This window comes from Rhinolophus ferrumequinum, chromosome X, assembly GCF_004115265.2.
Source record: "Rhinolophus ferrumequinum isolate MPI-CBG mRhiFer1 chromosome X, mRhiFer1_v1.p, whole genome shotgun sequence".
Lineage (NCBI taxonomy): Eukaryota > Metazoa > Chordata > Mammalia > Chiroptera > Rhinolophidae > Rhinolophus > Rhinolophus ferrumequinum.
In genome coordinates this window covers 7,949,812-8,020,213 of record NC_046284.1, presented here as the reverse complement: position 1 = coordinate 8,020,213, position 70,402 = coordinate 7,949,812, and the positions used below count along the sequence as shown (strand labels likewise).

The window sequence follows — 70,402 nt, the reverse complement described above, 5'->3', positions numbered from 1 at the left end:
TGCCTGGTCCCTGAGAAGACTGACATACTACAGAGACCACCCGCCTCCTTGTTGCATTCACCTCCCATTCCTCTCCTGCCCTGGTCCTTTCTGCTCAACTTACGTGCATGCTCAGGATAATAATCACCTGGAAGCCGCCCTTCAGACTCACCTTCTCTGACTGCTTCACTTTCTTCCTCCTCAGCTCCCAGCCCCCATCTGGGAAGTGATCCATGACTTCCAAACCTCAGTACCCCATCCCTGCACTCTCCACTGGCTTCCCGACCCTTAGATCCCATTGCACACCGGACACTTCCCAGGGGTGTCCTCCAGACATATCAACATCAACACAGCCCAAAACAGGCCCTTCAGCATCTCCTGAAAGCAGCTCCCCTCTCAGGGTCAGGTACTTTCATCGTTTCAGTAACCCAAGCTAATAGACGTTGGATTGGCCTTGACTCCCCCACTTTCCCCAGTCTAACCTCTTGGGCATAATTGTCTGTTTCTTCCATGGACACATAGTAGGGGGAAGGGAGGTGTGAATAACTGAGGGAATGAATGAGTGAACAGACAACAGTGTAGTCTTCATTGTGTGCCCAGCATGGGCTGGGCATACAGGAGGCATCAGTAAAGATCTGTTGCACAATGGGCTCTCTCCTCTCCACCAGAGACTTTCCAGGCATCTCCTGAAGCCAAACGCCTTTCCAGGCTCTGGGCACTTAGCTCTAGAGGCCTCTAGGTTGGGACAGCCTGTGAGGCTATATACCATGGTACCAGCCAAGGTTGATGGTTCAGTGCTCAGGGCCAGCCCATAGGTTGGGCTCTTGGTACCAGCTTCCCATACTTAAGGTTGCCCAAGAAAACTCAGAGTCTGTTCCTGTGGTTGCTCAGGGCTGGGGCACTGCCCAGAGCTCAGACATGGGCCAGGAACACAGGACCAGTAGAATGAAGGAGGTTCCCTAATCTGTCTCAGGGCTCATGGTTTCTTTTGTTCCTGCCCCACCCACCCCACCACCAGCCATGTGGTGGTACTCACAGTAGGCTCCAGCTTGGGTAGACAGCATCATTCACCTCCAAGCCACAGGGCAGCTTAGGTCCGGCAGAAGGGCAACCGGTGCTCTGGGTACATGACCCCCAAACTTCAGGTGGGGCTTGGTCGGACTCATTTCTTATCGTCTCTTGCCCCCTGGCGTGTGGTTGCAGTACTGCAGCTCTCCGGTGGCCTCCCTTGTGACCAATCTAGTTAATATTTCCTGAGCACCTAATCTGGGCCAGACCCTATGCCAGACAGAATTCTATTCTCAAGATCTCAGTCCAGCCCTTAGTCAGCTCCCTGGTATGTGTCCCCTCTCTCCTGTCCAAGTGCCCTCAGAGTCATGATCCATCATACAATCACTCCCTGTCCCCTCTTTCCCTCTGTCACAATCGACTGGCGAATCCCCAGCTTTGGATGAACCCAACTATTTGTGCTTTGTGTGTCTGCACTTAAGTGTCTCTGTGTTGCTAGAAAGAATCACACAAGCTGACAGACTTTGCACCCCTATAGAAATAGCGTCTTCAACCCCACCCAGGCACACCTCACTGCTCAGAAGGACTTCATGTTTTGTGTTTTTCCAGTCATATTCTTAGAACAGTGATTTGCTCTCTCTTCAAAGTCCCCATGTCTTCCCACTTTGCGCCTGCTTGCTTTGTCCATATTCAATTTAGAAATTAGAAGATACTGAATGGAAATTCCCTCATCATCTCATCACCAAGCCTATTAATCTGCCTTCCTCTGTCCTCAACCTTTCTTTCTTTGTTCAAGCTAAAATAGTGGAACTATCTCTTCTCCTAAGACTCATACTTTCCTTTTTTTTTAATTGGGGTGACAATTGTTAGTAAAATTACATAGATTTCAGGTGTACAATTCTGTATTACATCATCTATAAATCCCATTGTGTGTTCACCACCCAGAGTCAGTTCTCCTTCCACCACCATATATTTGATCCCCCTTACCCTCATCTGCCACCCCCCACCCCCCTTACCCTCTGGTAACCACTAAACTATTAAGACTTATACTTTCTCTGCATCTTGGATCCCATACCTTCCCACATACCCCTCTCTTCAGCATCACTGAATTTCCCTTCTCTGACTAGTTCCATCACCATGCAAACATGCTGTAATATTTCCCATCTTTAAAAACAATCAGCCCTTGACTCCCACATCTTCCCCCAGCAATTGCCACATTTCTCTGCTCCTTTTAAAGGCAATTGTCGGCAGGTACTGTCTTTACTCCCTCTCTCTTCCAAGGGCAGTCATCAACACACTCGAACCCAGTCTCAGCTCCTACCACTCTACTAAAATACCTCTTTTCAGGGTCGCCTATGAACTCCATGTTGTCAAGTTCACTCTTGACTTCTCTGCTTTAGTGTTACTCTGGCTTTCAGCAGTGTTGATTCACTGGACAACCCTTTCTCTCTGTTAAGATTCTATGACACCTCACTTCTGTTTCTGCCATCTCCTACTTGACTGGATGCTCCTTCTCATTCTCCTTTGCTAGTTCTTCCCCTTGACTTCTAAACATTGCAGGGCTCAGAACTTGGATCTTGGATTGCTTTCTACCTCCTTTCACACCCTCTGTGATCACATACATCCAGTCCCATAGCTTTAAATCTCTCTCTCTCTCTCTCTCTCTCTCTCTCTCTCTCTCTCTCTCTCTCTCTCACTCTCTCTCTCTCTCTCTCCCCCTGTCTCTCTCTCTCTTCCTCTCTCTCTCTCTCTCTCTCTCTCTCTCTCTCTCTCACATCATATATGCAACTGCTCACTTTATACCCCCAAACTCAGATACCTAATTGGTATTTCAAGCCTAATATGCCCAACATAAACCTTCTGATACCCCCACAAGCTTGCTTGTCCCATAGTCTCCCATCTTCAATAGATGAAACCGTCATTCCCCTAGTTCTCTAAGCCAGAATCTGGTGTTATGGGTTGAGTTGTGTCCCCCAAACATTAGTATTGTGAAGCCTTAACCCCCCAAGTACTTCAGAATGTGACCTTATTTGAAAATAAGGTCATTGTACATGTGATTAGTTAAAATGAGTTCATATCGGAGTGGGGCCCCAGTTGAATAAGACTGGTATCCTTATGAAAGGTAAAATTTGGACACAGGCACACACCCGAAGATAATGCCATGTGAACATGAAGCAGAAATTGACGGGCAGGAATGCTTCTATATTTTAAGGAATGCCTAAGATTTTCAGTGAACCACCAGAAGCTGGGGGAGAGACCTAAAAAAGATTCTCTGTCAGAGCCCTCAGAAGGAACAACCCTGCTGACATCTTAATCTTGGACATCTAACTTCTAGAACTGTGAGAAAATAAACTTATTTAAGCCACCATTGTGGACTTAATTGTGCCCCCCTATTTATATATTGAAACCCTAACCCCCAATGTGACTGGATTTGGAGATAGGCCTTTAGGGAAGTAATTAAAGTTCAGTGAAGTCAGAAGGGTGGGGACCTAATCCAATAGGACTGGTGTCCTTATAAGAGGAAGGAACACCAGAGATTCTTCTCTCACTGTGAGCACACAGAGCAAAGGCCATGTCATGTGAGGACACAGCAAAAAGCAGCCGTCTGCAAGCCAGGAAGAGAGCCCTCACCAATAACTGAATTTGGCAGCATCTTGGTCTTGGGCTTTTAGCCTCCAGAACTGTGAGAAAATAAATGTCTGGTTAAGCTGCCCAGTCTGTGGTATTTTGTTACGGCAGCTCGAGCTAAGACAGTCACCCAGTTTGTGTTACTCTTGCAAACGAATGCACTTGCTATCATCCTTAATTACTTCCTTTTCCTGAACTCTCCATATCCACTCAATATCCACATCTTATTGGCTCTAACTCCAAAATCTATCTAGAAGCCATCTACGGCTTTTCATCCACAAAGCTCCACCATCATCTCTCACATGTCTTACTGCTATAACTTTTTAACTAGTCCCCTTATTTCCATTCTTGCTCCTTACAGTTCATTCCCTACGCAGCATTCAAAGTGATCTTTAGAAAATATAAAACTGAGCACATCACTTGCTTGCTTAAAACCCTCAAATGCATGTCATTGCACTTAGAAAGACTGTGAACCCTTTTCAAAGTGCTCTAAGGCCCTGCAGCGATTGGCCCCTGCCCTTTCTCTGAGCTCATCTCCTCTTGTTAGTCATGCCCCAGCCACACTGGCCTCCTTTATGGCCCTAGCACATCAATCACTTTTATGTCTTGGGGTTTTGCACTTACTATTCCTTCTGCCTGAAATGCTTATCCCTACCCCCTCACACCAGCTTTACATGACTATGTGTCTTTAGGTCTCAGTGTAAATGTCACTTCCCTAGTGGCATAGTGCAATTGTGAATGGGATATTTTTCCCATTATATTTTCTAGCAGGTTATTGCTGATTTATAAGAAAGGTGTTGATTTTTTTGTAAATTGTCTTATAGTTATCTGCCTTGCGAAAAACGTGTTTCAGTTAATGATCTTTACCTTTCTAAGCAGACAATCACAGAATTTGCAAACACTGATACATTTTTGCAACATATCGTTTCCAATAGATATGCCTCTTGTTTCTTGGTCTAGTTTTGCTACATAATTTTAACTAAAATCCCCTCCCTTGTCATAAACCCTCATAACAACACAAATCATCCCATTTTGTACTTTTTGTTGAATAAATGAGTATAAATGGACTTAAATATATTGAATAAATAACTATTTGGCTTCTGCTCCCACCTCTGATTCCCCACTCTCTCCAGAGTCCAGGAAACAGGGTGGACAATTATTAGACGTATATTGAAAGAAAAATGAAAGAAATGGAGATGTTCTAATGGAAGCATGTAGTGGCTTGTTGAGTGAAGGTAAAAATGACAGAGAGACCATTTCTCACTAGAAGGGGTGTGTCAGCGCAGGCTTCTACTGGATCTCAGCTCCAAATGGATTTCACCAGTCGGAGAAGGAGCAGGGGTGAGGAAACAGCCACAGGAAAGGCCTGGGAGCTACGAAAGTGTTGTAAACCTCATCTCACTCTGTGAGCTTCCACCCTTTCTGGGTCTCTGGATTTATTTTTTGCTCCAACTATAAAGCTATAAGAAAACTAACAAAAGGATCTATGAAATATCTTTCCGATCCTGGATGGATGGGGCTTTCTATGTTTAAAAGAAATGGAAAAAATCACAAAGGAAGAAAAAAATAATAGATTGATCTACATTAAAACAATAAACTTCTGTATGCCAAGAAGATAAGCAACAATAAAAGACAAACAAGAAAGTAAGTATGTGCTATTTATCAGTGTACCTAATGTGCAAAGAGCATATGTGAATCAATAACAAAAGCACTAAGATCACAGCAAAAAAAAAAAAAAAAAGAAAACACACAGCTAATTCACAGAAAAGGAAAACGGTGAGTAAACGTGAACAATTAAGCATGATAAAAGCATAAACTAAAACAATGAAATACTTTATAAATTTTGCAAAGAAAATTGAATTACAATATTGCTTGCTTACAAGGGTGAGGTGAAAAAAATACTGACTACACACTGGAATTTGTTACAACTTTGTTGTATAACCACTCAGCTCTTCAGGGTCAGACCCTTTAAAGCAGGGGTGTCCAAACTTTTTTCAACGTTTTTCACCAAGGGCCATATGCGGTAAAATACACAAACGGCCGGGCCACTCACTCGAGGTGAAGTACGTATTGCCTCACCTGGTTTATTTAAGTAAACTAAATGTATTTTTGGAATTTGCTGCGGGCCAATTAAAAATGGATTGCGGGCCGCAGTTGGCCCACAGGCCGCAGTTTGGACACCCCTGCTTTAAAGGTACATGTTCTTTAACCAGGAATTTTACTGCTAGGGACCCATAATTCTGCTTTGAAGAAGTACATGCATATTCTCACATGAGGACGTACTGACCAAAAGATCCTCAAAGGCAGAGGCTGGGTAGACTCTGTCTTTAATCCATATCATCCCTGATTTACAAGAAGCATTTTTTAAAAAAGAAGAAGCAGCATTCAGTGGGTATTTATTGAGCTGAATTAGGCTAAAAACTGAATAGAATTCTAAAACAACATAATGAGACTACTCTGTCCGTGTTAGCTACCTCCTACTCACTGTGAAGTTCACCAAAACTTTGGTTAATTGCAACAAACACACACACACACACACACACACACACACACACACACACACCAGGGGTGCCAAAAAACTATATATAAGTGGACACTTTGGTCAGCGTTGTTCAAGCAGTAGTTCGCTGTTATCAGAAGTGTCTGGACGCTGATGGGAACCACTTTGAGCACCTCTTGTAACTGCAGAAGTCAAACGTAACTTGTATTCATCTTTTGTTATTGGTATATATTGAGTATTAAAAATTTAATAGTTTTTTTCCTTAAAATGTGTATACATTTTTTGGCACTATATATATGTACATATATATATAAAATCATATAATATATGTTATGTATAATATAACGTTATATACTATATAACATATAATAGTTTATACTGCATAATATTATGCTAACATATATAATATGTTATATATTATATATATATAAACTATACATAGAACATTCGAATATGCAGAACATATAAGAAGAAAACTAGAAAACCTTACTGAGAAACATCACACAAGATTTAGGAAAATAAACAGGAATTTCAAAAGGTTGATTGAAACGATTTATATTGTAAAGATACCAATTTCCCCAGATTTATTCCATAAATTTAATGCAATTACAAACAAGAAGGCAATAGTGTTATTTTTCTTTTGTAGCTTTATGAAACTATTTTAGAGTTTAAATAGAAGGATAAATAAGCAATGATAAAATGTTGGAGGGAAAGAAGTAGAAATATTTTGGGGCAAGGGGTTTGAGGGTGCTGGATCTACTATATATTAATAGGTGTGTTAAAGCTGCACTGGTCCTAATGGTATGACTGGCACAGGAAGAGATGGACTAGATCAGAAACAGAGCCACGGATATGCAAGAAAGACGTGGTAGGACTGGCGCTTCCATCAGTGTGGCATAGCTGTGGCTCCAGAGTTCCTTTCAAGGTGAATCTTCAGGGTGGTTCTCTGGTCAGTACGGAGGGGAGGGGATTCTTGAAGGCTGAGGAAGTATTAATTGTTCACATCAAAGAAATGCTGGGGGATGGATCGGTAATGGATATTACAGGGGATTGTGGGGACAGAGCCGGGAGTGCAGTTTCCAGGCTCTCGGCCTCACATGGAAAGGTGCTGGCTCGGGTAGTAAATGGCCATCAACTGTGATTGGATGGTCATCAACTGTGGCTAGATGGCTGTCAGCTGTAACCAGTGAGCCATTGGGCAATAATATAACTGCCATGGCTGCGCTAGCAGCGGATGGTGGCCGGCAAGCGGGGATTGTAGTTAGCACGGCGGATTGCAGTTGGCAAGTGATGTTGGTTGGCAGAAAAGCAGAGGGAAGGTTGCAGATCGTGTGGCTCCTGCTTCCTGTGTCTCCAACCCAGCCGCCAGCGAGAATATAGTGGTATGACTCCCCTACCTATGGCTCCGTGGGTGTTCCTTTTTGGCCTCACCATATCCTGCGTTCTTATGTGGGGAGCAGGACCAGAGACCCCACATGACACCCCGCGTGACAGGATCAAGTCCCCTAAGCCACCCCTTCTCTCCAACACTGGTGGAGAAATAATGGTGCTAGACTTATCGGGGGGAATCATTTAATAAACTATACAAATGTCTAACCACTATGCTGTACACCTGAAATTAATATAAAATAATATTGACTGTCAATTACAATTTAAAAATAGTCATGGGGATGTGAAGTACAGCAAAGGGAATATAGTCAATAATATTGTAATACCCATGTACAGTGTCAGGTGGGTAATAGACTTATAAGAGTTATCACTTTGTGAGGGATGTAAATGTCTAATCACTATGTTGTTTTGTACACCTGAAACTAACTAACTAAAGTCCCTCATGTAACTTAAAAAATATCTAACATTAGTACATGTTAACTAATGAAAACATAAAAATGCATGGTAGAAATAGTACATTTTTTTAAAATGTCAGAGGTGGAGAAGGCCTTTGTAAGCATGAAAGCAAAGGGAAATCATAGTCAAGTACCAAAGATATGTGTACAAGCAGGGTCATAACAGCGTTGCTTATAAAGGGAAAGAAAGAAATGAGAACAAGAGTAGGAAATACGAGAGAGTTGGTTCAGATACTCCCTTTATTGCCTTGACAAGAAGAGACACCCATGAGATCGCCAGATCTTGTTAAGAAAAAAAAGCAGTTCACAGTTCCTGTTTGTGAGAAAAATATGTACGTGGACGAAAACATACGGTGGGATCAATCTTAAATACCAAAGTGATTCTCACCAGATGGTGAGATTATGGGTGATTTTTAACTTTCTATTTTATGTATGTATATATTTTGCCTTAATATTTTAATAATGTGAATGTTATGATTTTTATAATCAGATAAAAACAAAGGAAATCAAAGACCTTTACATTTATGAACTAAATGATAGAAAATTGGATTTGTGTAGTGAAACACAGGAAGACTATATATTCAAATTTTAATCATGGCTTACTCTGACTGGTGGGATTGTGCGTGGTTATTTCTAAAATTGCCACAATGATAGGATGTTATTTTTAGAATTAGAACTCAAACAAATAGATACAATTCCTGGGCTATGTGGTGGGAAAAGAGATTGGAAAGGCAGGAAGGAGCTGAGGCTACAGAGAGCAGCTGACAATCTGGCGAGGAAACCGGAAATGAACCAGAAAAACTGCGGAGTGGTAGATACTGTAAAGGAAAGGCAGCAGCATCTGGGAAGTAACACAGAGGGGGAGAAGTGGCCTCATCTGAGTTCCTCTTTTACCACTCTTCCACACTGAGCTCCTGTCACCTCCTCATGTCCCTCATTCCCCAAGAGTCAGGTGACAGCAGCAAAACAGTTGTATAGTGTGCAGCTGCACCCTTAGGTGGGGGGAGGGCGTGGTGGAGAGCTCCATCCCTCACTGGAACCAGGGAAGTGGATGAGAAGCTGCCGCGTGTCAGTCTTGTGTGAGATGGAAAGGCACATGAGAAAGGGTCTTACGACAGCTCCTCACAAGATTGCCAATCTTCCCGGGCTCCCGGGAGGATCATGGGCCATTCCACCAAGACTTGAGTCAACCTGTGGTTGAGCCTTGTGTACGTGGCCTATTTGAAGACATGCAAAGTCGCCAGAGTGCCATGGCAGAGACCTTCCCTTGCACTCCTTGTACCTCAAATATGCAAAACACACTCTTGCCTCAGGGCCTTTGCACTTGTTCCTGTTTTCTAAAATACTCTTCTCCCGTTTGTCTGCACAGCTATCTCCATTACCTGCTTTAAATGCTGCTCAAATACTACCCCTCAGTGAGTGGTTCCCAATCCCTTACCTCCCCAGAACTTACCATCCCCCCTTTCTGCTTTCCTTTTTTTTTTCGGAGGCCTTATCACCATCTGACATGCTAAGAAGTATAATGCATTTTTACTTTTGCATTTGATTCATATTTCAGTCTCTGAAATAAGGATGACACTCATTTTACAACACTGCCAGCTGGACACCAATCACAACACACATACAAACATCAAAAGGACCAATCAAAACCTACAGGGTGAGTGTCGGTGTTGGAGAATAAATCTTGAGACAATAGGAAATCCCTCCTTTAAACTCTACTCTAGGAACCAATGGCTATGGGCACAGGGTGGGGAGGTGATGCCCAGGTGGTGAATAAAATGTGATGTGCTAAATTCGGTACATTCCCCAAGCAGGGATGCAAAGTGGGCTGGTATCTGGGAATCACAAAGCCTGCTTTAGGGCCTGCAGGCAGCCTCCCCAACAGTCCTGATGGCACAGAGGATGATGCTGGGTTGAAAAACAGGCCAGCAACAAGTCTGAGTCAAAAAGTGATTCAGTGAGTTGGCCTCGGAATGTAAGCAAGTTTACTTCAAGAAATTTATTTTGTTTATATTTTCCTTTTTATGCAAGCACCAGAGAGAACTGTGATAAAAAAAAACACCAAAAACAATGTCTTATGAAGTCTAAAAGAACTCTTTCAATAAGTAAAAAATAAAAATTGCATGTGCTAAGCAAGCATTGTTTCATGGCTTAATTGGAAGCACGGCTTAGTTGCTGGGTCATGCAATTAATTGATGTCATCTTTGATTTCATGGACTATGATCCATATTGTGCTTATTTATTACTGTGTTGTCTGTCTTCCCTCACTGTCACGTCCATGAAGGCCAGGCCTTGAGGTGACTTGGTTCACTGTTGTGCCCTCAGCCTCTAAAACATACCTGGGCACAGTGGCTGCTTAATAAACATTTGTTACATGCTTTGAACAGGGAATTAATTCCAGGCAAAGTGAACAGCAAGTACAACGCATCCTGAAGTGGGAACACGCTTTGGGTGCTCCCGGAATAGCAAGGAAGCCACGGTGGCTGGTAGTGTTACCTCTAATGCTTGATGAACATTCCAGTCAAGGCATTGGCTCCAGGAGGCTCAATGCCTTCTGAAAGCCGGCGTGATTCCAGCGCCCCACCCCTCATCAGAAGAGTCAGGAGTAAGGAATGTATTTGAATGTAAGTTCGGAGCCCTCAAGCATGGTTGGTGCAACTTATGAGCTAATGGCATTCAGAGGGGTCTGGCATAGGAAAGGAATGTCCTCACTGTTGCTGGTAGGGGTTGTGGGGCAGGGAGTGGGATTGTAGTGGTCCTGGTGGTAGCTACAGTGCCCACAGTGTCCAGGAGGTGGCAGTAAGGAATGAAATCTACAGGGGCTGAGGTCGTTGGGAGCTTGTTGCTTAAACATCTTTTCCTGAAGTAGGGTGTGTGTGTGTGTGTGTGTGTGTGTGTGTGTGTGTGTGTGTGTGTGCTGGAACGGAAAGAACATGTGGTTGTGTTGGGCTATATAATGGCCACCCAGCCCCGGACTGAGCCTGGGCCAGTTAACCCTACTCAGACCTCTCAGGAGCCCTGTCCCGGGCCCTGAGATGCTTTTGCTGACTCCTGGCGTTTCTAAAGACCTCATGTGCTTGTTCACTTGATTCTTAAATCTGAGGTCAGGCTACTTCCTCTTACAGTCCATCTTCTGGGAGCTCTCTCCTGTGTGTGTGTGTGTGTGTGAGAGAGAGAGAGAGAGAAAGAGAGAGAGAGAGAGAGAGAGAGAGAGAGAGAGAGAGAGAGAGAGAGAGAGAGAGAGACTTCCTGTGCAGAAAGTCAAGATTAGAGAAGTGTTTCTGAATGTTTGACCCACCTGGGGCGCTGCATCCACATCATCATGTGACCGGCATGCTGGCTATTGGGTCAGCTCCCCCTCAGACCGACTGTTTCTGTATGAGATGTCGTCCAAGACATGAGACCTGCCATGGTTAAAAGGCAACTCAGATGATTCCTGTGCATCACAGTCTTTGAGAAACATTAGTCTGGAAGTTCCTTTACTCCTATTCAGGGCAGATGGCCAAAGGGACTATGATTGCCCAGTGAAAGGGAGGAAATTCCACTGCCACGGCAGAGGTGCCAGGGACATTTCAAACCACTGAGGGAACTTTGAATTACTATTTAGGGAAGGCTCAGTCTCCAGTCTTGGGCAGTTCCTCAGCTATCCTCAAGTTCCCAAGATTCTGGCCCCTCAGACTTTGACTGCCCAAGGGAAACCCTGGGCCACATGGGAAGGATTCTCAGCCCTGGAGCTGATTGCTGAGAGGTAGTCCAACACCAGCTGGGGAGGTAGAAGCTGCTCTGCTACCCCTAGTTCTGTTACCTCACTATTTGTCCAACCTCCCCTACCAGTTTGTCTAAAGAACATCAGAGCTTTCTGAGAGCGTCCCAAGGCACCAGGTGGGGGTGGAGGGTGAGGGTAGAAACTCCCTTGTGATGATATGCAGATTTTCAGGCTGAGTTTCACCTTTGGGATGAAAGAAATCAACCCAGAAGCACCTGCTGTGCCAGACCATTTGGTCAAGACTAGTATATTTTTGTAGCTAGCATTGATTGAGACCCCATGGAACTAGGTGCTTCGCTAAACTCTTCACTTGCATTATCTCATCCAGTCCTCACAATGACTTTTGAAAGTGAGATCTCTTATTATTCCCATTCTTCATATGAGAAAACCGACACCTAGAGAGGTAGAGTCACTTGCCCAAGGCGCACAGTGAGCAAGTAGAAAGGGTGACTTTGAACCTGGGCAGTCTGATTCCAGAGCTTGTGCCCCTAGCCAGGAATGGTGTTAGAAAAGGAGATGGAGGAAACATAGGGAGGTGGTGTGTCGTCAGGGATGGGATCGGGAGAAGATGCAAGCTGAAGTGAGGGGCAGAGGTGCTGAGGGCGACTGAAGTGATAGAGAACAGGAGCAAGAGTAGGAGCTAGGATGGGAGTGAGGGAGGAGGCTGAGCAGCGTTATGGGGAGGATTGTGGTGGGGCTCAGGGATACACCTAGGACCAGGTGGGGTCCGGGTGAAGGAGGGGGTGAGGCTCAGGGACCAAGTTAGGAGGCATGCTTTCTGGAAGTGAGGGTCAGGGTGGGGGGAGCTTCTTCAAGGAAGTAAGCCTCTAGACAGTGTAAAACTGAGGGAGAAGATGAAGCTCCGTTGAGGGCTGAGAAATAGATGAGAATCAGGGATGTCACTGGGGGCTGGTCTGGGGTCAAACCCATGAAGGAGGTAAAGATCAGTGCTGTGGTTAGAGTGGGAACACTCTGGGGGAGTGATTAAAGCTACATATTGTCACCATGAGCTGGTCTGGGGTGACAGTCCTATGGACTGGGAGGCTCTAGGCTGGGGTTAGAGTCAGGATGAGGTAACAGTCACCGACCTGGCACTCCCTGCCCCCCTTCCCAGCTTTGTTTTCCTCCATCGCACCTCTGCCAACTGCTTTCTTAGATATTCTCTGTGTTTGCTAGTTTATTGTCTCTCTCTAACCAGAAGAGAAGCAGGGCAGAGACTTTGTCTGTTTGATTCACTTTTACGTCACCAACAACAGGCACAGTGCTTAGCACATTGTAGGTACTTAATTAAATGCTGAGGGGCAAGACTTAGGAAATGCCTGGCGGATTGGGACATGGGGTATCACTCTTGCTAGGACATACGCTCAGTGGTGGGGTGGCCTACAGAACAAGTGAGGTTGAGGGAGGTATGGGGCTATGGGAAGATGTGAAACTCAGGAATGGGGTGCCGTTCAGGTTCATGATGAATCCAAGGAATGGAGTGAGGGGTTGAGGAGAAGATAAGGCTTCAAGGGGTCTTACATAAGAGTTGGTTACACATGTACATTCTTGGTGATTCAAATATCCACATAGATAATTCAACTCCCTGGTGTTTCAGTCCCTTGACCTACTCTCCACCAATGCTCTCTCTCACTCCTCCCTACTGTAGCTCCTTACTCTTGTGGTCACATCCTAAGACCTTGCTGTGACCTATTATCACCACGGCCTCCATGATCTCCATTATATCCCTCCCTCTGAAAGCCAGCTTTTTCCTTTTAGTACTATAACTCCAACCATCCTTTGGCCACCACTGGAACCCTTCAACCAACAATCCCACTGTTTATTTCACTATCCTTCACCAAACCCTGACTTTATCCTTCCCTATTTACCCAGCCTAAAATTTATGATCAATCACCATAATTTCTCCCTTAAATCCACAAGAAACTCCTGTGTTTCTCTGTCATTTCTTTGTATTCATCCAGCAAAGCTTAACCTGATAAAATCCAACTTTTCACTTACTCTGGGTCTACATCCATAAGATTGATCGTGGCTGGAGAAAACCATGCAGACATGCTGAGTAATTTCACTTTAAATTAATGGCCATTAAATCTAAAGTGGGCCCTTAGTGCAGACCAACAATCACGCTACATTTCCGTGGAGCATTCAGCCTCACCATTTCCCAGAAGACTATTTCAATCCCTTCTCTCCTCAAACTGCCAACACCTCTGTTCCATCCTCACTCCCAGCTGGAGGCCTTGCTTCCTATTTCTCTGACAAAATAAAAGCTAGCAGAAGAGAACTGCTCCAAGCTGTACCATCACCTCTCCCAACTACCTGCATCTGTGCACCTCTCTCTTGCATCAGGAGTTTTTCTCTCTTTACTGGCTCATTGGCACACAAACAAGTCACCATGCTTTCATTTCTCCCATTAAAAAAAAAACTTTCATTTTGTCCCTTTGTAGCCTCACAACCACCACTCTCCCCTTTCTCTGCTCTCTTTTACAGCAGCAGAACTCTTCAAAAAAGTTTTCAGTTAGTACTCACTGTTTCCAATTTCTTTTTTTCCACTCTTGATTGAAAACACTTTGATTTGCCTTTGTGCTCCCAAGTCTCCCTGGAAATCGCTCTTGAAAGTCACCAATGACCTCCACGTTTGTAGAAACAATGGTCAGTTATTTGTCTCCTCTTATTTGACCAGTCAATAGGATTGAAGAATTGATCACTCCCGCCTTCTTTTTTTCTTTAACTTTTATTTATTTTAAGTGTGTTTTTCCAGGACCCATCAGCTCTAGGTCAAGTAGTTGTTTCAGTCTAGTTGTGGAGGGCGCAGCTCACAGTGGCCCCTGTGGGGATCGAACCGGCAACCTTGTTGTTAACAGCACCGCGCTCTAACCAACTGAGCTAACCAGCCACCCCACTTCCTCCTTCTTGATACGCTTTCTTCAGTTGGCTCCACATTCTTCTGCCCCACCCCCATCCCCACTGATCACTGTTTCCTAGTTTCATTTGCTAGTTCCTTCTCATTTACCCGACCTTTAAATGTTGGACTTCCCAGGGCTTGGTTCTTGGGTTGCTTTTCTTTTTCTGTACTCTCTCCCTAATTGATCCCATCCAGTCTCATGACTTTTAATACTGATTAGGTGCTACTTATTCTCCAGCCCTGATGTTGCCCAGATTCCTCATCCAACCTACTCCATCCTCCATTGCTATCTTCCTCAATTCAGCTAATGTACCTTCATCCTTTCCGATCCTCTGACTAAAATCCTGAGAGCTGTCCTTGACTCCTGTCTTTCTATCATAGCCCAATACCTATCTGTCATCAAACTTTAATGACTCCACTATCAAAGTTGACTCAGAATCTGCCTACCTCTCACCACCTCCACTGCATCGTCTAGTGTAAGCTACCATCGTCTCTCACCTGGATAATTATTTCAATAATTCCTAAGTAATCTCTCTGCTTCCACCCTTGCTGCTCTTCAATGTGTTCTCTTAAAGCAGTCAGATTGATCATATATATGAAAATAGAAATCAGATCATGTTACGCCATAACTCAGACCCTTCAGTGTCTTTCCACATCACTCTAATAGTCAAAGTCCTTACAATGGCCTGAGAAACCCTGCATGATCTCACGCCACCCCTATCATGGCTTCTCTGGCCTCATCCTCCATTATCTTCCTCTCTAACTCTCTCCATGTCAGCACATCAGCCTCCTGGCTGACTCAAGGATGTGCTAGGCATGCCCCTCATTCCAGGATTTTTGCACGTGTGGATCCCTCGACCTGGAACAGTATGGCCCCTCATCTCCTTTGCATCTTGGCTCAAATACCATCTTCTCAGTAGGGTCTTCCATGACCACTGTATGCTAACACTCCATGCCCCGAAGCCTCTGCTTCATTTTTCTCCATAGCACCAATCATCATCCAACATCCTGTATCTACAACTTCTTTGTTTCTTTGTGTAATCTCCACGAGGATAGGAGTTTTTGTTTATTTTGTGGGCTTCTGCAATCCTGGGTCCTAGCAATGTGCCTGGCACATAGTAGAACTGAGTAAATACTTGATGTCTTACTGTGTTTGGGCTGCCATAACAAAGTACCACAAATTGGGTGACTTAAACAACAGACATTTATTTTCTCCCAGTTTTTGAGGACAGAAGTCTGAGATCAAGGTGTCATCCAGGTTGGTTTATTAAGAAGCCTCACTCCTTGACCTATAGATGGCTGTCTTTTCCCTGTGTCCTCATATGGTCTGCACTCTGTGCGTCTGTGTCCTAATCTCCTCTTGTTATAAGGACACCAGTCAGACTGGAATAGGGCCCATACTAATGACCTTATTTTACCTTAATTACTGCTGTAAAGACCCTATGTACAAAGGTGGACACATGAATGGGGTGGGGGGCATCATTCAGCCCATAATAGTTGATCAATTGGTTAATTAGCGTGCAGAGATGAAATGAGGCTCTTATGGGGTAAGATCAATGTTTACGCTCAGGGATGGGGTGAGGCTTGGTGAGGACATAAGGGGATGGGGAACAATAGAGCCATAGAAGGGTTCAACTCTGGGGTGAATGAGAGTTAGGCAGAGAGTGAGGTACCAGGAGTGAATGAGGCTGGAAGACGGTACTTGTCTCAGACAAACGATGAGGCATAGGGATGGGGTTAGGGAGAGGCCATGTGGAGAAAGATGGAGTAATTGGTGCATTGAGCAGTGAGGAAATCAGGGACTGGTCAAAGCTGCAGAGAGGAGGATGAGAAGAGTAAGAAGAGTGGTAGGGTGGTTGAGACCTTGGGATAGGATGAAGGATATTGGGAATATCACTGATATTCACAAGATTGCCTACGTACTTTGCAGAGCCCAGTGCAAAATGAAAATGTAGGTCTTTTGTTCAAAAAGTATTAAGAATTCCAAGATGGCAACAGCAGAGCCTTAAACCAAGCATAGGGAACCCTACTAAGTGCTGGACACTGTCCGACTCCACAGGTCCAATACCTGTGAAGCTGGTCCTGCCAGATGGGATCTGGATCAGAAATGGAGACAGATTAGAAGTTTGAATAAGGTTGGGGTGGAAGGTCTGTCCTATCACACTGTATTGGAAATTTTTATTGAAACGTGACCTGTCTTTTTACATCTTTTTTAATTATTAGCAACTGTACTGGACACTCTTTTGGAGCTGGGTCCTCCCATGATCCTTAGTGCCCTACACATGTAATTTTGATGTGTGCCAAGGTGTGTTTCTTGAGATCATTAATGCAGCAAGAGAAAGGTATATGATGGATATGATGGAGATGGGGAAGAGGGAGTGAAGGCTCACAGGAACACCAGACTATCTCTCCAGGATTTAGATAATGAGGATCTGAACTGTACCAGTAATTATGATGTGGTTGAAAAAACATAAAGCCCATCAAGTGCACCAAACTGCCCAGTACCTGACCAAGGCAGAGCAGCCAGTGGCCAAGCCCTTCCTGTCCTAGGGCACAGGGGGGATGGTTCCAATCAAGCTCTAACAGAAGGTGTGGGGCCAGGGGGAACAGCCGAAGTCCTCCCCAGATAGTCCCCGGGAGTGCCTGAAGCCGTGCTGAGGAAAGCAGAAAGCTCTCTGAGGAAGCCAAGCTCTGGAAGAAGCCAAGACTCGGGCTCCCCATGGGGCCAGAGCTGCTGGAGGTATTGGGGGCAACATCTTGGTGGTAAGTTGAAGGCTGAGCCCCGCTCCAGCTCCACACCTTCATCCAGCCTCTCCCACCTCAGCTCTGTAAGCATCTAGTGAGATGAAGCTCTGCATTGGATGCTAGGGCTACATGAAGAGATAAGGTCTTTGATCCCAAGATAGAGAAGGTGAGTGTGCAACCCACGTGAGCAACCAAATGAACACAACACAACGAAGCTGGACATGGCCAAAGTCGACCTGTATTAGGTTCATACTAAGCACCAGGCACATCTGACGTGATTATCCATCCCTTTTGCCCTCCTCACCACTTTTTGAGGCAGGTACTATTATCATCATGCTCATTTGACAGATGAGGAAACTGAGCTGCAGACAGGTTAAATCACTTGCTGAGGATCACAGAGCTCAGCAGTGGTACCTCTAAGTGGGCAGCACGCTGCAAAGGTGCCGCTCTGCATCCTCCCTGCCCTTGGCATTCTCAGAAACCCCTTTTATAGTCTCTGCAGAGAAATGCTGAGAATGGAACAATCAACACAGGTGGGGGCGGAGAATCCCTTAAGACCCCTGAGCTGTGGGGAAAGATGGAATACAGTGCACAGAGGCTGACAGTGGGACGAAAGGCATTCTGGACCAAGAGGGAACTAGCAGCCTGGTGGTGCTGGAGTCAGAAGCTTAGGTGGGATGCCAGGAGGAGGGTGAAAGCCGTAGACCCTTGCTTCACACACTGAGAGCTGTGTGAAGTCCCCTGTGAACATGGTGGTTATTAAGATCAGAGTGGGGACATGGTGGCAGACTAGAAGACCCGGGAAGCAAATTCCTGAAGAGCCCCAAACAGTTGCTCCCATCAACCATGACCCAGGCTCCTTCCCCCTAAACGGAGGGTGCCTCTAAAACATATACAGTCCTTTGCGCCCCATTCTCATCATCACGTGATCTTCATTTCTTTCTGTGGAAGCCTGCCCCACAGGCCGTGGTCCTGCTGCCTTTAATTGGGGGGTGGGCGTGCAGAGGGTCTGTCCTGGGCAAGGAGAGATACTCCTGCAGCCATGGAAGAGTAAGCCAGCCAGGAGAGGACTCAGAACTGGCGGCAGAGATGGAAGGGAAAGCACCGCTGGGAGTGGGGGAAGGGGAGGAAGAGGAGAAGCTCAGCCCTGGCCAAGGCTGTTTTCTGCCAGCCCTGGGAGCTGAACTGGAAGAGGCGTGGGGTGACGGCGGTCTTCCTTCCCTATTTTCCCTGTCACCCTGTGGCAGGACAGGTTGCTGTTTCTCTACCTGTAATCTGCCCCAAAACACCAAATTGGGAGGCTGGGGGGAGCCAACTCCAGGGCTGGGCAGGGTTCCAAAGGTGCAGAGAGCAAAAAGAGCCCTGAAAACCCAGCACGGGTGCACTGGGCCCCTCCTTGGAGGCTTTGGCAGAGGAAACCCTGAGCTCCCTTAGAACTGTCCTGCCTCCTTTTAGCAGTCCACCTCTTGTGTGGTTCTCCCTAGACTGGTGTCATCTCTCTGCTACCAGCGTCTTGTTCTGTCATGCTGAACTTCCCACAGCGCTGCTTCCTGAGTGCCCCACCCACCCACCCAGCGCTCCCCTTGGAGACCCAGGAGATTCCTTCCTCTCCCCTTTCTGCACCTGAAGAGTTTCCCAAGCCAATTTCCACCTTTATTTCGCTGCAGCCCTGAGAGAGAGGCAGGATTCTCCCCATTTCCCAGATTTGACAGGAGAGAAGCCTGCTGTCCCAGGGCGGGGGCAGGTAAGTGACGAAGCCAAGGTCACCCAGTCATTGGCGGAACGCGGCCTCGACCCGGCCTTTCTTCAGCGGGCCGGCTGGAACCCTGGCACGGCGGACCCAGGCTGCTGGCCCGCGCCCCTCTTTTCTTAGCTGGCGTTCGGGGAAGGGCCAGTCGCAATGACAGGTGAGCAGGGGTAAGGAATAGTGGGGGGGGAAGGGGGTTGGGCTGTGCGGGGACGCCTGGCGCACCGCCCTTGGGTGCGGCCGCCCGAGCCCGCCGCAGCGACTGGGCTTCCGAGGGCCTGCGCCCGGGGACACGACGGGACACGCGCCTTTGGCTAAGGGTCCCTGACACGTCCCGGGCCCGCCGGCCAGGCCCCGCCCCCCAGCGGCACGGGAGGGGGCAGGGGCGGTGCCGGCGGAGTGGGGCGCGGGCGCGCGGTGCTCGGTGCGCGCCGCCGCCCCTCCGGCCCAGCTCGCCGGCCCGCCCTCCCTACCCCCTTGGCCCGCTCTCGTCGCCCCCACCCCTTCTCCTCTCCTTGGCCTGGCAGCCCGGTGCGGGGTGTGGTGCGACCATCGCGGCCTGGCGATTGGGGCACGGTGGTCGTGGCGCTTTAGGGTGGCGCGCCAGGCGCGGGGCGCGAGGCCAGACCTGGCACAGCAGGGTGTAGGGGGGCGGGCAGCGGCGGAGCCCTCAGAGGAGAGCAGGGCAGGGGGGTACCGAGGTAATGGGCAAGGCCTGGGCGCCCGACTGCGAAGGGCGGGAGCTCCAGGCGCACTTCGGCCCCAGCTGGGAAGGCACCAGGGCGCCCGGGGCGGCGGGAGGGCAGCGGGGCGGGGAGGGAGGGAGGAGGAGACGGCTGCGCTGGGCCGGGGGGCTTGGCCGACGGGGAGCAGGTGGGCGGGGACAGGGGCCCTGCTGGAAGAGGCGCAGCAGCGAGGTGGCGGGCTGCTTGCGCAAACAGGGCTGCCGCCTCCTGGGCCCGGAGAACGGTGAGGCCGTTGGGGTTGGGCGCCCCAGCCCCGAGGGCACGGTTCAGTGTCTAGGACCACTGAGCTGGGCGCGGGGCACCGCTGGGGGGCGGGATCTGGAGGTTCCGCTGGGCCAAGGCGTTGAGGGTCTTGAGTAAACCCGGGAGAAGAGTGTTGCTGGGCCAGAAGCCGGAGTTCCTGGGCAGGGCTCTGGTGGTGGGCGATGGAGGGCGAGGATAGGCACTTCTAGGGCTGGTATGAGTGCAAGGGGACAAGGAGGGTCCAGAGTTTGAGTAGGAGCATAATTTTGGAGTTCCGTGTCACTGGGTGGGTCGATGAGTCATGAGATTTGGAGATCACAGAACCTTTCCTAGCGATCAGTTCTGAGTGAGGGAAATAAAAAGAGCTTGAGCTTGGATTTGGAGAAGTGGTTTGGAGGCCACGTCTTGGGACACCAGGTCTGATGGCCGCCAGTTCCCATGCCAGGGACTTTGGGAGCCATGTCCCAGAGTGCTGTGATTCGGAAGCTCCAGCCTGGGGTGGGGTTAAGGAAGGTCTTTGTGGTGGCCTTCCTTCCTTTCCAGGCCTTCAGGATTCAGCTGTGTTCCTGTGGGGAGTGGGTTAAAAATTCCTTGGACCTACAGTCAGCCTTACAGTATCCACCAGGGGCAGGAGGGACATATACAGTGCGTGACTGCTGCAGCATTCTCTGTCGTGGAGCCCGCATGCTTCCTCACTGTTGCCATAGTAACAGCCTATGGATGGTGTATTTATAGGGGAAGAAGCAGGCGCTACATTTGGAGGAAGGAGGGGGAGGAGGCCTCATGGCAGCGGCAGCAGTGACGTTGCCTACAGAATTGTTAATGGAGTGGGGCCATGTCTTGTGAGCTGTTTGAGGGAGTTCCTAGCATGTTTGAAGCTTAAAAATGAACTAATGACTTTTGCAGGTGTCAGGATAGCTCACATTTGGGGCTATGAGATGTGTGGGTGTGCAGCCACCAAAGTCAGGTGTGTCTGGGACAGGAGGTGGCTATGTGTAAGCTGTTATGTAATTTTCCCACATAAAATTAAAAAAAAAACTGCAGTTCTCTTTGATAAGCAATGAAACATATTTTTCTATCTTCACTTATTAGTAAAGCCTTTACTCATGCTCTTCAAACCCTGACACAAGGGCTCCATTTTTCTTCAATCAAAAACCTTGCTGTTAGGCATTGCAACCCACACCCTGATCACATGGCTGGCGCTGGCTCTGGGGGAACCTCAGAGATCCGCAATGGAAGCAGAATTTAGATACAATATTCCATCTTCACTCTCATAAACAATGAGGGTGAACTTTTCTCACAACGGCAGTCCTATCTGTTGACAGATTCACACGTTGCTAGTTTTGGGTGGGATTGTTGTGGGGTTCAAAAGAGAAGAGCCCCCTTGACCTGGTGTTTCCATAGATGGATGTTAGATTTACTGTTTTTCCTTTACTTTGAATTTTAGTTATGATTTATGTTCTGTTTTCCAAAAGGATTAGAAGATATATTTTAAATACACTTAAGACTCTGAAAACATAAATAGAAAAGTGTATATATCACGTCGCAAGGGGGAAGCATATGTGCTTAACATATGGGCGGCCAGGACATTTGTGCTTGATGGTCAATTTTACCGCTGAAGTTCCTGACAGCCTGGGCAAAAAGGGTAGCACAACGGATTACACCATTCATGGGTCGGGCATCCAGTTAGTCATAAAAGCAGAGCTTCTACTTGGGTTGGGAGCAGTGGGGTGATTGCTCCTGGGTGTGGACAGCTGGGCCAGTGGTCTGGAATATGTGCACGAGTGGGAGTGTGTGTTTAGGAGAGCAGTGTGCAGTGGTCGGGGGTTTACATACTGGCTGCATAATTCCTGAGTAGGAGCAAAGCCTCCAGGCAATAGCTAACATCAGAAGCAACACTTGCATTGAGTTAGTGTTTCAGTTTTGCTCACGTCAATCATGTCTTGGTACTCTGTGGCAGTGTTCTTTAATGCAAAGAGAGGAGAGGTGACTGGCTGCAGGAGATCCTTGCCACCCTGTCTGGTGAAGACGAATGCAGCAGATCATCTGGGTTTGGGCCATGACTTTTGAGATGGTTGTTGTCACCATGTTAAGCTTTGCCAGTGCCTGCTTCTTAAAGTCATGCTGCCTGTTTGCAAGGAATGTGCTTGTCATTAGAAGTATCTGGGACTTGCCATCGTGAGCAAAATTAGTTCCCCAAATGGATCCTGTCTTTTTCGCTGTTGATTTGCTTGACCTCGCCTAAGTCCCCATCTCTCTGAGCTCCTCGCCAACTCAAAAGTGCGCAGATCCCCATGAGGGAAGCGAGGAAGGAGGAGCGTCGGCCTACAGGAGTTTTTCTTTATAAAAGGAAAAAGTCACGGTCTAGGTCTTCTAGACTCTTAATGTTCTTGGAGGAGAGGGCTAGAAAATTTGCTTTGGGCTCTGCAGGGCTTCAGGGAGCTCTGGAGAAGAGCTCAGGGCAGAATGGGGAATAGTAGGGCTGTGCAGAGGGCACTGTGCCTCATAAGGCACTGCTTTGACCTTTGACCAGGCTGCTGGGGAGTAGGGGTCACATTTGAGGGCCAAGAGGGCGCCCTGTAGGTTTTGGGACGTGATCTCACTGTGATTGTGCTTTTCTCCTTTGCCAGGCAAGTGAGACACTGGATCTGAGGGAGCACCATGGCAGGTGAGCTTTTCTGCGCCCAGGTGGAATGGTGAAGGGCCACGTGTAAGGGCTCAGGGGAAAGGTGCATTCCACCTTTCAGGTTCTTCCAAGTTTTCCTCTCCCCGGAGTGTCTGATCTACCCCTGCCTGGATTTGCCCTAGATTGTCTTGGGCAAGACCGTCGATGCCAGGCAATCTGATGGCACTGGTGTTTATTCAGGTGGGGGGATGCCACTTTGATAGAGTCTTATGAGGCTATTTGGTATTGGTCACCAGCATCAGCCTCAAAGGAGAATAAATTCTCATGATAAGGGCTCCGATTTTGTCATTTTGAGGTAAGGCAGGAGATACTGGGTGTTTTTTTTTACTGATGACTACAATCCTGAAAATCCTTCATGTCTGTCATTCCTATGCAACATGCACTTCTCATTTTCCTCCATAGCACCAGAGGCCTGAGTCTTATTGGGTCCTTGACATTCAAGGCATATACATCATGGCATCACAGAAAGTCAGCCCTTCCATCCCCGTTACAGAGGGCCAGCTTTGTCCGGGGTGGTGGCTAGCCCACTGGCTTTGGCTTTGTCTTGCTTCCCTCCATCTTTGTGCTTCTGTGCCTGGGCTGAGTCTGGTTTGAAGGAGCCTCTGGGCACCTCCCCATTCCAGGCCTCAGTGCAGCTCTCTCGACAGTGTTTCTGGAGGCCAAGAATGCCCATTCTGTCCTGAAACGGTTCCCTCGTGCCAATGAGTTCTTGGAGGAGCTGCGCCAAGGTACCATCGAGCGGGAGTGCATGGAGGAGATCTGCAGCTACGAAGAGGTCAAGGAGGTGTTTGAGGACAAAGAGAAAACGGCACGTACTGCCCTGGGGCTGGGTTATGGGAGTGGTGGTAACCTCAGGATTAAGAAGAGCGGGCCCAGGTGCCTCAGATGAATCAGAAGCCAGGAAGGAAAGCCAGCGCCATCCAGAGCAGGGCCATTGGGCTGTAGAAAAACAGACGTGTCCTTAGAACAAGAAGAACATGTCCTTAGAGTCCCATCTGCCTCACTCTGGGAGTATCCTCGCTTGGTACATTTGGTCCTTTGTTCTTGGTACATTCCAGAGCCTCTCTGTTAGCTCTCAGAGGCCAGTCAGATCGGGCGGGGTGGGGAGCCGCCTTGCGGAAGGTCTCTGGGGTTCATCTGGGGCATGAGCAGTTGCATGTAAGTGTACATGTAAATGATCCTTCTTCTTCTGCAGATGGAGTTCTGGAAGGGGTACCCAAATGCAGTCTACTCAGTCCGAGACCCTGCGCAGAGCTCGGATGCCATGTATGTGGTGGTGCCTCTTCTGGGGGTGGCGTTGCTGATTGTCATTGCCTTGTTCATCATCTGGAGGTGCCAGCTGCAGAAAGCCACCCGTCATCACCCCTCATATGCTCAGAACCGGTACCTAGCCAGTCGCGCCGGGCACAGCCTGCCCCGGGTCATGGTGTACCGGGGCACTGTGCACAGCCAGGGGGAGTCTTCTGGGCACCGGGAGGCTGGGAGCAACCCACAGGTGGTGCTGGGGCCCAGTCGGGGGGCCAGAACCACGGTCCGCCTCGAGAGCACCCTCTACCTTCCGGAGCTCTCTCTGTCCAGACTGTCCAGTGCCACCCCTCCCCCATCATACGAGGAGGTGACTGCGCCCCAGGAGAGCAGCAGTGAGGAGGCCAGTGTCTCTTACAGTGACCCGCCCCCAAAGTATGAGGAGATAGTGGCTGCCAACCCTGGCTCAGACAAGTAATGGGACTCGTGTCCTGTCTGCTGTGAATGCCTCTTTTAGGGGTCTCCTGTTTTCTTTTTAACTTTTTAAAGACTGTGCCACCACAAAACAGCCTTAGCCTCCTTGTTGCCAAATAATTTCCTAACCATGGATTTGTAGGAAGACAGTTGTCAGAGACAGGTGGAGGGGGTAGGGAACACGCATGCCCCTGGGGAGAGCCATAGGCTAGAGAGCCCAGCTTTTCCAGAAGCCACCACGCCCACCATCCTGTCATCCTGTCAGGGACTGGCTTCTCTTAATGCCAAAGGAATCCCCCCATGAGTTGACTGTGGCCAGAATGTCCATAGACTCAGGCCCCGGGGCCACTCAGCCAGCTGGACACCTGTCTGTGTCTGGAAACCTAGGCCACAGAGATGAGGGAGACAGGCCCGCCCTCAGCACCCTTCCTTTCCCCTCAACAGTCTTGTGCTTTCTGTCCCTGGCTCACCTTTGGAGAACAGGGTCAAGGACTGAACAAAAAACAAAAAGAGTAATAACAAACAAATAAATAACAAACACAATGAAACAAAACACTTTTACCTGGGCCACTTATAAGGGACCAAAGGAAATCAGTCGCACAGATCTGAGACACTCGCCTCCCCCAACACCCAGCCCACCCTCCTGACCAGGTTAAAAGCAACATCTAGAAAAACCTGGAAGGGGGACAGGGTGTGTGAAAGATGAGGAATGGGGGCCTGGCTGGCAGAGCTGCCACCTTCAGATCGAGCGAGGGGCCCACATGAACTTTGCCACCCTGAAAGGGAGCTCTGGTTCTACTGTGCTTGGCCTCCCCCAGGCCTTGGCTCTCCAGACACAGGGACTGGCTGTGCTAAAAGTGCTACTGATTGGCATGAGCCCAATCACAGCCCCGGGAAAACCGATATGGCTGACCCTGCCTGTGGAGCCCATAGCCTCTGAATGGTTGGGGTACAGGCTGGGGCGGAGAGCTGAAGTTTTCTCCTGGTGAGCTTGATCAGCCCATGGCATGATTAAACCCATGAACTTGGCCCCCTCATCACTGTGCTCTCTGGCGTTGAACTTTTAAGATACTTCCCTCTTCATGAGTAGGTGCGTTGGGTTGAAGTTGAACTTCAGATGGCTGATTTCCCCTTAATGATAGTGTCCACCTGGGGAGAAAACCCTAAAGTGTCCGTTTTTTGAAATTTCTTTGCGAGGGAGATGGGGAAGCCCATGACCTGGGGTAGAAGGTCCATCCAGGATTTACCCTGTCATTGCCAGGTGCTGGTCTATTTTTAGTAACCCCTTTCTGTGGCCCAGGAGCTGTCCATCTTTCCATTTCAGTGATGCTTCAGACAGCAGTGGGGCAGAGATGACCTGTCCTTTGGCTGTCAGAGACCACACAAAAAGACACTGTTGACACCGCCTCCCCCACCCTTCCTTCTCCATCCTCTTGGCCTTGGTGCCAAACCATTTTTCCTCTGTGGTGCTTTAAAAAAATGTAGCAACATTTTGTGGAGCCCAAAAGAGTGCACAGCCAGGGTCTCTTGGCAACCACAGCAGTTCAAAACCCACTGAAAAGACAAGCTTCTTTCTGTCTAAACAGCTCTCTAAGCCAGGTATTGCGCCTTGTTGTTTGAATGCAGCCCTGCCTTCAAGGCCACAGATGACTTCTGGAGGCCCCTCCAGTCCCGAGAGCTTGCCCTGAGACTTGCTTCAAGTCAGGAGGCTTGTGTTCTCATCCAGGGAAGCCACTGGCTTGGACAGCTCGACCCTGTGGCTGGGGTTTTCCATCTTTCCCCCTACCTCACAGGCCTATTTAGAGGCTTACTGAGCTAATGCCTGTGCAGTGAGGTTTGCCCTTAGGAAGATTCTAGAAATGTGTAGGTTATTGGGGACCAGTCTTCGTGGAGGCTTCATATGACTGTGATGTGGAGTTTCAATCTGGGGAGTCAGTCTCCTGCCAGTTGACCCTTTCTGTCCAGTCCCCCCTCCCCTGAGAGTTCCCTGACGCTAGAGGTGCTGACCAGGTGGCATTCCACCTTTCCTTCCTCTTTTCATCCCTCTGGGCCTGTAGCACTGCACTCCTACCCTTCTCCTTGAAGGCATTTGTGGCCTAGGAAGCCCCTGCTTTTTTCATGATGGAAGCTGCGGTCAATACAATTTGGCCATGTTGGAGGACCTGGGGCAGCCTGAAGCTCTGGGGCCAGCCCCTGCTCTCCCAGCATTTCTTTGGGCAGGTGCCTGTGTGGGACCTGGGAGAAGACACCCCTATGTGTCTCCTCCGCACTGAGCAGAGAGCCAGGCATGAACCCCACCAACCAGAGCTGAGGAATGCCTGCTGCCTTTGGCATCTGTCAGTCCCTTCCCGGCACAGCTGCCAGGTAGTTTGCAGCTGGGTGGAGACCAGAGAGAGCTGGCTGGAAGCAGGGACCTGGCCCGGGGGAGGGTGGCAAGTGTCCTTCAGGCACTGAGCACAGGCCTGCAGGGAGTGCTCACTCAGAGGTCTTCCTTAATGCTCTGTGTTCTCTAGTTCAGGTGCTTTGCAGCAATCTTCTGGGTGGGGTTGCCACCGTGGTCTCTGGGACGTTTTTTGCAGTATATTGTAGAAAAAGACTGTGCAGTCTATAATGGTCATTACTCCTCGCGGTGCACATTTGGCTTTTATGAATGCCCTGTACATATCTTTCAAACTCTGTCTTTGTATGGACGTTGATTTGATACAATGCTAACGCTGCAGTAAGTAACATTTTTGTTGTTTTTGGATGTGTGTCTGTGTGTGTGTGTGTGCGCGCGCGTGTGTGTGTGCGTATACATGTGTGCATGTTGCCTTTTCTCACATGCTTATCTGAAACAATAGCTGGTGTGTGGCTATATTTGTATCAAGAGGGTTCCGGTCTGACGGGAGGAATGTCCCCTCCCAGTCCGGAGCAGCCTGATGACAAGGCCCTGAGCCAGGAAAGCCGAGATACGCTGTTGGAGTCCCCCCAAAGTTGCCACCTTCTGCCTCCCTTTCACAAAGCACTTTGAAAGCAGCTCCATCCTGTGGGCCTCTGCCCGCTGGGACCCCCACTCACACACCCATTTAGCGCCGTGCCCTTGGCCTTGGCCCCTGTTCTGTGGGCGTCAGCAGCTGAAGGAAATCTGAAGCACTACCGAGCCTTTTTATTTTTATTTTTGGTGGAAAGATGTGTGACTATTGACTTTGGAAATGGCAGGGCTAGTTATTTAGCTAGTTTTCATTTTTTAAAAAAGAAAAGGCTTTAAAACATTTCTTGAACTGTGACTGTCATACTTGTTTTCAACCAAAAACTTTTTAAGAATTTTTAAAACAAGAATCACAATCTTGTTCCCCCACCCAGTGCTCCCCACCATCCGGGGTTTTCAAAACTAAAGCACAAGAGAAAGAGTGGAGCACATAGGCGCCTAGCATGCCTGGCACCAGCGTTGCGCCCTGGGTGACCGAAACGGAAATGTGACACCGAGCAGTCTGACCAGAGGCGAGGGCCTCCTCTTCTACTTGCCAATCCCACTGCCATTAGTGTGAATTCCTTAGGGTGCTGCTTTCGAAAACAGGAATCTGCCCGATTTATTGGACGTTGTCTTTTTTGTAGTCTGAATACGAGGAATTCAGGACGGCAAAGTGTCTGTTCAGGACTAGGAGCCAGATGGTCCCTCTCTGGCTGGGATTTGATCTTTGAACAACCAAATGGCATCTCACGAGAAGAAGAAGAAAACAACACTGCCTCTCGATTGTTCTTTTGTCCGAGAGAGAGAGATCATCGAGAAAGACACTCTGACTCACCTGCACTCTGTCTTTCTAGGAGTGTGCGTGTGTGCTATGTCTTATGTGTGTGCCCTCACGTTCAAGGGCGAGATGGAGAGCTACGCAGCAGAGCTGCGGGTGTAGGGTGCTTTTCAGCTTGACAAGTAATGAAGCTCCATTTCAGGATTGCGCTGATTCAGAAACAAGCACATCCTCCCCACTGAAGTCTCCTCGTACTAATTAGTGTAATTAACTAATTCAAAAGTACTGTAATCAGACTGCCTGCAACCATGGCAAAAGCCCATTATCTTGAAGCCGACTAATTCAGAACTTAGAGAAAATCACAACTTAATTCATGGTATCTGCGATTCTTGTTCCATAGAAATATTTAAAATAATCTTCCCTTTAGTCAATTTTCAGGGTCATATGTGTAAGAGGGATCTAGTATAAAATGAGTACCTTTTTCAAACAAAAAGCTCCAGATCTTAAGGATCCCTGCACTGTGCCTTCAGCTTTGGGGGGGGGGGGTGTTCAGCAATTCTCACATGTGAGGCTCTTTGTGTACTGGACCATCTCGTTCTGTCTCCATCGTGGGGATGTTAAGTATTGCAGCTTTGCATTCTACTCCTTTACCCTAGGAATTACATAGTTTGTGAACTAGGCTGCAACTTAAAGTAATATAACTGTATCTTGCTAAATATTCTGTAAAGCAAATGTTTCGCTGTCAGACTGGCGCTCCTATCATTCACCCCCAAATATTCAAAAGTAGGGAGCCTCTCATTTTACAGGCTGTGGGCGGTGAGTCTCTCTCTAGCAAGAATTTCTCTGACAAAGATATGCAAACAGCACACCCCCTCAGGCTCAATGCCTCAACAGTTGTCCCATTGTACTGAGGTATCTGCTCCTTGAACAGTGCCTGCCCTTCTCCCACCCCCAGCCAGAGTATTAACGCAGATATTCAAGATTGGGATGAATCCCACAGCTGCTTTTGCCTCCAAATCTGTCTTCCCTTATGGATGCCACTTTCCCAGGCCTGAACACACCTGCTATTTCACTCTGTGATCGTGAATTCGTGACAGTGGAAACTCTATGTGCAACTGAGCTTATAGACAAGATTACTGTGAAATGGATTAATTTTGGTACCACTTTGAACTGCTCATACTCATGTGTTGACCCATGTCAGCTGGGAAATTTGTGCATTCAGTGATACGTCAGGATTTCATTGCAGCCTGGGGGCAACAAACAAACTTGCTTCTGATCTCTCAGTCTCTCTCTCTCTCTCTCTCTCTCTCTCTCTCTCTCTCTCTCTCTCTCTCTCTCTCTCTCTCTCTCTCTCTCTCTCTTGCGCTCTCTCTCTCTCTGTAATTGTTGAGTTTAGTTGTTAAATTTCGTCTCTTTCTGTACACGACAATGAATAATAATAAAGAAATGGCATTCATTTCTGTCCTGTTGTCATCTATTTTGGATCCCCAAACTTCCATGGGGCATGGATGGTTGTGGGCCAAACTTGTTTTTCCAAAAGCCAGACTGTAGATAAGGAAACAGCCCAAACCAGTTTGGAAGCAGGAAGCAGAGATGTCCTGAGTCCTAAAGTTTGTATGTGAGATGTGTGTAAGATGATCTCTAGACCCATCCCCCTGGGATAAGGTAAGATCTGTCAAAAATCACTTGAGCAACTTCCCTGTCACCTGATCCCTGGCTACTAACAGAGGTGTCCCTTGCTAGAAGGATGCCCTGTTTTGTTTAAGAGCTGGGGGAGGGGCTGGAGGGAGTGTTTTCCCGGGCCCTATGTAGGTGGGGCATGATACTCAGGCTTTGCCCTGGCTCAGCTTCCCGAATTCTAAGGCTGGCAAGAGTCAGAGACTGTTCAGAGGGTAACGTTGCCCTAGCCTCTCCCTTGGGGGAAGTGCAGGCTTAGCTCCAAACACACACTTCCAGCTGTTGGTATGGAGAGAGATACAGCCATGGGAAGTCGCCGGCGCAAGTTGTGCCAATCCCCAGTAATGAAAATAACCCACTTTTAATAGGAAAAGCCATGGCAGTGTTGAGACAATGGCAATGAAATTCAGCGCCTCCTTTGAGGATTGAATGGAGAGGCTAATGCCAGGAATGACAGCCAGGAGACTGGGGTTCCATTCTTATCCCAGGCTGGCTTTTTGAGTGATGCCAACTTTCTGGGAATGCTAGGAAGTCAATTGAAGAGTCCGCAAGCAGACTCTAGCACACAGAGGGGTTTGGGACTTTTAGGCTCTTTTTTGTCAGGAAGAAGCATTCTAGGCAGTGACTTAGGGTCCCATGATAACCCATGCAAGGAAGGTAGTACTTGAGAGAGGCCCCAGCCTTCCAAAGTCCCCCTTGGGGTACCATCCAAGAAATTGAGCCTCCCTTTCTTATTTGCCCTTTGTACCATAAGACCATGGGTTTCAGGGCCAAGGCAGTTGGATTGCTTGCAGAGGGTGAGGGTAAATGGTAAGTGTCAGGGACTTATAGGAGTGATGGTGAGGAGACAGGGTCGTATCCCAGTCTCTCCCAGTCCCTGCTGGAGCAGACACAGGGAATCAGGTAAAGGGCAGAGACTGTGCTTCAGGAATGTGGCTTGGGAAGGTGGGACAACCCCCTTCTTACCCTTTGCTCACTGCCACACCCTTTATAGCAGTTGGCCTGAGACTGCCTGGAGCGAAAGGACGGAAAAAGAGTAGAGAGGATCCATGAGCTGTGCTTAGGGTGGGCAGTGCCAGAGAATGCCTCCCTGTGCAAGCCGTGCCTGACTTAAAGCTTGAAGGATGAGTAGAAATCAGTTAGGCAAAGAGCATGGAAGACAATTAAACCAGTGAGAGGAACAGCATGTAAAGAGGCCTAGAATCTAGCAAGGCCGTCATGTTTTTAAGGAAACAGAAGCCAGAATAGAATAAGGGGAAAGACTCGCGCAAGGTGAGATTGGAAAGGTAGGGGGAAGTCCATGCAGAGTCACCCTAGGCTACACTTAGAGCTGTAGTCTTTATTCTAGTGAAAATGGGTGGGACGGGGGTGGAGGGCACTGAAGAGCGCTTTAAGGAGCAAGACTACATGACCAGGCCTATTATATTTAAAACAATCTCTCTACCTACTATGTGGAGAATGGACTGAAGTGGCCACGACAGGATCAGAGAGACAAGGTAGGAGGCTATTGCAGTCATGCAGGCAAGAGATGGTGATGGGATTGGCTAGGATGGTGACAGAGGAGGCAGAGAGAAGTCAACTACTGAGAAGAGTTTTGCTCCAACACTGAATTATATATTTAGGAGGTTGTATTAGGGTTCTCCAGAGATGCAGAATCAATGGGAGATATATGTGTGTATATATTGACAATGAGAGAGAGATATATACATATAGAGCTAGAGATATATAGGTATATCTATATACAATTGACCCTTGTGACCCTTGAACAACACAGGTTTAAACTGCATGGGTCCACTTACACCCAGAAGTTTTTCAATAAATATACATAGAGTCAGCCCTCCGTATCCCCAGGTTTCACATCTGCAGATTCAACCAACCTCAAATCAAAAACACTGTTTTCGATCTGTGGCTGGGGATCTGCGGATATGGAGAGCCAACTGTATGAATAGTTCTACATATGTCATTTTATATGAGACACTTGAGCATCCGAGGATTTCGGTATCTGCGGATTTCGGTCCTGAAACCAATCCCCCATGTATACCGAGGGACTGTAGTGAAGTGTTTGGGGAGTCAAAAGTTATACGTGGATTTTCAACTGTGCAGAGGTCAGCACCCCTAATCCCTCATTGTTCATGCATGGGTCAACTGTATAGAGATATACCTACATATCTGTATCTGTCTAGGGATTTGTTTATTATAAGGAATCAGTTCATGCAGTTGCAATTATGGAGGATGAGAAGTTTCGCAATCTGCCCTCTGCAAGCTGGAGACCCAGGAAAGCCAGTGGTGTAATTCCAATCAGAGTCCAAAGGCCTGAGAAGCAGAGAACCAATGGTGTAAGTTCAAGTTTAAAGACAGGAGAAGACCAATGTCCCAGCTTAAGTAGTCAGGGAGAGAGAGAGAGAGAGAGAGAGAGAGAGAGAGAGAGAGAGAGAGAGAGAGAGAACTCCTTCTTCTGCCTTTTTATTCTATTCAGGCTCTTAATGAAGTGTATGATGCCCACCCACCCACATTGGAGAGGACCATCTGCTTTACTTAGTCTGTCCATTCAAATGTTGATCTCTTCTGGAAGCACCCTCACAGACACATTGAAAAATAACATTTGAGTAAATATCTGGGAACCCCGTGGTCCAGTCAGGTTGACACATAAAATTAGTGATCACAGATGGGACAGAACCACGCATAGTGACTAATTGCACTGGGATAGGTGGAGAGGAGTCCCAGATGACTGTGAGGTTTGGGGACTCAGACAGTGGGGTAGATGGTGGGACCATTCACCAGGAAGGATCACACTGGAGCAGGAACAGTTTCAGGGGAGCATGTTCAGTGTGGTGTGGAGGGGAACTAAGGAGAGAGGACTAGACTGAACCAAGAGATATCAGAGTTGCTTAAGTTATCATAAAGATGATACATGAAGTCTTGGGTGTGGATTTCATGAGCCAGGAGAGAAGCCAGATAGGCAGGGGAAACACTATGGCAGTGTGGAGTCCTGGAAACCAAGGGAGGAATACGTTTCTAGAAAGACAGAAGACAATGATATGAAGTGCTTCCAAGGAGTCAAATAAAATGAAGAGTGAAGTGGGTTCATTGGCTCGAGCTACCAAGAGGTCATTGGTGACCTTGGCCTGGGGTGGTTTCAGTTGAATGGTGGATGAGGAAGGCGGACTCAAAGGAGGAGAGGAATGTCTGGGAGGTAAGAGTAGAGACAGTGTGCATGGTGGGGTGACACTTTCAAGGATCTGAGAGAGGACAGTAGCATGAGTGTGACAAGACACTAAGGGAGACAGTTTTGTTTTTTGTTTTTTGGCTTTTTTTTAAATGCTCAGGTCATTTTAGTTCAGCAACTATTTAATGAGCTCCTACCATGAGTCAGGCAGACAGTGCGCTAAATGCAGGGGAGACAGACAGAGGTAAGAGCAGCCAACAAGGTGCTGGGAAAGACGTGACAGCATTTCCATGCTGGAGAGAAACATCCTGGCCAGGGCCAGGGAGGGAACTGAAGGCCCAGGGGAATGCAGAGATAGGCCACTGCTAGAGCTGTGGTTGGAGCCTGAGCACAGGGCCACCAGCCTTGCTAGTGGCACAGACAGCTCATCTTTTGTAACAGAGAAGCAGGAAGGCCTTGTGGACCATGGGAAAATCCTAGCAGCTTAGACTTGAAGTACTGGCTCTGCTAGGGGCTGAGTGCTTCACATTCCATCAGTCCATACCTGCCTTTTCCAGGCAGGATCACTGAGGCACATTGCCTCCAGTCACCCAGCTACTAAGTGAGGAGTTAGGACTCAAATCCCATGGCAGGGCCAGGGGACTGGTGATGTGCATTGTTTGTGTGATGACCTGCCTCCTGGCTCTGTCTTGCGAGAGTGAAGGCAGGTCAGAGTGGGATAGGTCTGGAGGATGTTTGCTGAAACTCTCTTGAGCTAGTTCCTCAGTGGGACCTACCGGTGTTCTAGCAAAGACCCTGGATTGCCAGACGGCAGACACTGGTTTGCATCTCACCTTGCCAATGCTAAGTGAACTGAGTCACATGCCAGCCCTCTGTGAGCCCCAGCTTGTCCATCTATAAAATGGAGGATACTGGGAAGAGTGTCTGCTTTATAGGTGGGAGGGCTTGTCATTAGCTTCCCCACTTTCTTCCACCCCCCCCACTCCGGTTCAAGCTGTTGTTTCTCAGTCTAGTTGTGTAGGACACAGCTCCCTGGCCCAGGCTGGTATTGTGAGCCTTGCGCTCTCCCCGGCTGAAGCAGTTGGTCACCAGTCCTCAGTCGGCTGCTCACAGCAGCTCACGGCAGCTCTCACCAGCTGCCAGCCACTCACGATGGCCACCCGCTGCTCCTGGCAGCACATGGTAGCCCACGGCAGCACACAGCAGCCCAGCTCCAGGGAGAGCCGTTGTTGACAATCTTAGCTGTAGAGGGCGCAGCTCAATGACCCATGTGGGAATCAAACCAGCTATCTCGGCGTTAGGAGCACAGCGCTCCAACCACCTGAAAAGAAAAAAAAAAAGCATGCAGCTTCTCAGACTTGTTTCTCATCTTGGGTTTCTCCTCTCCTCGTGTTTCTCCAGCCCAGAGGGCCGGCTGCTGCTCATGCTTTGAGCTGGTTAGTGTCTTGAGACTCCGCACCACTTTTTCCACCTCTTTGTTATTGGCCATTTTCCTTTGGTCTCTGATGCCCCTGAATTCTGCATTCACATCACATTTCAGCCACTGGACATGGAACCAATTGAAAGCAGATGCCTTTCAACCTGAGGAGTCACCCAGGAGGCAAGGCCAAGGGCTCTTCGAAGTCGCTTGGTCCAACACCGCCCCCCCCACCCCGCCAAGGATCAGGAAAGAGGGCCTTCCCCACCCGCTCCAAGGGTTCCCTGTACATGGGACAAGGGTGACTGACAGACAGGTGACTAAACCTCTCTGGTTTCCAAATTTGTTTCCAGCTTTTGGGGGAAGGGATTCTTAGGTCAACAGAGTGACAAGGAGAGGAAGAAGGAGCAGCAGGGACATCAGCTGGCTGTACTACAAGGTAGGAGGCGAGTAGCGCCTCATGGCTTTTCAGGGCTGCTCTTAGCTGCACACACAGGGCGGTCCTGAGTTACCCATCAGTAACAATTACCCAGCAACAATTACCCTAAATTCATTGCACTTCCACCGGAGTTGTTCAGGCAGCCCTCCCCCTGCAGGGGGAACTTTTAGGGGCTGATCTGAAGGAACCCAGAGGCACATAGCATTTCAGCCCCCAGGGTCCTGCCTGCAGGTTTGTCAGCCTAGGCTGTGGCTCTGTCAGTGTCTTTAACACACCTCTGCTGGAGCTGCTCCCCGCAGACTGGACGAGAGTTCAGGGGGTGTGACCAGCGTTTCTACCCAACTTGGGGAAGACTTTTCTACCAATCTTAGCCTTCTCGAGAGGTAGTGAGCTGCCCTGAAGGTGTGCAGGCAGAGGCTACAGGTGCCAGGCACAAGGGTCAGGCCCTTTTTCTTAGGTTGACAGAGCTCTAGGAACCCATCTGTCACGTGGGGACTCTGGTCCCGCTCCCCGCACCAGAACACAGGATATGGTGAGGCCAAAAAGGAACACCCACGGAGCCATGGATGGGGGGTTCATACCACTATATTCTCGCTGGTGGCTGGGTTGTAGATACAGGAAGCAGGCTCCACACGATGCACAATCCACCATCTGCTTCTCTGCCAACCAACCAACCAACCAACCAACTGAGCAACCCAACTTGCTAGCTGCAATCCACTCTTGCTAGCTTAGCCACAGCAGTTATATCAGTGGCCAATGGCTAACTAGTCACAGCTGATGGCCAACTAGTCACAGCTGATGGCCAGATACTACCCAAGCCAGCACCTTTCCACGTGAGATTGAGAGCCTGGAAACTGCTCTCTGGGACTCTGTCCCCACGCCATTGCACTCCCAAGGAGGCAGAATATGGCAAGATTTAAGGCAGGACCCCCACAGAGACAATCCCTGCCGTCTCCACTCCGCATGGACTTTCTGCCTATCCGACTGTTTCTGTCTGCCCTCTATAGCATGAGTTTCCTGAGGACAGGGACCTTATCCCTACCTCCAGTGCCTGGCACCCAGTCTTGATTCAACATAGCCATACTGAATGAGAAGAACCCACATTTTGAAATTGAGGTGTTCCCTGTAACCTCTTGTTGCTGGACCTGTCCCCATGGGGGCTGGGTCCTAAGGGCTACCCCAAGTGTTCCTGACATTTATTTCTTTCTCTGCTCATGAGGTGACCCTCCTTCCCCGGACCAGCTACAGTCTGTGCATTTTGTTCCTCTGTTTTTCCTGTCTCTTTAAGGAATGGAAGGACGGCTGTGAGGCTCTGCTAGTCCCCCTATCCCTTCCCCTCTGGCTGGGGAGGGCCTGGGGCTCCAGTCATGACCTCAGTACCAGCTGCTTCCAGGAGCAGTAAGGAGAATTGTTTACAGGTTCGTAAGTTTTATTAGCAAGTGAAGAGGAAGCTACCAGATGCCTAGAAGATCTGGGTTTGCAGCCAAAATCAGGCTTTCTTGCTTGGGCTTGGGATTGTAGCTGCCTGAGACTAGGCTCTGAACAGAGCTAGGAGTCAGCAGACAATCGTACCCATTGACTTTGAATGGCCTCTTCCATAGGACCCGAGTTTAAGACAGTGAGAAAGGGCAGGACTGCTCTGGGGAAAAAGAAGCTGGCGTCGGCCCTGAAGCCCAGGTAGCCCCAATACACCTCCCTGAAACCAAGAAACACAGTTTAAAACTGGGTTTTAGCCCAATTTTCCATTTGAAGATGGGAAACTGAGCCTCAGAGCAAGGGAAACAAGTTGCCTAAGACGGCCCAGCATATGAGCTAGAAGTTACTCCCAGGTGTATTGACCCTGGGTCTGAGTATCCTGCCGCCTCCCACTGCTCTTTGCAAGGGAAGTGGGAGCAGGTAGCTGATAGGTCATCAGACCTCAAGCCGGCTGGTGGGAACCTGAGTAGAGTGCACGGCTGGCTGAACAGCTGAAAGAGACCAGTGGTGGGGAGACACTGGTGGAGGCAGGTGGTTTGGCAGGCAGAGAGACAGACACATGACAAGGGCAGACAAGTAGGCAACAGCCTGAGTTGGACACCTGTTCTGTAGGGGACTGGATACCCTCTAGATTTCAGCACAAACTTGGATGCAATTAACTGTATTTGTTTGGTCCCCAGCGGAGGCTCTGTGCTCACAATCACTTTTAGGGAAGACAATGATAGGTTTTCTTTGGAGACAGTTAGCTTGAAGGGAGGGAGAGCTTTCACCTCCATTCCTTTTTGCTAATAAAACAGCTCTTATTTTAATAAAGACCCAAGCCCTCCAGCAGACAGTTCACAGGAAAGAAACACAGAAGATCAATAAACATATGAAAAATTACTCAGGTTGATTCATAATTAAAGCAATATAAATTAAAGCAAAATGTGATAGATATCATTTTTCACTCAACATAATGATGTCTTCTAAAAAATTTCATAATACAGTATCTTCCATTGATAAGGTTGTGAAGAAATCAGCACTTTCTTCCCATTGGTGAGGTCCCCTTAGTGTAACCTCTTCAGAGAGGACATTGACAATATCAGTCCATATTGGTCAAAATTGTCAGCACACATATTTTAGGACCCCACAATTCCACCATTAGGCACCTGCTCTACCAAAACATTTACCCACTTGTGCAAACAGACAAGGCCAGCAATGGTCACTGCTACATTGTTTACAAAAGGGAAAAGTTGCATCTATTTCTGCATTTTTCTGTGGCTCATTTATACAACAGAGTATTACACAGCCATAAATAAGAATGAAATCTTACTATTTGCAATGACATGGATGGACCTAGAGAACACTATGCTAAGTGAAATAAATCAGACAGAGAAAGACAAATACCACTTATATGTGGAACCTAAAGAACAGAATAAACAAACAAACAAAACAGAAGTAGACTCAGAGGTATAGGGGAAAAAAACTGAGCGTTGCTAGGTGGGAGAGGGGTGCGGATGGGGGAGAAGGTAAAGGGATTAGAAAGTACAAATTAGTAATAACAATATATGAAATACAGTTTAGGGAATATAATCAATAACATTGTAAAGATTTTGTAGGGGGTCAGGTGGGCACTTGTCTTATTAGGGAGACCACGTCATGGATGGTGTAGATGCCTGACCACTGCACTGTACACTGGAAGCTGAAGCAGAATAATACTGAATGTCAACTATAATTGAATATATATATATATATATATATATATATATATATATATAGTCACAGGATGTGGAGTACAGCATAGGGAATAGAGTCACTGGAAATTTAACAGCTATATATGATGTCAGAGGGGTAGTAGATTGGGGGAGGGGGTTATCACTTTGTGAGGGGTGAAATGTCTAGCTATACCATTGTTTTGTACACCTGAAACTAATAAAAGAGAGAGAGAGAGAGAGAGGAGAGAAGATGAGAGAGGAGAGAGAGGAGAGAGGAGAGAGAGAGAGAGGAGAGGAGAGAAGAGAAAGAAAGAAAGAAAGAAAGAAAGGAAAGAAGAAAGAAGAAGAAAGAAGAAGAAAGGAAAGAGAAAGAAAGAGAAGAAGAAGAAAGAAAGAAAGAAGAAAAGAAAGAAGAAAGAAAGAAAGAAAGAAAGAAGAAGAAAGAAGAAAGAAAGAAGAAAGAAAGAAAGAAAGAAAGAAAGAAAGAAGAAAGAAAGAAAAAGAAGAAAGAAAGAGAAAAGCTGTAACTTTGCCTGGAGAACAGAATGCAACCAGTGCAAGGCGCTGAAGCCTGAAGGCGTCCTCCCATCCTCCTCCCCAGTCCCCCCAGGCAGAGGTGGTCTGGTGGCATGCGGGGAGGAAGAGGTGCCTTCTTCGACCAAGGTGGTCCCAGTGGAATGATCAGAGGTGGCTGTGGTGGCTTCTGTGGCATGGACCGAGGTGGCTTTGGTAGAGGAAGACGAGATGGCGCTGGGGGTCCGTCCCCTGGACCTTTTGAACAGATGGGAGGAAAAAGAGGCAGGCATGGAGGACCCGGTAAAACGGACAAAGGCAGAGACCGGTCCTACTAGAGGCAGAGACCCCGCAGAGCTGCACTGTCTACTGGATTTATTTTTTAAACCAGGAACTGTTTTAAATTTACAATTCTATATTTATAATATTGACCACAACAGTATGATTATTCCTGGTCTGTACTTTAGAATTGTTCACCATTTGTGAAGAAACATTGAAACAGGTTAAATGGTAAAAAATAAAATAAAATAAAAATAAAAAAATAAGGGCAAAGCTTTAGACACCCAAAATGTCCATGAGCAGGCCCATAAACAGCTGTGCAGCAGAATACTGTGCTGTGTTTAAGAGACGTGAGGTAGATTTGTTCTGACATGGGACATCCCCAAGGCACACAGTTCACTTAAAAAAGTAAGCTGCAGAACATCACGTACCTCAAATGTATGATCTCATTTGTGTAAAACACTGCAAACATATACATACACATCTAAGCCAGATGTTCTCTGGGCCCCTCCCTCCCCTTCCCAGAGGCATCTGTCTAACAGCCGGGGCAGGAAGAGCTTCGGGTCCCCTGGCCCTGTGCTTTGGGAGCCTTCCACCGGGGTCTAGGTCTCTGCAGCCCATCATTTACACTTGGCCCTGAGCCATCCTCCTGGCCCCCTAAGGCTTGACAGAGCTCTCTGTACCTGGGGTACGCTAGCCCTTCAGGCCCCTGAGGCTGGCATACCAGACATTGGGGGCTTTTGGGAGTGTTTGGGGCAATTTCAGAAGGAAATTATGATAGAGGGTAAAGGTTAGCATGCTAGAGAGACATGCTAAGGGACAAATTCAAAGTCCCGCAGCAAATTCTGCCTCTCACCTCCTAGCCATCCTTGGTGCCCAAGGTGAATTGCCAGGGTTTCTGGGTGGCGTTGGGGGCTTAGACATTGTGAAGGAAGTCTCCCCACCCACTTTGTTTGACTTTAGGTGGTGGGTTCCTTTGCCACCAGGGGGCAGTGCCTCTGCATACACCTGGCCTGGTGCCACAGTGCCCAGGGAGCCCCAACTGGTCAAGGCAAGTTGGCAGTTAGAGGGTAATCTGATCTGAGGTTAATAGTGCCAGGTCTTGCCTGCACCTGCCCACACAGTTAAGCTCTGCTGACTTGAGTGCTGTTCCAATCCAGCCACCCTGTGGGGAGAGGATTCTTAGCTCCATCGTCTGTCGAATGGGGAGACTGAGGCTCAAAGAAAGGAAAGACTTGCTCCAGGTCAAATGTTGAGATCATGGCAAGGATGGGCAGGGCATAGGGTTGTCAGATAAAACACAGGATACCCAGTTAAATGTGAATGTCAGCTTAACCACAAACAATTTTTAGTGTAGGTATGTGCCAAATATTGCTTGGAGCATACTTACACTAAAAAATTATTTGTTTATTTGAAATTCAAATTCATTTGGTGTCCTGTATTTTTATTTCTTCAATCTGGCAACCCTGGCCTGGCAGAAACCCATGGCTCCTGCTTCCCAAGCTCCTGAGTCCCACAGAACACACTTCTCTGCCCATAAGATGCCCTCCAGAAAGCTCAGATTTCATAGCAGCTGCTCTGTTGGAGCTGGGAAGGGCTTCTCCAGGGATCCTTGGGAATGCAGGCAGGGCTTATATCAGCTCTGTTCCGGAGAGCTTGGTCCCAGAGTGGGACAGGTGGGGCCAGGGAAGGGGGGCAGGCAGACTAGACCATGCCACCCTCTCTAAGCAAGTCCGGCCCCCTCCCTTTCCTCTCCCTTGCCCTTTCCTCTCCCCCTTTCTCCTTCCCTCCCCACCTTTGTCTTTTCCTCCCCGGGCCCCAGCTGTGCTTGGTTCCTTTTACAAATATCCTTCTCTCCCCTCCCCCCCGGGACTCTTCCCAAGAGCTGAGGGATCCCAAGGGCTGACTGAGACAACCTTTGGTGGTCATATCAGTCAGGGTTCCCCAGAGAAAAGGAACCGATAGGATGGATGGATGGATGTACAAGTACATACACATGCATGTGTATGTGCATAGAGACTGACTTTGAGGAATTGGCTCATGCCATTGTGGGGCTAAATAAGGCCAACATTTGCAAGGCGGGCCAGCAGGCTGGATGGAATCTTAGGTAGGGGTCGATACTGCAGTCTCAGTGTAGAATTCTTCTATGGGAAACCCTAGTGTTTGCTCTTAAGGCCTTTCAACTGATTGGATGAGGCCCACCCACATCCAGGGTTAGTATTCTTCTTAATTAAAGTCCACTGATTGTAGATGTTAACCACAGGTATAAAACACCTTCATAGCAATACCCAGACTAGTGTTTAATTGAATAACTGAAGAGTATAGGTTAGCCAAGTGTCCATATAAACCTCACAGTGGTTTAACCCGTGGGGAAGCTAAGAGAGAATTTGGACTTACATCAGGGAGTGCAGGGCCTGGGAACACTGGGGACTCTAGCGGCTGTAGGCAAGTCCTTCCTCTCTGGCATTTCCCTCCTTTGGTTCTCATGGTTCCTGCCCAGGCTGACCCAGGGCATCCAAAGGCTATCTCTCCCATGGGGGAACTCAGGACTGGGAGAGGCAGGATATACTCTGCAGAGGACACCTTTGGAGGGGTCCCGTGGCAGGGATTATTAGCCAGAGTTGGATTTGCAGAAACTATGACAGGCTTGGGATCTAACTCTGCTTTGGCCACTGACTGACTTGGGTCCTGTGCCAGTCCCTACCTCTCTCTAGAAATGATGGAGGGTGGACCCCACCTGTCCGTCCCCCACCCCCATAGGGCCAAATCAGGTGATCTGAGAGCCAGGGCAGTTCTTGCAGGACAAAGTTTTGAGCCTTATCTCTTCTCCTATGTTGCTTACAGAGTAGCAGAGGAGAAGGCCGTGAATGTAGCCAACAAGATACAGCAGGAACAGAAGGTGCTGGTCCAAGGTTTGCACCCAATTGGGAGTATGGCTCCACCCCCCATGTCAGGATATATTTTCCCTGAGCCCCTACCCCTGGAAGAGCTGATTTTCCAAGTGCTTCTTCTCTGTCCTGCTTCGTGTGCATCCTTAGCCGTAGCTTACAAGTGAACAAGTGGTTGTGATGGCAGAAAGCCCCTCTAACGTCAAGCAGGAGCTGGCTCCTGAAAGCCATGGGCAACGTCAAGAGACCCTGATGATAGATGGTGAGGATCCCCTGAAAAGTCCCTTCCTTGGGTGTCTGCACTTGTGTATGTGTGTTAGAGATGTGTGTGTGGCTGGGCAGTAATATATATGCATGTTTCTGTTTGCATGGAAGTGTGGCTATGTGTGATTGCGTCTTGGTGTGCATATATATGTATTTCTGGCTTGAGTGACAGGGAGTTCGGGGGAAAGGGATTGATGTGAGCATTTTGTAGCCCATGACGGAAGAGGAGGATGGGACCAACATGTGTGGTCCCTTGCTTTCCCCTTCGTCCAAGCCACCACTTTGTCTGTCTATTGCAAAACATTCAGAGGGCTCAGTTTATAAGATCAATCAGATCAATCTCTCCTAACCCTCCAATGCCTTCTCCTGCCCTTTAGAGTGAAATCCAAACTTCTTACCATGATCTATAAAATCTGATCAAGGTCACCTCCTCAACATATTTCATGCTGTGACCCACTCCACACTGCATTTGTGCTTGTCCTTATAACACCTCAAGACTGGTTCTTCCTCACAGCCCTTGTGCTAGCTGTTCCTTCTGCCAGGAATACCCTTTCCCTAGATTTTCCATGGCTGGCCTCTTTCTCGTTCAGGTCTCTACCTCCATGTTGTTTCTAACTTTTCTAGAAGTAGCCCCTTCCTTCTGTCATGTTGCCCTGTTTTTATCATTTTGGAAGCATGTGTCTCTTGATCTGAATCTACACTGGTGTACACACAGACAGTCAGTTTCTTTATTGCTCCAATCTTGTCTCTTGGTCATTGTTCTGTCCAGTAACTTTCTTAGCCCGGAGCTTGGCCCTCAGTAATTACTTGCTATACTTTTGAACAGATGAAAAACCTGAGGCCTGGGATTGGCCAGTGGACAGCAGTGAATGGATGTTGAGTGACTCCTAAGAAGTTTGGGGACCCAACCTCTTTCTGGTGTGTCCTGTGCCCAGGAAGCCTCTTTGGGTATTCCTAGGGCCTTTGTTTTTCTTCCCAGAAATATTAGAGCGTGCATACTCGTCCCTGGGGGCCTCTCAGCGACGACAGAAGTTGAATTCAAATGCTGCTGGCTCCGCTGCAGGCCAGACGATTAGGAATATGACTGCCACCTGGCCCAAGAAAGTGGTACTTTATGGGGCCCTTGCTATATGGTGGTTGGGTTGCGGTTGGGAGTACTGGCTATAGAGGCTCCAGCCTGACAATGTCAGGTGGAGCAGGGCGAGATGTTGACTTGGGGGAGGAGGAAAAAGGCAAATGAGGGGAAGGACATCCAGCAAGAGATCAGAGTCGTACTTTGGTAGGCTGAGAGTTCAACCTTGGGAGTCCAGAATGCCTGAAGTGCATATTGCTTGGGGAGTACATATATACTGTACTCTGCAAAGCTCCAGTGTGTGTGAAATGACATTTTCCTTTATTAAAAAATAAATCAGTATGTATATTCTTATGTCTATATAGCTAAATATATCTATATTTCTCTATATATCAATATTTGATATATTACATATAAATATATTTCTACATATAAATATATAATAGAGAAATATAAACATATTTAAATAAAAAATTATATATTTCAGGGCTGGAACAAGAGTAAGGCAAATGAGGTTCCTATGCTTTCTGGCTGTTAGGAAATCCAGTCAATTGAATCTAACCATTTTGTAGCCAATCCTTTAAGCTACATTCACCATGAGTTGAAGGAATGTTCTAGAAAAAAATGTTGGGCATATTGTTGCAAAAGATACTGGGAAAAGTCAGCTATTTTGGAGAGGAGGAGGACCTGTCTGTTCTAAGGAATCACATGAGTCCAGTAACTCTGACTCAGATTATGGCAGATTATGTTAGCTACATTCACCATGGCTGAGGGCAAATTTTAGAAGAATGGTTGTTACACTCTTTCAAAGGTTACTGGGAAAAGGCAACAAGGTTGGAGAATGGGGGAACTGACTGTTCTAGAGAATGGGTCAAGATAAATGCTGAAATGATTCCTTCCACTCCCAATAAATAAAGAGAAAAAGGGTTCCCAGGTCAATGACCTCCTGAGAATGAAAATAAGCCAGAAATATTGAATTGGCTTCTTGTGTCCAAATGTTGAAGCCAAATCAATCTTCTCCAGCAAGTCAGACTCCAGCAAGCCATTCATACCCCTAAGACTGAGGGGGTGATGGTGGTGGTGATAGTTTAACCTCTGGATTAATTAAAGTTACCTGTTAGGACCAGAGGAGTACACTTTAAAAAAAACCAGAGTTATTATATTAACCTTAGATATAAATTTAGACATTTAAAATTAGGAAATTTAATTTATCAATTCTATTTATTTATCAATTATTTTTTTAGATAAAAAAAAATGGAACTCTTACTGCCTTTGAAAGAACCACAGGTTTTGGTATCAGGGTAATACTGGCCTCAAAATGAGTTAGGGAGCGCTGTCTCTTCTTCAATTTTTTGGAAGAGTTTGAGCAGGATTGGTATTAGATACTCTTTGAAGGTTTGGTAGAATTCACTAGTGAAGCCATCTGCTACTTACCCGTTGTGTGACTTGGGCAAGTTATTTGACCTCTCTGTGTCTCCGTTTTCCCATCTTTCAAAATGGGGTGATAGTAATACCTGTTTCAAAGGGTCATAATGAGATTTAATGACTTGATATTGGTAAAGGGATGACATGGTCCCTGGCATGTGGTAGGTCTGTGTTAAAGAAGCCTTTTGTGAAATATCTCATCTTGCACTGGAAACCATGTGACTCCTGGGGGGTAGAGGTGGGCCTTTGGTCCTGAACAAAGTGTGGGGCAGCCCCTCAGCTGGGGCTGAGCAGGCTACTTTGACTGACTGTCCCTTTCCTTAGGGGGCCCAGCTGCAGATACCCATAATGTCGAGTGAACCAAGCCATGAGAATGTCCAACGCCAGGAGTATCCTGGCAGCCTCCAAGGCACGAGAGTCCGTTATGAGTGGTAAGATGGATCCCAGAAACTGTGCAAGAAGAAAGGAAGAGCTCTTTGGGCAGGGACCAAGGTGGGCCAGTGGGGCTGGTAAGCAGACTGTGCAGGCAGGACTTGAGAGCAGCTGGAAAGTGCTCCAGCTTGGAGAGTTGAGGACCTGCTCCCTCCTCACCACAGCCCTTGAGCCTCCTGGCCCCTTCCCATTTGAGCCCTCCAAGTGTTCTGCAGCTGGACTGGGCTGGCTTGCAGCCCTCAGGCCCCAGGACCTACTTACCAAGAAAGGGAATGACTGGAGGCTGACAGACACTGTCCAAGGAATCTCCTGTCCATACACACTTGCCTTCATGGCCTTCCTGTGCTTCCTGCAAGGCTTGGCCTGGGACAACCAGCTGCTCTGACCCGCTGTCTTTTCTTATTTTCCAGCAACCCGGAGGCAGATTTGATTGCAGAGATTGGCCTGGAAGAGCTCACTGGACTGGAGATGGAAGTCATGAGAAGGCAGGTGAGTGTCTACTGTGCCAGGGACCCACTTGGAGGGTGGAAGCAGAATCATGGTGTCTTGGTGTGGGTGGGCCTTGACAGTGATGAGGCTGCCCACCTGGAGGTTGTGCAGCCATGTCAGTCATCTTACCCTCTAACAGCCGAGGTGAGGTCAGGTTCCCCTCCCCTTCCTACCAGTCCCTGTGGCTCTGGCGTCCCATCTTGCTGCTCAGTCTTAGCCTGTGTCTTTCGGGAGATGTGGAAAGGAAATAGGAAAAGAGAAAAGAAGGACAAAGAGGGAACGTAGGAATATGGAGAAGTCTGCAGAGGGTATGGAGCTCAGAGGTCTGAGAGAGGCGTCTCAGACCAACCCCAGGTCTTCTCAGGCAGAGAGCACAGCAGCCTTGGGCATGGGGGGAGGGCCTTGGCCTGGTGGCCCTCTCTGGCCCCCATGTGTCACCCCATCCTGGGGCCCTCACTCCCGTCCTGCTGCTTCCCCCACGCCAGTACACCCCAGCATTGAAATGTCCGTTCCCGCTCTGCACAGCTGGGAAGGGCTGGCTTCTTCCAGACAACTTGAAGCACACTGAGAAGGGGGCAAGGCAGGTGGGCCTGGCAACACAGGCAGCTCGGCCCACCCCACACCCCAGCCCCCTGGTCTCAGTGCTCTGCCTGCTTCTTACCAGGAGGCACTTTGGCCTCCCAAAATGCAGCAAAGGCTCTTCCTGTTCGAACTTCATACATTTCCTACTGGCAGACCGTGGGCCTCCCCAAAAGAGCCTTGCTCACCAGCCTTCTCTTGGTCTCTCTGCAGATGCATATGATCATGGAGCGTCTGTGCGCCCTGGAGAACCAGGTCATTGCCTGGCGCTACAAGGGAGTTGTGTTCCTTTCCGTGCTGGTGTCAGCCTGCGCAGTCAACCTGTGGCAGTGGCTGCGCCACTAATGCTTCACGCGGCACGCTGCCACCAGAGCCCTCTCTTCCTTCCCCTTCTTCCCTTCTCTCCCTGGGCCGCCCCTGCCCATCCTCCTTCAGTTTCCCAGCAGCCCCCAGCAATGGCAGGGCCATTTTCCAACTCTGGGGAAGACCCTAACTGCTGGGAGGTAAAGGAGGTATGCCCTTTGGAAGGTCTGAATGGGCTGAGATGCAGCCCTTTTGGAGGGCGAGGAGGGTGGCATCTGGTCTCCCCAGTAACACCAGTGGCAGACACTTCCTGCCTGCCCGTCAGGGCTCCACGGTGACCCTCTCGTCCCTTCTGTTCCATCCTATGTGGCAGGCTACACGGGCTTGGCTACATGTTCCCGGTTTCTTCCACATTGTGTACAGGGCTCTGCTTAGAGAAAATGCTCAATAAAAGTTTAGTGATAGCAGCAAACTGTGGTGGCTGAGCTTCTTGTATCCAGGACTCATGTGGGGCCCTGGTTCCCCCTCCCACCCCTTCTCGCACTGTCCCCAGCCCAAGCAGGGGCCTCCTTAGGGGCAGGGCTTGTAAGGTCCTTCCTGTTGGACTCAGAATAGCGAGTACCTGCCAAGAAGTGCTTCTGCAGCAGCTTGTCCTGGCCAGGCGTAGCAGGGACTCAATCAGAGGAAATCTCCTGGAAGGGACCAGAAAACTTTCCATTTCCCCAGGAAGAAATTGAGTCCCACAGAACCAGAGAAGGCGAACATGGCTCCGGGGTTGTCCAGCAAGACCGGGTCAGGGCTGGGTCTGGGATGTGTTCTCCTGAGTCCCTCCTACAGACTTGCTGGGGATGAGGCTCTGACTCATCTCTGGAGGCTGGATGGGAGGCCACACAGTGGGGCTTTGAACCCCATGTCCACAGCTCTGTGAAGCTCACCTCAGACAGGGTGGATTGCTAGGTAGAGCAGTAGGGATAGATATGCTGGGCTGCAGGAAGCCTTTGGAAGGGCTGCTGCCCCTTTCCCTGGGACCAAGGGATACATTGATGTCTCTTGGGGGGCAGGGGTCCAGAACATTCTCTTTTGCTTTAGTGATTAACCAGACCATCTCTAATCCCCCAAAGTTGTCATGACTTCTTCATCTATAAAGATGAGAGAGTGTGTTAGTCATGAGATATAAAATAAACATGATCGTGGGGCAAGGGGGGTGGTGAGGGAGAGTGAGAGAAGGAGGGTGGAGGGAAGGAGACAGGGAGAAACTTGAGTCTTCAAGCCTGCTCTGCCCCTGCCCCACTCCTCTCTGGTCCTCTGTGGCTCTCGTACAGTGAGGGGGTTCCATCACTCCTGATTCTCTGGGGCCTGCAATACTTCTGAGAGCCAAGAAATCTGGGAAGAACCTGGAGTCTCTCTGCCCCCTTCAAATGGGCCCTGGCACCCCAGGAATCACTAGAGGGCTAGGAGGAAAGTTGGGGGACCTCCTTGCTGGTCACACCCCCACTCCCCGTAGTCTCAGGACAGGCCCAAGGTGCAGGAACTGATTAAGGAGAGCAGCTCACCATTCAGGTTCAGTGAGGGGCAGCATGCATGGCTTCCTGCCATCAGCCCCAAACCCTCCCCCTCCCCCGCCTTTGATGACATCAAAGGCAAGCCACGCAGACTGGAGTGGCCTGGAGCTAAGGATGGCAGGAGGCCTATTCTCAAGTGGCCCTCCTAAGGCTGCCTCATTCTTCTTTTCCAGCCAGAAAGCTAAGAGGAAGAGGAGGCTGCTTGGGGGCAGGGCAAGGCCTGCCTTTGGGACATGGCTGCACGTGAGCAGACACAAACCTGTTTGCAGAAAAAGTCTGCTTGAAAATATGTTGTGAAACAAAGGTTCACCCTTGGGAGCAATTTAGCCGAGATGCAAACAAACAGTGTGGCGGCCCCTTGGAGAAACACCGCCTGGGCTGGGGGAGCTACGGCGGAGCCCTTGCCTGGGCCCTGACTGTCCCTCCACTCACCCTGAGGTGTGAATGCTTGGCTGTTCCTAGCGTGGCCTGCTTGCTCCATCTCCAGGGGCCTCCAGAGGGAAGTGGGAGCCAGAGCTGCCCCATGCTGGCCTCTATGGCAGCCTGGGAGACAGTCAGTGGACTCTCTGCAGGGTTCTGTGAGGGGTCCTAGTGTGGGATCTGGCACCTCCTGACTGACCCTCTAGCTATTATCTGTCTGGGACATCTGCCTCCTTGATGCTATTTCCTTACCAAGATGCCATGGCCTTGCCCAAACCCTCCAGCATGAGGCCAACCCTCTCCCAAGAAGCCTGGAACTTCCCCATGGATAAGTGTAGGGGGAGGGCGGCACTCATTTATAGTTGGACGTGAGGGAAAGGGATCTTCTGTAGCATGTTGTTTATTGCTCCTCTGTGAAAATTCCGACGGTTTGCCTAGGTTTGGTATTAGAGGGGTACACAGCCAGTCCCCCCACTGGATCACAAGCTGCCAGAGGGCAGGGGCTAGCTTCCATTGCCTTCCACATCCATGGCACCCAGCAGAAGTAAATGGCTGGCCAGAAGGCCTCCGACCAGGCTCCCCAGAGACCAATTCTGGCCTGATTGCTTCCTGAAGGGACAGCTGGCTTTGTTTGGTCATACAGGCCTGACTTTTAGGGCATGCCCTCTCTGGAAAATCCTTCTATATAAGTCAGCCAATTCTGACCACTACGTTCTCTGGTGCCCCTACTACGTGCTAGCACGTTGCATTTTAAAAATATTGAATTACACAAATCCTGCTTGATGATATCTTCCTCCTGAAAAACGCCAACATTACAGGTGTAGCTAACAAAGCTCCTTGTCTCTCAATATCAAGCTCCCCCACCCCCAAGCTAACTCCTGTGCTTGGCTTGGGGTGCATCCTTGCCAACTCTCACTGTCACGTGCAGATATGTGCACCTGTATGTGCCCCAGGCTTGGTGCACAGGGTCACATGTAAGCTGCCCCGTGTAGCCCTCTGAGAGAGGAGCCAGTCCCCCAAGCTCCGTGTGCAGGTGAGGAAAAGTGTAAGTCTCTGGTTATGCTACCCTGCTGCACTGGCCCCAGCAGACGTCCAAACTCAGTATTCCAGGTTTTCTCTCTCAGGTTGGCTTCCCAGCAGCTGTGGGGAGGCGGGCAGAAGAAGGTGGGCATGTGGGTGGGGGAGGTGAGGGTGCGTGGAGGGGATTTTGCTGTACCTGGGATCAGCCTGAAATCCTGGCTTCATCAAAAGGAGCCAATGACTCGCCATCCGAGGGCTCTTGCCCATTTTCCCTTCCCCAACCCCAGCCCCTCTTGGAGGCCAAGTCCAGGGAGTTCTGGAGGGGAAGGAATGGATTTCCCCTCAACCCTGACTCAGTCCAGGTACCTCGTCTCTCTCCAAAGTTTCTCCCTAGCTGGCTCTCTGGCCAGGTAGTCTAACTGTGGCTGTGACTAAGGCTGGGAGGCAGGTGCATGAGGGCAGTGAGCTGGTGGCTTTGAGTCCCCAGACAAAAAGCTCTGAGCGATGCATGTTCCATGTAACGGAGGGCTCCTCAGGGAGCTTGGGAGGGGCTGGTGCTTGGATCTAAGCAGACAAGCAGCTTCCACAGCTGGGCAGCCCAGCAGCCAGCCCTCACCTGCTGATAGACAGGGCCACAGTGAGAGGGTCAGGCGTCCAGCCAGCAGGCAGGAGTCTTCTCCAGTGGGCAGGTGCCACCCTGGGCCAGGGCCTCAAGCCTGCCTCAGCTGTGGGCATGAGCTCCACCGGGCCACCGCCAGCCTCCCCTGCTGGCATCGGGCAAGGTGGGGCAGTTCTCTGACTGGGAGGCTACCAGCTGCGTGGGGGTTCAGAGACCCTACTGAGCTGGGGACAAGAGCACCAGGAGGTCTCTGCTGGCTTCATGTGCTGATGCATCCCCAAGGGCTTGTCTTTGATTGGAGGCTTTGCAGAGAGACCAACGGATGCTGACTGGCCAGGAACATCCTGCCTCTGAAGCCGTCTGATTGGTGAGGAAAGGGGCTGGCACTGGGCCGAGGTAGCCACTGACCAAGGGCTGGCACCTTCCTATGGCCACAGGCCAGTGGCCTCCACGGGGTTGGGGCTGGAGCTCATGAGAGTGTGCAGGTCCCAGAGCTGGGCTTGTCATGGGCCCTCGTGTGCCTGAGGGACAGTGGCTGTGTGGGGAAATTTTGTCCTTTGTCAAAGCACCCAAATGAAATCCTCGGGGCTCTAGGAGTATGGAGGCCCTGAGTGCTACGTGAGGCTTGCCCCAAAGCAGCTGAACCTTTGTTTTCTCCTAGGAGTGCCCCAAGGAGGGTGGCTAGAGAAGGCTTGGAGCAGAGGGGTCAAGGGGCTACCTGGCCAGGCAGGGTTTGGTGGGAGAGAAGGAGGAGCCTGTGGGCCTTACCACCTGCGCCCACCTTCACTGTCTGCCTGGCCTAGGGCATTTCTGGGCATCCCAGGCTCAGAGCATGGGGGTGTGCCACTTAGAGCTCCATGGCTCTCTGCATATGAGGAGTAATAGAGGTAGGGGTGGAGGGTTATGTATGTTTCTCCCAGAAAGCCTGGTAGGATTGTGGCCTTTGCTCTCAACCCTTCAAGCTGCATCTGGTGTTCTCAGAAGAGCCTTGAGGTAAAGACCCTGCTGTGAGCCTCTTAGGCTTTGGGAGCCTGCCCCTCGGCCATCTGGGCAAATGCATCTGCAGTGAAGCCTTTGCAGCTTCTGGCTGAGGGAAGATTCTAGCGCCAGGCAGCAAGCCTGGGCCAGAAACAGGCTCCCCATTTTGTCCCTCTAGCTGAGCTTGCCTTCCATCTCAGCTTGAACCCATACCAGCAAGTGTCGACTCCATCCATGTCAGACTGTGGCCATAGGAGACAGCTTGTGCTGGGGTGGCCTATTCTCCAGCCCTCCTGCCAGCATCTGGGCCCTGCTGTTGGCAGAACATGGGCAGAGTCCTTAGTGCCACTTGTCAAATGGAGGCTTCCAGGGTGGTGTCTGCCTTCTCCAGAGGAAGGGACACTGAGTGCTTGGACTATACACATGTGCTTCGAGTTCCCAATGGGGGCTGACAGGATGTGTCCCTGGTTGGCCCTCAGGTGCCATGTCGGCATCAGAACTGCTAAAACTAGCCATGGCCACACCCTATCAGGCTCCGCCATGAGATGACACCACAGGAGATGAGGCTGCAAAGATGGGTCTGGTGAGATCCGCAAGGGGTTTGAATGCCCAAGTAGAGTTTGGAATTTAATGTGTTGATGATACTACCTCTATCCATTCAACCAGTACCCGACACTCTCCTTAGTCCTAGGACCCAGCAGGGAACAAGTTCCACCTGGTCCCTGCTCACGTGAATGTGATCATCTTGTGGGGGATAGACAATAAGCAAGTAAATCACTGTCAGGTAATGATAGGTCTGTGATACAAATAAAGTGAGAGAAAGTGGACATGAAACATGGTGTGGATTTGGGAAAGTGCAGAGCAAGTTTAGGAAATCCATCCATTCATTCATTCACTTTCCAAATGCATACGTGCTTACCACTAGGCTCTGTGGATTAATGACTGAAGAAAACAGACAAGTCCCTGCCTTGGAAAGTTGATTTCTAGGGGGAGGGCATATGTCCATGGGTTTTAGAATCAGGAGTGACAGGCAGACCCAGGTGTGGACTGCCTGTACTGACCCTGCTATGGAAGGTAGAGAAGAGGAATGGCAGGGGATCTGAAGGCCGAGAAGTAATGAGTCAAAAGGTTGTGACAAGGGTTGAGTCCAGGCCTAGGGCAGCAGGAGTCAAGATGGACAGGGAGAAGGTACTGGAGAGATTTCAGCAGAGGAACCAATAGGATTCGGGGCCGAGTTGGGGTTATCAAAGATGACTCTTAGGTTTCTAGATTGATCACATGTGGGGAGAGATGTGTGTTTTTCGAGAGAAGGCATCGGGAAGACAGGAACTGGGGCTGGGGTGAGAAGGTCATGTCAATTTGGGATATGTGGAGTCCAGGGGCCCAGTGACTGCCCCCAGGAAACAGAGATGTCGCCTGGATACCTGGGGATGTGGAGCACATAGGAGGAGCTTCTCAGTGAGGACAGCAGGGGCTAGGGGATGACCTACTCTTTCCAGAGTCCAGCCTGTCCTGGCGTATGGATTGAGTGTTCCTGATGTCATATATACTTACTACTCCAGCCCTATCTTTGTAAAGAAATGAAGCTTGTCTTGGCAAAAGCAGCCCAACCATGGCAACTTTCTGATGTAATGGAGTTTGTACTAGACACTCCTTTGTGTCGCACTAGGCAACTTTGTCAAAGTAGTGATCATCCACGCAGGCCTGCCAGGCCTCTTGTGCAAAACCCTGCCTTCTCTGTGCCTTACTGGAGATTTTATTCACTGAAAAAATAGCTCTCAAGCATCTATTTCATGAAGGTGCTGGCTGGAACCTGACCTCAGGGTGGCTGATGATAGCCAAAGGCGAATCAACACCAAGGACCCACTGCCTGCCTGGTGAATGACAGGCACTCTCTCCGCCTCCAGCTGGGGGCTGCCTACCCCCAGCTCCTGCAACTCTCCTTTGCCATGGCGGATGCCCCTCCCCATTTATCCCCCCAGGCCTGGGGCACAAAGGGTCATTGCAGCTTCAGCTCTACCCTCAAAAGTTAGCCCCAAGATCCTGTTGGGCCTGGTGCAGTTCTGACCTAACTCTCCTCTTGATATTGCCCAAGTCCCTGGCTCTGTTTACTGGCCAGGCTGGCCCTGTGGCTGAGTGTGCTTTTGCAGCCAGATTGCTTGCCTGTGAATCTGTGCAATGGGGATAACAATAGTAACAGCCTTGTCAGGTTGTTGTGAGGTTTCAGTGAGTTAACTTAGGTCAAGGGCTTAGCAGGTAGTAGCTGTTCAATGAATAAGAAGTTGCCCCTCACCCTCAAATTCTAGCTTCCCATTGGCTCTCCTTGGCCTGCCCTGCTTGCCTGCCTAGCTCCCTGATTTCCTGCCTGCCTACCGTATGCCCTGCCATTAATGATGTGCATGACGCTCCCGTTGGCACCATCCTCTGCCTGCTGCCCAAGATTTTTTCCACTGCAGTGGCCAGAATTGAATATCTGGGACACTAGTTTCTGGCTGAGACTTGGAGCCTGCCTCTCTAGGCTGTTAGTCATGGACGAGTTCCCTTCCCAATCCCAGTGGAAAAACTCTGCCTGCTACTAACTTGAATCTGAGGCCAGGATGGGACACTGTCATATGGGGCCTCTGGACCCGCTCCCTGCACCAGAATGCAGGATATGGTGAGGCCAAAAAGGAACACCCACAGAGCCATAAATAGGGGAGTTATACCACTATATTCTCACTGGCGGCTGTGTTGGAGACACAGGAAACAGGAGCTACACGACCCGCCATCTGCCGTCTGCTTCTCTGCCAACCAACCAACCAATCTAGCTATGGCAGTTATATCAGTGGCTAATGGCTAACTGGTAACAGCTGATAGCCAACTAGTCACAGCTGATGGCCATCTACTACCTGAGCCAGCACCTCCCCACGTGAGGCCGAGAGCCTGGAAACTGCTCTCTGGGACTCTGTCCCCATAGACACCAAGTCACCTGGGGGGTTTCATGAGCCCTCTGGGAAGACCCACTGGAGCTAGTATGCAGCTCTCTCTTCTCCAGTACTCTGTTCTGCAAACTCTAGCTGCCTTGGTCTCCTTCTCTTCTCTGTCTTCTCAACCTAGGTAAATCTGTCAGGCTCCACCTGGGTCCCTTCTCTGTTGTTTCATACATTTTGCCTGAGTTTGGTTATTTCCTTCTGGAGGGTATATCTGGTCCCTGTTACTCCATCTTGTCCAGAAGTAGAAGTGTTGCATATTCCTTTAAAATCAACTAATTGATATAGTGGAAGCCTGAGCTGTCCTTGGTCTCCTCTGCCCTATTCTTGTCAGCACAGCTCACTCCCCACCCCGGGCCCAGCCTCCCCACACCTCCATCCCCGAAATGGACTTGCCTTTCACTGCCCCTCCTCTCTCCCTGCCCTTCATTCACTGTGTTATGTCCTCTCTTCATCTCCAGGCTTCCAGGAGGCTAGCCCTGAAACCCTGATCAACGTGAGTGGCCTCAGCTTTGTTTGTGTTGCTTGGAAGTTTTGGTCTCCATGGGCAGCTGCCTCTAGGGCCCAAGCAGGTTCTTCTCCCTCAGGTCTGCCCGTTAGCATCCCGGTACTGTAGTCCCCCGAGAGCACCAGGTGAGCAGTTCTGAGGCTGCTTGTTATTACCACCCACCACAGAGGCCAATGCGCCTTCTGTCACCATGGTGACAGCTCCAGAAGCTGGAACAAGCTTCTTGTTCAAGGGGGGCAGGTCACAGACAATCTGGCGGTTGTTCTGACCACTGCTGACCAAATATGGGAGGGCGTACCAACCAGCCTCAGCGGGGAAGAGCTGCTCTGAGTCTCTCCTGCCCCAGCCTCCCTGACTCCCTGGCAAGAGACTGAGAAACACCATCTCCTGTCTCTCTTTCTTCTGGATTTTTCCCTCTCAAGCTGCTTCTTCTAAGTCTATTTTGTGGACACGTCCTCCTCTACTAGATTCTTAAATGTTGAGGCTCTCCAGGGCTCTGCCCTGGACCCTTACTCTGTATTCTCTTCCTGCATGATCCCACCCACTTGCTCTGCCTTGTTCCCCATACCCAATCCTTCTCTGAGTCCAGTTCATTCTCCTTTCTAAATAGCTCTCCACTCTGCCCTGTCTCGGGCTTCAGTGGCACCATCTTCTCCAGCCTTCTTCCTGTTATCTCGCTTCTGCTCTCGCTTCCCCTATAATCCAGTCTCCACCTAGCAGCCATCAGGATCTTTCCAGAATATAATGTTGTCCTTGTTGTGTTCCTGCTCAGCTCTTCCAAGGCTCCCCATAGCCCAAAGGAGACAGTCCTGACGTGGACCACTGCCTATGAAGCCCACTGGAGCTCCTCTCTGTTCCTCAGCTTCAGCGACATTACTGGGCGGGGGGGGGGGGAGGGATGGGGGACGGGGGTGCTGGACAGAATGTGATTGGAGCTGAAAGGAAGGAACCCAGACACGGTGTCCCTGGTTGAAGAAGTCAGTGAGAGATGGGACTCCTACCCAAGGAGCACGAGCTCTAGGGTGGTCTTCGGTGAGGAGAACCAGAGAACTGGGGTGGGACGGGGTGATGTCAGCTGCTTTAGGCCAAGGAGATACATCTGCTCCGATGGGGCAGGAGTTTGGGGGCAGCGGCTGGTTTGGAGGTGCTCAGTAGCCTAAGTATGTGCCAGACATCTGCAAAGCAGGACACCAGAAGATGGCTTAAACAGGTGTTTGTTTTTTTTTGTATTAGCTTTAGTAGATAGTTTAGATAGTTCATAGATCAAAAAATTCACTCAATTAAATGAAAAAGAAACGCATTTTGCAATTTAGCATTGTTAGCCTTTTAAATTCCCTATAAGGGTGGGAGAGCGTTATCTTCTTGGTGCTTGGAGCCTGGCACTTAGGCAATGCGGGGTCCCCTGCTCTGCACTGCCATAGCAGTACCCAATGGTGCTGGTGTTTGCCAGGTGGGCCCTGGCTCTCTTCTCACTGTTCACCTGCAGCTCTACTGCCTTATATGGGTGCTAGGGTCCTCTGTGACGTTCTTCTTTACCCTCTCCTGTCAGGTGAGGGTCCCAGCTGTACATGGACGATGACAGAAAAATCTAATGGCGTGAAGAGCTCCCCAGCCAATAATCACAACCATCATGCACCTCCTGCCATCAAGGCCAACGGCAAAGATGACCGAGGGACCAGTAGCAGGTGAGTCTGCTGAGGCTGGGTCATTTCAGGATGGCCTGGAGGCTGCTACTTCCTCCCAGCTCTGCCTCATTGTCACAGAGCAAATGATTTTTGAGTCAAGGACACTCTCTAAAGGGACCGTGGGGTGTCTAGGCCCCTCCCAGGAAGGGACAGTGCTGATAAGAGATAAAGCATGCCCAGAGAACTCTTGATCAACTCTGCTCCTCCCTCTGCAGGCCGCAGTCTGCACCCGAAGATGACACCTCCTCAGAACTGCAGAGGCTGGCAGAAGTGGATGCCCCCCAGCGGGGGAGAGGTGGTTTTCGAAGGTGGGTTCCACCATGGCCCTGCTGCTACCTCTTCCCACCCAGGGGGACTGCCAACATGGCTAACACAGCTCTCCTCTTCTCAGTCCCACTGGGACTTTCCACCAAGACCTCCAGGAAGCAGTGTCAGTGCTATCCTAGCTCAACTTTTTCTTCCTGAGGAGGCTCCTATGAACACGTTTGGAGTGACCATTGGAAGTTTCCCTTTAGACTTGCCTGTCTTAGCATTGGAGGTGGGGGGGTGGCAGGGTGATCCTTCCCAGCAGAGGGGCCGACATGGAGGGCCCTGAGGTCCACAGCCCAGAGTTGTAAGTTTCCTAGGGAAATCAGGAAGCCTCGGCCAACCTTCCTCCTGGCCTGTCTTCTCTTAGCACCTCTTCCATCTTGCCCTGGAGACCTATTTGTTCTTCAACTGAGACTGCGTCTCCTACAGGAAGTCTTCTCTTTCCCCTTGGGCTGCATTCAGAGTCATACCTGACCCCCAGCTTGCTGTCCTCAGCATTAGCCCTGATCCCGGCTCTAAGTTTCCCAACTCCCTCACCAGACACTGGACTCCTGGGGGCAGGTTCTGAACACTTGGTTCTCTCTGGCTCATGATCCCTCTCTCACCTCTAGGATTGTTCGCCTGGTGGGGGTCATCAGAGAGTGGGCCAGCAAGAATTTCCGCGAGGAGGACCCTAGACCTGATTCATTCCTCGAGCGTTTTCGTGGGCCTGAGCTCCAGACTGTGACGACACAGCAAGGGGATGGCAAAGGCGAAAAGGACGGCGAGGGCAAGGGCACCAAGTATAGCTATCCAGCCTGTGGGACTGGAAGGGCTCCCAAGCATGCAAGCAGATGGCTCAGTGGGGTTTCTTATGCCACCACCAGGGGCAGACTAGGCTCTAAAGTTTAGAGTCTAAACCAAGTCCTGACATGGCAGGGAAATGGATCAGCAGGGGAGACCTGCTATGGTTTTAACTCTAGAATATTTCCACTGTCCTCGCCCACAGCCTGACCAACAGCCAGTGGCCCGCTTGCCATAGGAGTCCCTCGTGGCTTTTCTCACCTAAGCTGCCCCTTGCCAGATATCCCCTTGTTGCTCATGAAACAAGTGTCAAGTGCACCTAAAAGTGGGTAAGGGAAGGGCTTGGATGCAGCTGCTGTTCTACCAGTCAGTAAATGCAGAGGAGGGCACAGTTAGGGAGTGCTGTTGAGAGTGTGGCCATACCAGTGCCAATGTGGGCACAGAGGTAGGCTTTTGAAGAGGTCATGCTGAAGGCTGGCTGGCAGGAAAGGCCCAGGAACAACTGAGCACGAGGGGATGGGGAGGGCAGAGAAGGCAGAGCTGAAGGGTCTGTTCTAGGAGGAAGGAGTGGGCGACTGCAGCTGTCTGGCCAAACTGACATTCCCCACCTCTGGCCTGTGTAGGAAAGAGCTCTTGCCGAATCAGGATGCAGCATCTGGCAAAGTGATTTGGAGGCTGGAGGCCAGGGAGCAAAAAGGGCTGGGGTGGCGTGGGCAGGAAGCATGTGGCGTTCACTTGCTTGGAGTTCCTCCCTCTTTTGGGGAGAGATATGGGAACAGGTCCCGAGCCTTCATGATCATACTTGGAAGTCTCTCCCAAGGCTCTGAGGCCCACCCCAATAAAAACACTGCCCCTTGTCCTGCCCTCTAGGCAAGGGGCCTCCCAAAGGCATGGGGGCTAGAACAGGAAAAGGGGTGTCCCTTGCCCATCTGAACTCTCATTAGATGCCCAGTTCTAGCTTGTGGCTTCCTGAGAAGTGGGCCCTAAGCCAACCTTGCCCTCACTCTGCACATCCTCTTGAGCATTACTTTTTAGGGACCCCTGGCCTCTGGGAATGGGAGGTTTTGCCACACTGGGGACCTGCTCCTCAAGCCTGGCCCCTGTCTGTCTCCTCAGGAAGAAATTTGAACTATTTGTCTTGGACCCGGCTGGGGACTGGTATTACCGCTGGCTATTTGTCGTCGCCATGCCTGTCCTCTACAACTGGTGCCTGCTGGTGGCCAGGTGAGCAGGGAGTGGGCTGGGAACGGGTGGCCAAAGCAGTCCACAGGCCTTGGGGTGGAGAGCATACCAGTCCTAGCTGTGGACACAGAGCTCACCCCAAGTTAGCCCTCCTTCTGGATTCCCCCTTGCTAATGGCACCTCCTTCTGCCCTATTAACCCCGCCCCCCAACCCACCCCCAATTTAATATGCTACCAAAGCTTCATGTCTATCCTGTTGTCCTTTTCCTGGTGTCTGTAATCTGTTCCTATTTCTCTGACCACACCAGTACTGTCCTAGGCGAGGCCTCCATCCTCTCTCCCTGGCATAACTACAACAGCACCAAAACCGTTCCTGGCAAGCACTCTCGCCCACTCCAATACATCTTCCACACTTGCAATGAGTTGGTGGACACTGGGATTTGATTATGTCACTACCTCCTCACAAACCCTTCAATGCCCCCCGCCCTTGCCCACAGGATGAGGTTCAAACCCTCAGCATGGCCTTCAAGGCCCTCTGGACCTGGCTTTCCCTCTAGCTCCACCTTCTAGACACACCCCAACCCCAGCACTCACTACTTTTGAACATGGTGTTTCCTCAAAAGAAAATTTCCTCTCCCCATTTTCAACCTTGCAGTCTCAGTTCCAAAGCCACTCTACGCAAACTTTCCCTGACAGCATTTTCCACCCGACCCATCCCCTATTCCAGTCATTCATTCAGTCAGGATTTCAATGAGCAACTATTGGGTGCTAAGCAATGTGCTCCATGCTGGGAATGATGTGCTGAACGACACACACATGGTCTCTGTTCTCCCAGAGTTCTCAGGCTGGTGGGGGGGGGCACTGATAGTAAACATTAACGAAACAAGTGCCCAACATGATTCCAGGAACTAGAAGCAGGGAGCTACTAGAGTCAGGATAGATCTCTCTGAGGAGGTGATACCTTTTAGCTGAGATGTGGGTGGTGAGAGGGAGTCAGACAGGTAGGCACAGGGCAGTTCTGCAGAGTCTATGTGCCAGGGATGGGAGCTAGAGTTTTATTCTAAATGTGACCAGTCAGAATTAACTGTTCCCCTCTTTGACCCAGTACACTCACTGGGGCATAATCCTGAGTTCTATCCTCTACTCTGCCCTCTCCCTAGGCCTCTATGCATTCAGTCATCAAATCTTGCAAATTCTTCCTAAAACTCTGCTGCAGTCTCCAACCTCTCCCCATTCCCACTGCCTCTAGCCTAAGCCAGGCTAGCACCCTCTCTCTCACTTGGATTGGCCAGTGCTCTATGTTGGGTTCTCAATAGGTGTATGTTGAAGAGATGAGCATGGAGGCTATTCATCATTGTATTATAGCTCATTCTTCCAACAGCTTAGTTTTCATTCAACTAACACTGGTTGAACACATGAATCCTGGTGCTCTGGGCTAGGGCACGGAGTATGCAGTAATGACTAAGAGATATGTCTTCTGGGAGCTCACAGTCCAGTGGATGAGACAGACAAGTAACGATCAGTGGTGATGTCTATGTAGTGATGTCCATATAATAATAAGGGTTGAAGTAGAAGTTGCTTGTCAATAAGTGTCTCCCATGGCACCAGGCTGACTGTGTCTCATCAGGTCCCCCTGGTAGCCATCCCAAGCCCCCCACACAGTGGGAACTCAGTTTGGAGCCTCTGGGGGACCTTGGCTGGCTTTGAGGGTAAAGTCCAGCCCTGTCTTTCTATAGAGCCTGCTTCAATGACCTACAGAAAGACTACTACATAGTGTGGTTGGTGCTGGACTACTACTCAGATGTGGTCTACATCACGGACATCTTCATCCGATTGCGCACAGGTAAGTGAGCACCTGAGATGCACAAGCAGGAGCATGACCCCTATGTCCAAAGGCCTGAGTCCACGTTTTCAGGAAGTCCTTTTGACATAGTGTTAGACTCAACTGCCTGGTGGGACTTGGGTTGGTGCCTGCCCCTTTTTGAATGTCATGGTCCTCCCATGCTTAGTGAGGTTCAGATTGGGGGTGATCTCTTAGGGTCCTTCTGGTCAGCCCTGCTACATGAGTTTCCTATGCCCCTCCTTGAGAAGAAGGGTTAAATGAGCACTTTGTGCATTTGCCTATTGGGAGGAACAGCCCTGAGGGCTGAGGTGGTATGTTGGCTTGCATCTCTACTAGGTTTCCTAGAGCAGGGGCTGCTGGTCAAAGATACCAAGAAGTTGCGGGACAACTACATCCACACCTTGCAGTTCAAGCTGGATATGGCTTCTATCATCCCCACAGACCTGGTCTATTTTGCTGTGGGCATCCACATCCCTGAGCTGCGCTTTAACCGCCTGCTGCACTTTGCCCGCATGTTTGAATTCTTTGACCGTACTGAGACACGCACCAGTTACCCCAATATCTTCCGCATCAGTAATCTGGTTCTCTACATCTTGATCATCATCCACTGGAATGCCTGCATCTACTATGCCATCTCCAACTCTATTGGCTTTGGGGTTGACACCTGGGTTTACCCCAACATCACTGACCCTGAGTATGGCTACCTGGCTAGGGAATACATCTACTGCCTTTACTGGTCTACACTGACCCTCACCACCATTGGGGAGACACCACCCCCTGTAAAGGATGAGGAGTACCTGTTTGTCATCTTCGATTTCCTGATTGGTGTCCTCATCTTTGCCACCATTGTGGGAAATGTGGGCTCCATGATCTCCAACATGAATGCCACCCGGGCTGAGTTCCAGGCTAAAATTGATGCTGTCAAACATTACATGCAGTTCCGCAAGGTCAGCAAGGAGATGGAAGCCAAGGTCATTAAGTGGTTTGACTACCTGTGGACCAATAAGAAGACTGTGGATGAGCGGGAAGTTCTCAAAAACCTGCCAGCCAAGCTGAGAGCTGAGATAGCCATCAACGTTCACCTGTCCACACTCAAGAAAGTGCGAATCTTCCACGATTGCGAGGCTGGCCTGCTGGTGGAGCTTGTATTGAAGCTCCGTCCTCAGGTCTTCAGCCCTGGGGATTACATTTGCCGCAAGGGAGATATTGGCAAGGAGATGTACATAATCAATGAGGGCAAGTTGGCAGTGGTGGCTGATGATGGTGTCACTCAGTATGCCCTGCTCTCAGCTGGGAGTTGTTTTGGAGAGATCAGTATCCTTAACATTAAGGGTAGCAAAATGGGCAATCGACGCACAGCCAATATCCGCAGCCTGGGCTACTCAGATCTCTTCTGCTTGTCCAAGGATGATCTCATGGAAGCTGTGACTGAGTACCCTGACGCCAAGAAGGTCTTGGAGGAGAGGGGCCGGGAGATCCTAATGAAGGAGGGGCTGCTGGATGAGAATGAGGTGGCAGCCAGCATGGAGGTGGGTGTGCAGGAGAAGCTAGAGCAACTGGAGACCAACATGGAGACCTTGTATACTCGCTTTGGCCGCCTGCTGGCCGAGTACACGGGGGCCCAGCAGAAGCTCAAGCAACGTATCACGGTTCTGGAAACCAAGATGAAGCAGAACAATGAGGACGATTACCTTTCCGATGAGATGAACAGCCCTGAGCCAGTTGTTGCCGAGAAGCCATAAGGGCTTAGGCCCAACTGCCTCTCCAACATTGGCCTTGATCCCAGGAGCTAGAAGAGCTGAGTAGGTCTTCACATTTGAATACATTATCCCCTTGTCACCTTGAATTCTCCCCAAAACCTCTCTGTCCCCAGGTTTCTGGCTCAATCACCCAGGAGCCCTCTTCTAATCCAGCTAATAGCTAAGCTTGTGCACAGCGCAGACCGTGTTGGATGGGCTTTCAGGAGCTTCAGCCTGTCCAAGTCTGAGGAAGGAAGAGAGGAGCAGCTGAATTGTCTTCAAGGGGTCTGTCCTGCGACTGGGAGCTAAGCAACAGTCTACTCTGAAGAAGCCCATCTGCAGATGGGATGGCGTGCATTCTGCTGCAGCACTCTTCTCTCTCCGGGCGTCTTTGCACTTAGCCACTTCCCGTTTGGTTCTGACCCTTGCTTTTCTAGTATATGTTCTGAATATCTCCATTTCCATGCACATGTATGTAATTCAAACATTGGCTGCAGACACTTGGCACAGGTACCCAGTGTCTGTTTCCCAAGGCAGGCAAAGGGTGGGGAGGAGGGCAAGAAAGAGGGTGCTGACTTAGGGAGGCCTCTCACTGCCAGGCACCCCAACTCCTACTCTGTTGATCTGTCTTTCTGCCAACCAGAGGTGAAATCTCTGCAGTCTTCTCTGGACCAGGGATATGATGATGAACCTGGCTTTTGGTCTACCCCAGGGCAGGGAGTGAGGAGCAAGGTAACTGGCAGAGCCACTGGGAGAAGGAGGTGGTCAGGAGCTCTTGACCACCATCCCTCTACACAGCACATTTCTGAAGAGGCCCTGAAGGCTGGTAGTGGGTGGGAGACTCTTCAAGTTAATATCTGCATTAGAGGCACTTACAAGTTAATAAATTCCTTTGAACTGTTAGTGGTTGTTGCTCAACTCTGCTATCACATTCTCTCCCTTCCTCCCTCAACCCCTCTCTTCCCCCATAGTTCTCCTTTCACTTTATCCAGGACTCAGTTGCCTGGAATACACTCTGCTGTCTTCCGCTGCCGGCCTAAGCCCTATTGGTCCTTCAGGACTCAGCTCAGGCACCACCTTTTTGGATAGGAGCCTCCTTGACTGTACCCATTCCTGCATGAGGCAGTCAATCACCCCCTCTCTAGGCATTCACAGTGCTCGGTGGCTCATATCACACTATGTGGTTGGTTTTGATGGATCTGGTTTTCCCTCCAGACCGTAGGCTCTGAGGGCAGGGCCAATCTCCCTCACTGCTCTGTCTGTAGCCTTGGCAACATGTCTGGCACAGAGAAGAATGTTTATTCACTGGGGAAGCAAGCAAACACTCCAAAACCCCTATGCTTCCATTTGCCAGCAGCCGTGTCTTGACAGAAACACTGGCTACATCTGAGGAGTTGGGGAGGATTTCTCGGAGGAGCAGTATTTGAGTGGGCACCACTGGATGATCAGGAACTCGAAGGACAAGTGCTAATTAGTGGGCAAGAAGATCTAGGTGCAGACTCAGGTGCCTTTGTGCATACCAGGTCTCCACCTCCATTAATTGTGGTACAATACACATAAAATTGACCATCTTGACTATTTTTAAGTATACAGTTTGGTCGTATAAAGTACATTCACATTGTTGTGAAACAAATCTCCAGAAGTTTTTCATCTTCCCAAACTGAAATTCTGTACCCATCAAATAACTCCCTATTTCCCCTCCCCCAACCCCCGGCACCCACCAATCTACTTTCTGTCTCTATGAATTTGACTACTCTAAATGTCTCATGTAAGTGGTATCATACACTATTTATCCTTTTGTGGCTGGCTTATTTCACTTAGTGTATCGTTCTCAAAGTTCATCCATGTTTCAGCATGTGCCTTCCATTTTAGGGCTGAATAATATTCCATTGTATTAACTGCATTTTGTTTATTCATTTATCCATCATTGGACACTTGGGTTGTTTCCACCTTTTGGCTACTGTGAATAATACTGCTATGCACATGACTGTACAAATATCTGTTCAATTTTCTGCTTTTTCTTGTTTTGAGTATATATCCAGAAGGGGAATTGCTGTATCATATCATAATTCTATTTTTAATTTTTTGAGGAACCACCGTACTGCTTTCCATAGAAACTGCTCACATTCACATATAGTGCACAGGGTTCCAATTTCCCCACATCCTCGCCAGCATTTGTTTTCTTTCTTTTTTTTTAACAGTAGCCATCCTTATGGGTGTGAGATGGTATTTCATTGCAGTTTTGATATTCATTTCCCTGATGATTAGTGATGTTGAGCATCTCTTCATATGCTTGTTCAGGCCATTTGTATGTCTGCTTTGGAAAGTGTTTACTTAGTCTTTTGCTCACTTTTTAATTGGGTTGTTTTACTTGCTGTTGTTAAGTTGTAGGAGTTCTTTATATATTCTGGATATTAACCCCTTGTCAGACTTATGATTTGCAATTTTTCCCCATTCCATAGGTTGCATTGTCACTCTGTTGATTGTGTCCTTTGATGCACAAAACTTTTTAATTTTGGTGTTGTCCAATTTATCTATCTTTACTTTTGTTTACTGGGTTTTGGTGTCACCATTCATTTTTATTGGAATTCATTCTTCTAGACTTCTTTTAAATTTAATGTATTTTCTTGGCCCCTTCCGTGGCTTACAGTAATAAACCTAAGCCAAGGGTAAACTCACTTGAAGGGATCTGTAATTATCCATGCCCAGGCCCTGGTCCCTGAGAGTGGCAGCAGTGGGAAGGCAGCAGTCAAAATGGAACAGTGTTCTGTGTATGTTCTCCTTTTGGGTATAGGGTTGGAAGAAAAGGCTCTAAGCCCCTTCACTGCAGGAGAGGCAAAGCCCAAAGGAGGTGGAGTCCTGGGAGACCCAGCCAGCTGCTTGCCCACATGCTCCTTGCTAACACTGCGCTAAGGAACTCAGTTTTCACCATGTGCTGGAACCTGTAGTAGACTGTTAGTTTTGCAGCCCGAGGATGGCACTGGGCCCAGAGGCAGAGGGATGACTGCACTGAAAAACAGTTGCCTTGGTTTCAGTAAGTGGTGCCCGAGTTCCAACCCACATCAAATGGGTGGACATTGCATCTTGGATCTGGTCTTCCCCAGGGCAAAGCAGGTGGCTCATCTGGGTTCATAGAGAGCCCACTGGTTTTGGTATGCAGATTTCAAAGCTCAGTTCTCCCACTCCCCCAAACTTCCCTTTCCCCAGACATCCTTGGGTCCAATCACCCATGACTTTTTGCGGTGCCTTGCAGGTCTATGTTCTCTTAAGCTTCAAGGCCTTTTCTCATGCTGTTCGCTCTGCCTGGATCACCCTTTTCTGTATTTTCTTCCTCTGAGACTCAGTTCACAGGCCCTCTCTCTGAGCCCCACCACAGCCTTCTATATAACACTCCCTCGCACACTGGACTGCAAGTGTCTGTTTAGCAATTGGTCTCATCTCATCTAAACACAGTTTCTTAAAACACCAATTGTGTTTAGCAATTGGTCTCGTCTCATCTAAACACAGTTTCTTCATCTCTTATTGAGAAAGGATGAAAGAGGGACAGAAAGACTATCCGTGTAGCTTGGGGTGTGTGTGTAGGAGACAGAATTTGTCTGTGTGTGTGCATGACGTGTGCACGTGCCTGTGTAGACACCTGTGTGGACGTGGTGTGGATGCTTGTCTGAGCACCTGGATGTCAGCCTAGGCAGATAGTGCCTATCTCTGCTGCCCCCCTTCCAGCCCCCTGCTCGGTTGCTCTTTCTGCCAGAGCGTGACTCTCTCCTGCCTGCTGCTGGCCTCCACCCCCGCTTCTCTCCCATGACTGGCTGTAATGTAAGAACTAAAGTCCATTTTCCATCATGTGTTGTATTTATTCAGCACAATCTGATGTTCCCTGCTCTTAATTTTAAAATGTTGAAATTGGAGTGTTTTTCATTTTCCTTTGAAAATATCCACCGAAGGTAAATTGCCCTATTTGTATATGGCCATCAATTTCCTTTTCTTTGCATTGGTAACCTTCTATAGAAAACAAAAACCCCTGCTCCCGCCCACCACTCTCCTTTCCTTTTGGATCTGACCCTTGGTGGCCCTTGCCTGGCATGCAGACTGCTGCCCCTCCCTCGGCCCAGCCCGAGTCCCAGCCTCAGCAGCATCTATGTGTCCCTCAGTTTGGATCTTAAAGTTAGTCTGACCTCTTGTCCCCTGTGGGGACAGAGCCAGAAGTGCAGTTTCCAGGCTCTCGGCCTCACACAGAAAGGTGCTGGCTCAGGTAGTGAATGGCCATCAGCTGTGGCTAGCTGGCCATCAGCTGTAACCAGTGAGCCATTGGCCATTAATATAACTGCCGGGGCTACACTAGCAGCGGATGGTGCCTGGCAAGCGGGGATTGCAGTTAGCAGGGCGGATTGCAGTTGGCAAGTGAGGTTGGTTGGCAGAAAAGCGGATGGCAGGTTGTGGATCGTGTGGCTCCTGCTTCCTGTGTCTCCAACCCAGCCGCCAGCGAGACTATAGTCGTATGACTCCCCTATCTATGGGCTCCACGGATGTTCCTTTTTGGCCTCACCATGTCCTGCATCCTTATGCAAGAAGCGGGAGCTGAGACCCTGCATAACACCCTGAATGACACCCCCCCACTTTGGGGGTAGGCCAAGGCGAGGGTCCCCCTCTTTTGTGTAGCTTGGAAACAGGAACTCTGAAGCCCCCAATGCATAGATACAAGCAACCCAGCCACCAGAGGGCGCATGAACCTAAGGAAAGGGTGGTGGGCTCAGCTCTGTGAACCCCCTACCCCCACCAAGCAGAGGGCTGAGCAGAGCCCACTGAGGCAGTTAGGTGGCGGCCCCCAAGGCCTCACCAAGCTGCAGGACCAGGTCTCTCTCCCTGAATGCCCCACCATGATCCCCTTGAATGCCCTCAGAGGTTTTTGGGTATCAAAGCCAATAGTCCAGTTCAAGTGTGTGTGTTAGGTGCCCAGACTCTGTAGGAGGTTGGGGAGGGAGGAATCGTCAGAACTGAACTGCAAGGAGACCTGGGAACTATGGTTGCCATTATTTTAATGTGTATCCAAAGAAAAATACTAGTAGTCCACAAAACCCTTGGTGTTATGGATATTATTGCTTAGCATGGAGCGTAAGAAAAAAGTGACCTGATTTAAGTTGACGTAAAGGAAATAATTTCATAAATAACGGTTCCAATGGCACATGAAGGTAGTGCACAGATGATGGTGAATATCCAAATGCCTTCATGACACCATCATGGTACTTCAGAATTAACACCATCATAACTCCCTTTTGATTTTCTCCCAAACCAGCTCCCTCCCATCTCTCCCATGTCAGTAATGGCATATCTGTGTTTCCAGTTGCTCAGGCAAAACCCGTGAAGTAATCCTGGGCTCCTCTCTTTCCTTTATCTACCATATCCAATCAGCCAGGAAATAATCTCTGCTTAACTTTCAAAGTAAAATCAGAATCTATGCACCCCTCCCACCTCCACTGACCCCATGTTCATCGGGGCTATGACCAGCTCTCTTCTGGACAACTGCAGTCCCTTCCAGACAGATGTCCTTGTTTCCACCCCACTTCTCTACAATCCTCTCCACTCAGCCATCCGGGTTTTCGAAAACTGAAAATCTTGTCACATCACTTCCCCGCTTGAAACCTCCCAGTGGTTTCCCATTATTCTTGTAATATAACCCAAATTTTGACCATGGTCTCCAGGTCCTGTCTGTTATGGCTCCTGCCTGCGTCTCTAACCTCGCTTGTTCTTTCTCTCCCCCTGCTTTCTCTCCACCCCAGGTCCTATCAGTCTTGGTTTCATTCTTTGCACATGTCCACCAATCTTCTTCCTGTCTTGGTGGCTTGGCACTGACTGTCCCTCTGCCTTAATCCCTCTTCCTCTGGACCTTACCATGGCTGGCGCCTGGTCTTCAGGGCTCTGAAGGGACCCTCACAGATATCTACATCGAAAATAGCCTCCTTCTCCTCCATCACCCATGTCTCATCACCCTGTTTGACTATCTTTATAGTATTATCACTCTTTGTAATCATCTTGTTTGCTTCCTTACTTATTGTCTGTTTCCCCCATTTGACTGTCAACACCTGGACATAGACATTATTGCTCATTCCCCGTTGTATCAGCAGTACCTAGAGCAGCCATTGGCATGTCACAGTGCTCTTTATTTTTTAATCTTTATTAATATTTTTTTAATTGAAATGCCAAATGCTTGGAACGCTTTGAGTGACTGGCTCCGTCCCTTCTCTCTAATGGATTAGATCACATGTCCTCAGCCGCATCTCTCTCTGCCTCTCCTCATATGCCCTGAGAGGGCTGTGGCCTTATAGATGCCTTGGCATTTCATAACCCACCCTGAACTGTCCTACAGGCAACTCAGCTTGTACCTACTTCTTCCCTCAAATTTCTGCCTACAATATCTTTGTCATCTTTCAAAGTCAGCCCTAATGCCACTTCCTCCCGGAAACTTTCTTTGATCTCTTACAAGGAGGTGTATCATTCCTGTTCCCACGGTTCATCTGTGTCTTTTCTCTCCTTGCTCCTTGGGGAGAGGTCTGTGTGGGAGTCACGCTGCCTTCCCCATAGCCAAGGCTACTTGGGGCTGGGAGTGTAGGTGGGAACTTAGTCCCTAGAGGGCCCTGCTGAAGGCAGAGCTCCACAAGCTCAACAGGGAGCTAGAGTAGGCATGCATGGGGTGCCATCTGGTCCCAGTGGGAGGAATGGCTTGCCATCCTTGCTGTGGGTTCAGTTGCAGGTCACTTTCCCCCTGGCAGGGACTGAGCTGCCAAATACTAAGTGATTTTGCTTCTCTCTAAGGCAGATATTTCCCTGGAAGGATAGTCTGGCCCTGATTTAGAGCCTGACACCAAGTCAACTACAGCTAGCTCCAAATGGGAAGGTGATGGAGATGCATTTCTAGCTAAAAGGTTTGCTAAGCACAGCTCCAAAGGGGCTCTGTGCTGTGGCTGGGACCAGGGCCATACCAGTGGAAGGTCTGACAGGATACTGGCCTGGGAACCCAGGAACGTACGCTGGCTTCTGTTTCACCCCTGTTTGCTGAGGACTTGGAAATTTCTGCCCTTGGAAACCTGGGGCATAGCACAGTGGGGGAGTTGGGAAAGAAGACATTATCTTTATTTCCATAAACCATCCTTTTTTGGCTCCTCCAGGATTGGTGAGGTCTGCTCTTTTCCAGTACTTTCCACCTAGTTGTACTCACATGACTAAAACTGGGCAGTGCTCTAAGGGGATGGCAGCAAGTTGCTCATTTGTCCTTATGGACAGATTTGTCTCAAGAACCTGATGTGTTTGCCAGGGGTCTTGAAAGATTCAGAGGTGCTGTCTGGGAAAGCAGGGGGTGTGGTGCCAGGTCCAAGGAGCCAATTGGGCAAGGATGTTGGAGAACAAGGCCAAGGGCTCCAGTGTGTGGCTACAGTGGAGCATGAACCCAATGCTTTCTTGGGCTCCGCAGACTCTGGAATTAGCTTGGCCTCATTGGTTGAACTTATCTAAGTTTCTTTCACTTTTGGGCTCAGTTTCCCACTCATTTTAAAGAAAGAGTTTCTCAGGTCCCTTTGTAGCCCTCCTGGGGGCAGGAGGAGAATGAGTTTGTTTTATCTCAACTCGAACCCTTGTGTCACTCAAGTTTGTCGAACCACTAACTTCAGGCAGAACTTCTATGTTACCAGTTTCTATAGATCCATGTATTTAATTAGATAGGTTTTCTTGTTTCTCCTTTATTGGACTGAGTAAGCAAATTAAACTGGGCAATTTCTTGTTAGGTCATTTAAATGCCAACTCAGTTTCATAATCTGGTCTTTTGCCACATCTGAGTCCTTCCACCTTCCTCTTGGAGTGGTGGAATCAGAGACCAGTTGAAGGAGTGAGTATCCCTGGGGTGTGTAGGTTGATCCTCTGGTTCTTGAAGGTCTGAATCCCTGGGGCATAGCCACGATTCTCTTTGCAGGTCTAGGGGGCAAGGAGGATGGTTAGAGAGGCTTCAGGACTAGTGTTGGATGGGGACAGTGTGGGGTGATGATAATCAGAAGTTCTTAGCGTTGCCCATGAACAGGGGTCTGCTTTGAATTCTCAACCTCTATAGGTAAGGTCTCTGGAGACCCTTCCATTCTGGCCTTTTGGGGCACTCGGGCTCCGGGGAGGTGAGAACTGGCCCAGTCCCACCAGGATACAGCTGGTCTGTCCAGTGCTGGAGGGGGGATGCAGCCTTTGGGACCCAGGTTTTGGAGGCCGATCGAGGTGGGCTGGGCAGGCGGCTGGGGTGGAGGTGAGCAACGGCCTGGGCTGGGGTCTGGGAGGCACCGCCTGGACAGGCTGTCTCAGGCTTCAAGACCTCTCTCCCAACTGTTGTTCCATCTCTGGCCGCAGAGAAGAGTGGGGGCGCTCTCGCGCCGCGAGTAGAGCTAGCTGCCGCACTTTCCTA

General features: G+C 49.3%; 2 protein-coding genes across 4 annotated transcripts; both read left to right on the top strand.

The window, feature by feature from the left end:
• Nucleotides 1-19,147: 19,147 nt before the first annotated feature.
• Nucleotides 19,148-29,694, top strand: PRRG3 (proline rich and Gla domain 3). Of its 3 annotated transcripts, none has more exons than XM_033115719.1 (4): nucleotides 19,148-19,276; nucleotides 22,736-22,773; nucleotides 23,439-23,599; nucleotides 23,987-29,694. In XM_033115719.1, exons 2-4 carry the CDS (start codon nucleotides 22,767-22,769, stop codon nucleotides 24,512-24,514), a joined length of 696 nt encoding a protein of 231 aa, XP_032971610.1. In that variant the 5' UTR covers nucleotides 19,148-19,276; nucleotides 22,736-22,766; the 3' UTR covers nucleotides 24,515-29,694. The 3 variants fall into 3 exon arrangements, with proteins under 3 accessions (XP_032971610.1, XP_032971601.1, XP_032971592.1); XM_033115710.1 differs by lacking the exon at nucleotides 19,148-19,276 and adding an exon at nucleotides 19,535-19,817; XM_033115701.1 differs by lacking the exon at nucleotides 19,148-19,276 and adding an exon at nucleotides 19,997-20,085.
• A 20,567-nt stretch (nucleotides 29,695-50,261) lies between these two features.
• Nucleotides 50,262-62,258, top strand: CNGA2 (cyclic nucleotide gated channel subunit alpha 2). Its single transcript, XM_033115688.1, has 7 exons — nucleotides 50,262-50,339; nucleotides 55,977-56,112; nucleotides 56,328-56,420; nucleotides 57,033-57,203; nucleotides 58,321-58,428; nucleotides 60,123-60,229; nucleotides 60,566-62,258. The coding sequence occupies exons 2-7, from the start codon at nucleotides 56,003-56,005 to the stop codon at nucleotides 61,969-61,971; spliced, it is 1,995 nt and encodes a 664-aa protein (XP_032971579.1). The 5' UTR covers nucleotides 50,262-50,339; nucleotides 55,977-56,002; the 3' UTR covers nucleotides 61,972-62,258.
• Nucleotides 62,259-70,402: the final 8,144 nt, after the last annotated feature.

Coding starts and splice junctions, on each gene's coding strand:
- CNGA2 (XM_033115688.1), top strand. CDS start 56,003: ATGACAGAAAAATCTAATGGCGTGAAGAGCTCCCCAGCCAATAATCAC. Junction 58,429..60,122: donor TGGTGCCTGCTGGTGGCCAG/GTGAGCAGGGAG, acceptor GTCTTTCTATAG/AGCCTGCTTCAATGACCTAC. Junction 60,230..60,565: donor CTTCATCCGATTGCGCACAG/GTAAGTGAGCAC, acceptor CATCTCTACTAG/GTTTCCTAGAGCAGGGGCTG.
- PRRG3 (XM_033115719.1), top strand. Junction 23,600..23,986: donor TTGAGGACAAAGAGAAAACG/GCACGTACTGCC, acceptor CTTCTTCTGCAG/ATGGAGTTCTGGAAGGGGTA.